The sequence below is a fragment of the Hyla sarda genome, chromosome 13 (assembly GCF_029499605.1).
Source record: "Hyla sarda isolate aHylSar1 chromosome 13, aHylSar1.hap1, whole genome shotgun sequence".
Classification (NCBI taxonomy): Eukaryota; Metazoa; Chordata; class Amphibia; order Anura; family Hylidae; genus Hyla; species Hyla sarda.
This window is the reverse complement of record NC_079201.1, coordinates 11,488,555-11,549,606: the sequence shown is the minus strand read 5'-3', so window position 1 is coordinate 11,549,606 and position 61,052 is coordinate 11,488,555. Positions and strand designations below refer to the sequence as shown.

General features: G+C 42.0%; 1 protein-coding gene across 1 annotated transcript; it reads right to left on the bottom strand.

Moving 5' to 3' along the window:
- Positions 1-15,016: 15,016 nt before the first annotated feature.
- Positions 15,017-43,629, bottom strand: ST6GALNAC1 (ST6 N-acetylgalactosaminide alpha-2,6-sialyltransferase 1). Its single transcript, XM_056550381.1, has 9 exons — positions 43,452-43,629; positions 28,351-28,694; positions 26,793-26,961; positions 25,698-25,869; positions 24,208-24,346; positions 20,783-20,886; positions 17,803-17,892; positions 16,079-16,178; positions 15,017-15,474 (listed from the first exon to the last, which is right to left on the bottom strand). The coding sequence occupies exons 1-9, from the start codon at positions 43,627-43,629 to the stop codon at positions 15,295-15,297; spliced, it is 1,476 nt and encodes a 491-aa protein (XP_056406356.1). The 3' UTR covers positions 15,017-15,294.
- Between the last annotated feature and the right edge of the window lie 17,423 nt (positions 43,630-61,052).

Genomic DNA, 61,052 nt, shown 5'->3' with positions numbered 1-61,052 from the left:
TTCAGGTGGGTAAAATGATTAGACCACTGTTTCCCAACCAGGGTGCCTCCAGCTGTTGCAAAACTATAACTCCCAGCAAATCTTCTCAATCCCAGATACAAGTATCCCAGCAGCTATATTAGGTTTTCTTGGTGAAATAAGATAACTAAACAAAAGAAGACGGATGAGGGAGTAAAGGCCAGCTGAGCCGGGCGTGTTCCTTCGCACCGCAGAGACTTGCAGGCAGCTTGTTGTGGGCCGGGCGGTAACTGTGTTAATGGTTTCCACACTAGAGACTTTAAGACAAATAAAATTAAGCCCAGTGGGAAAACAGGAAACATGCAAATATAACCCTTTCAGCGGCGTCGGTCTGTAATCTTAAAGGTCTACACTCATTATGGCAGTGTTTTCCTACATGAGTTTTCAGCCATATTGATTGCAATACCGTACCTGAAATGATTTCCCAATTGGGGTGTGGTGTTTGAGCACTGTACCTGGTCATCTAATTTGGCTGCTGGAGTTCTAATGACTAATTAGACTAAGTTTTACTAACCGGAGTGCCACCAGCTGTTGCAAAACTACAACTCCCAGCATGCCTGGACAGCCAACCGCTATCCAGGCATTCTGGGAGTTGTAGTTTTGCAACAGCTGGAGGCACCCTTGTTTGAATTAGTGATCTCCAAACTGTGAACCTCCTAGATGTAATTGGGTGTGCCCTCAGCTGTTGCAAAACTACAATATACAGACTAAAGTTTGCAGCCATACTGATTAGAATACCATCACTGAAATGATTTCCTAATGACCTTGCAGAGAGAGAGAGAGAGAGAGAGATCTCATATCTATCTATCTCATATCTATCTATCTATCTCATATCTATCTATCTCATATCTATCTATCTATCTATCTCATATCTATCTCATATCTATCTATCTATCTCATATCTATCTATCTCATATCTATCTCATATCTATCTATCTCGTATCTATCTATCTATCTATCTCATATCTATCTATCTATCTATCTCATATCTATCTCATATCTATCTATCTCATATCTATCTCATATCTATCTCATATCTATCTATCTCATATCTATCTATCTCATATCTATCTATCTCATATCTATCTATCTCATATCTATCTATCTCATATCTATCTATCTCATATCTATCTATCTCATATCTGTCTATCTCATATCTATCTATCTCATATCTGTCTATCTATCTCATATCTATCTATCTCATATCTATCTATCTCATATCTATCTATCTATCTCATATCTATCTATCTATCTCCTATCTATCTATCTCATATCTATCTATCTATCTATCCATCTCATATCTATCTATCTCATATCTATCTATCTCCTATCTATCTATCTCATATCTATCTATCTATCTCATATCTATCTATCTCATATCTATCTATCTATCTCATATCTATCTATCTATCTATCTCATATCTATCTATCTCATATCTATCTATCTATCTATCTCATATCTATCTATCTCATATCTATCTATCTATCTATCTATCTCATATCTATCTATCTATCTCATATCTATCTATCTCATATCTATCTATCTCATATCTATCTATCTATCTCATATCTATCTATCTCATATCTATCTCATATCTATCTATCTATCTATCTCATATCTATCTATCTCATATCTATCTATCTCATATCTATCTATCTCATATCTATCTATCTCATATCTATCTATCTCATATCTATCTATCTCATATCTATCTATCTCATGTCTATCTATCTCATGTCTATCTATCTCATATCTATCTATCTCATATCTATCTATCTCATATCTATCTATCTATCTATCTCATATCTATCTATCTCATATCTATCTATCTATCTCATATCTATTTATCTATCTCATGTCTATCTATCTCATGTCTATCTATCTCATATCTATTTATCTATCTATATCATATCTATCTATCTCTCTCATATCTATCCATCTCTCTCATATCTATATATCTATCTCATATCTATCTATCTATCTCATATCTATCTATCTCATGTCTATCTATCTCATGTCTATCTATCTCATGTCTATCTATCTCATGTCTATCTATCTCATGTCTATCTATCTCATATCTATCTCATATCTATCTATCTCATATCTATCTAATATCTATCTATCTATCTCATATCTATCTATCTCATATGTATCTCATGTCTATCTATCTCATGTCTATCTATCTCATGTCTATCTATCTCATATGTATCTATCTCATATCTATCTCATATGTATCTAGGCACTTTCCGATTTCTCGGATACAATGTATCAGTCGTGTGATCTCAGTCTGATGTCAGTGATAACATTGTTCCCTGTCGGAATGCTGTGATCCTTCGTAGCTGCTGACCGTCCTGCCCTGTCCTGCCTCGCGCACGCTCCGGCACGTTCTACCTTTGGTATAAAAACCACTTTGCAGAATTGGCAGCACATATGGCAGAAATAACTTTCAGTAAATAAATAAGTAAATGTATTTGTATGTGATTCGTATACTGGCATTGTGTCCCAGACAGGGGGCTTCCAGCTATTACACAACTACAACTCTCAGCATGTCACATTGATCAACTAGCGTGCACCTGCAAAATTGTCTGCACAGTGGGTCTTTATTTTGCACACTGACTAATTTTGCGCCATTTTTATTTGGTCTTTGTCATTTTTGTTGCTGTGCACCACCATGGGGGCATGGTTACCCTCTACCCCCCCCCCCCCCCATAGTTGCTTGCCCCGTTTAGGTAGCTTTTCCCACATAGGCAGGATGTAGGTACTTTGCCCATCCCTGTAGGTAGGACCCCCATGTAGGTAGTATGCCCCCCCTCCCCATTGATAGTTTGCTCCCCCATCGGTTTGATCGCCCTTCAGGTACTGTGCCCCGATTGTAAGTAGGACCCCTGCAGGTAGTTTGACCCCTGTAGGTAGGACCCCTGCAGGTAGTTTGACCCCTGTAGGTAGCACCCCCTGCAGGTAGGGATTTTTTTATTTTATTTGACTATGCTACATGGGCTGTAAAGTTAGTCCATAATACAATTTCTGTACCTGTGTTTGATGATGGTCTCGCAATTCTTCTGTGATTTTTGCCCCAATGTTTATTTTTTTGCAGCATACAAAATGAGTGTCATCTCAGGTTTTCCCACGTTGCAGTGCAGCCGGAGACATTACATCACTTGTCAGGTGTTCAGAGGAAGCCTGTCTGTGCTTCAATGGGTGAAGAGACTGCTGGGATGGAGGAGATCATTCTGCAGTAAATTGTAGTGTTGCAACAGCTGGAGGCACCCTGGTTAGAAAGCACTGGTCTACTGCATGGGAGGAATCACAGGTGTGTTTCAATGGGTGGGGTGGCGGATGTGTGGGAGGGAGAAAAGTAACCTCACACTTACAAACAAGGGACCATGGGACTTGTAGTTGGAGGGAGGGAACTTCAACAGAAAATATCAACTGGCTCCAGAAAGTTAAACAGATTTGTAAATGACTTCTATTAAAAAATCTTAATCCTTTCAGTACTTATGAGCTTCTGAAGTTAAGGTTGTTCTTTTCTGTCTAAGTGCTCTCTGATGACATGTGTCTCGGGAACCGCCCAGTTTAGAAGAGGTTTGCTATGGGAATTTGCTTCTAAACTGGGCGGTTCTCGAGACATGTGTCACCAGAGAGCACTTAGACAGAAAAGAACAACCTTAACTTCAGAAGCTCATAAGTACTGAATGGATTAAGATTTTTTAATAGAAGTAATTTACAAATCTGTTTAACTTTCTGGAGCCAGTTGATATATATAAAAAAAAGTTTTTTTTCTGGAATACCCCTTTAATGTCAATATTGTCTGTAGGAAAGTGGGAATCCCATGGTTTTCGATGGGTGATATTGATACCTATTAGAACAACATGAGGCCGGTGATTCATAAGGAAATAAATACCTAAGTCCTAAACCAAACAATGCCGATCCCTTGTCAAATATACCGTAAATATCGCGGCAACCTAACAAAGCGGCTGCCTGGCAATACGAGACTAGACAGGTTCTAGGCGGGGGTGGAGTTTACTTCATCATCATTTACGCCATTAAACGGTTAATAACATAATAACAGTAATAGGCGCAACAGTGCAAAGGATGTTTTATTTAATTTTTTTATTTTTCCCGCTGTAGCCCCTAGGGGATAAGGTGTCAGATCGCTGCGGTCCCACTGCTGGGGAGCCCGGGGATCGCCGCTGCGGCACCGCGCTATCATTACTGCACAGAGCGAGATCGCTCTGCACGTAATGACGGGCGATACAGGGGACGGAGCATCGTTACATCATGGCTCCGCCCCTCGTGACGTCACGGCCCGCCCCGTCAATTCAAGTCTATGGGAGGGGAGTGGTGGTCGTCACGCCCCCTGCCATAGACTTGTATTAAGGGGACGGGCCGTGATGTCATGAGGGGCGGAGCCGTGATGTAACGATGCTCAGTCCCCTGTATCGCCCGTCATTACGCACAGAGCGAACTCGCTCTGCGCAGTAATGATAGCGGGGTGCTGCAGCAGCGATCCCCGGGGTCCCCAGCAGCAGGACCGCCGCAATCTAACATCTTATCCCCTATCCTTTGGATAGGGGATAAGATGCCAGGGGCGGAGTACCCCTTTAAAGGAGTACTCCACTGCTCAGCATTTGGAACAAATTGTTTCGAACGCTGAAGCCGGAAGCTAGTGACATAATAGCCCCGCCCCCTCATGACGTCACACCCCCATCCCCTCAATGCAAGTCTATGGGAGGGGGCGTGTCACGCCCCCTCCCATAGACTTGCATTGAGGGGGTGGGGCGTGACAGTCATGAGGGGGCGGGGTTATGACGTCACAAGCTCCCGGCGCCGGCTCCAGCATTTGTTCCAAATGCTGAACAGCGGAGAACTCCTTTAATCCCCTTTTGCCATTATTCCCCCATCCGATCCCCCCCAGTCTAATATATGAGATACATACAATATCACCCTCCCATACTGCGGTGTTACACTTAGTATAACATTCTTACCTGCCCTGTGTCTATCCTGTTCAGCGGGAGTCCTCCCACACTGTGCCAGCACCTCCGCGCAACGTCAGGGACGTCACCCATCAGGCCCGGCAGCCACTGCAGCTCAGGTCAGCGTCCAATCCCCGCTCTGACAAATACTGGTCAATGCATGGGCGGTGTTTGTCAGCGAATTGCCTCCCCCCCCCCCCCCCCCCATAATCCTTGGCGTACCCCTGGTTAAGAACCCCTGCCCTAGAAGAACGTTTCCAAACAGCCATTGATGATGCCTCATGTCACATGACATCATCTCATACAGGACAATGAGGTCACATGACATCATCTCATACAGGACAATGAGGTCACATGACTCCAATGGCCTCCACAGTCACCAGATCTCATCCAATAGATCCCCGCTGGGATGTGGTGGAACCGGAGATTCTCATCATGGAACCGACAAATCTACAGCAACTGTGTGATGTCATCATGTCCATATGGAGGAACTGTGTGATGTCATCATGTCTATATGGAGGAACTGTGTGATGTCATCATGTCCATATGGGGGAACTGTGTGATGTCATCATGTCCATATGGGGGAACAGTGTGATGTCATCATGTCTATATGGGGGGACTGTGTGATGTCATCATGTCCATATGGAGGAACTGTGTGATGTCATCATGTCCATATGGAGGAACTGTGTGATGTCATCATGTCTATATGGAGGAACTGTGTGATGTCATCATGTCTATATGGAGGAACTGTGTGATGTCATCATGTCTATATGGAGGAACTGTGTGATGTCATCATGTCCATATACAGGAACTGTGTGATGTCATCATGTCCATATACAGGAACTGTGTGATGTCATCATGTCCATATGGAGGAACTGTGTGATGTCATCATGTCCATATGGAAGAACTGTGTGATGTCATCATGTCCATATGGATGAACTGTGTGATGTCATCATGTCCATATGGATGAACTGTGTGATGTCATCATGTCCATATGGAGGAACTGTGTGATGTCATCATGTCCATATGAAGGAACTGTGTGATGTCATCATGTCTATATGGAGGAACTGTGTGATGTCATCATGTCCATATGGAGGAACTGTGTGATGTCATCATGTCCATATGGAGGAACTGTGTGATGTCATCATGTCCATATGGAGGAACTGTGTGATGTCAGTCATCATGTCTATATGGAGGAACTGTGTGATGTCATCATGTCCATATGGGGGAACTGTGTGATGTCATCATGTCCATATGGGGGAACAGTGTGATGTCATCATGTCTATATGGGGGGACTGTGTGATGTCATCATGTCCATATGGAGGAACTGTGTGATGTCATCATGTCCATATGGAGGAACTGTGTGATGTCATCATGTCTATATGGAGGAACTGTGTGATGTCATCATGTCTATATGGAGGAACTGTGTGATGTCATCATGTCTATATGGAGGAACTGTGTGATGTCATCATGTCCATATACAGGAACTGTGTGATGTCATCATGTCCATATACAGGAACTGTGTGATGTCATCATGTCCATATGGAGGAACTGTGTGATGTCATCATGTCCATATGGAAGAACTGTGTGATGTCATCATGTCCATATGGATGAACTGTGTGATGTCATCATGTCCATATGGATGAACTGTGTGATGTCATCATGTCCATATGGGGGAACTGTGTGATGTCATCATGTCCATATGGAGGAACTGTGTGATGTCATCATGTCCATATGGAGGAACTGTGTGATGTCATCATGTCCATATGGAGGAACTGTGTGATGTCATCATGTCCATATGGAGGAACTGTGTGATGTCATCGTGTCCATATGGAGGAACTGTGTGATGTCGTCATGTCCATATGGGGGAACTGTGTGATGTCATCATGTCCATATGGAGGAACTGTGTGATGTCATCATGTCCATATGGAGGAACTGTGTGATGTCATCATGTCTATATGGAGGAACTGTGTGATGTCATCATGTCCATATGGAGGAACTGTGTGATGTCATCATGTCCATATGGAGGAACTGTGAGATGTCATCATGTCCATATGGAGGAACTGTGTGATGTCATCATGACCATATGGAGGAACTGTGTGATGTCATCATGTCCATATGGAAGAACTGTGTGATGTCATCATGTCCATATGGATGAACGGTGTGATGTCATCATGTCCATATAGAGGAGCAGGAAGGTGATGGACCGCCCAAGCCTTTTGCATTCAGGACTCTCTATCGCCCCCTTAGGATCCCTTCAGTAGTCTGTAATGAACCTCTATGACTGATATACATCCGTAGATAATAGCAGGAGCGAGAAGTTTATTGAAGCTTTTTCAATTATCTGCTCTTTACATAAATGTCTTCTAGAATGTGATGTGATCTTCATCCAAGTCATCATAATAAAGAGAATCTCAATTAACAGCACAAATAACAATCTGCCGAGAGGCCTATTAATTCCGTAAATGGACTTTACTCTCATATTCATTGATGGGAACGTTCTATCTCCAATGAAATGAACATCTTTTATGGCTCATAACCACCATTAGCCAAACACTCTCCCCCATGGCCTTCACGGTAGGGCAGTGTTTCCCAACCAGGGTGCCTCCAGCTGTTGCAAAACTACAACTCTCAGCATGCCCGGACAGCCTTTGGCTGTCCGGGCATGCTGAGAGTTGTAGTTTTGCAAAAGCTAGGGGCAGCCTGGTTGGGAAACACTGCTATAGAGAGCTCTCTGTGCGTGTAAGGTCACATATTAACCCAATCTTGACCTGGAATAAGTGCAATTACAACACACAGTCAAACCCCATTGTTCTAAATGTATAATTTGCATCTGAAACATTCTGCTTATAAACGCATCATCTTCACGATATTCCGTTGGCAAGTCCCTCTATTGTCTAGTGTGGGGTTTTGCCGTATGTGTTTTTTGTATATGCAAAGTAGATTACTCAACTTACATGTTAATGCTACCTGTATGTTCCCTCGCCCCCAGGGTTACAACATCTAAATACCTGAGGAAGTTATCTACTGACATGAAGGAAGGCAGTGCCTGTGCCCTCCGGCTGCTGGGTGATAGGTCGCTATGACCCTAGCACAAACCCTTAGGTCAGCCAAGGCTGAGGCAGAGGTCACCAACCCCAGTCCACCAACAGCCCAGGGCTAGGGACCTCTGCTCTATACCACTCATATAAAGATCTGGACTGTTGGTGGCCTTGAGGACTGGGTTGGGGACCTCTGCTCTATACCACTCATATAAAGATCTGGACTGTTGGTGGCCTTGAGGACTGGGTTGGGGACCTCTGCTCTATACCACTCATATAAAGATCTGGACTGTTGGTGGCCATGAGGACTGGGTTGGGGACCTCTGCTCTATACCACTCATATAAAGATCTGGACTGTTGGTGGTCTTGAGGACTGGGTTGGAGACCTCTGCTCTATACCACTCATATAAAGATCTGGTCTGTTGGTGGCCTTGAGGACTGGGTTGAGGACCTCTGCTCTATACCACTCATATAAAGATCTGGACTGTTGGTGGGTCTTGAGGACTGGGTTGGGGACCTCTGCTCTATACCACTCATATAAAGATCTGGTCTGTTGGTGGCCTTGAGGACTGGGTTGGGGACCTCTGCTCTATACCACTCACATAAAGATCTGGACTGTTGGTGGTCTTGAGGACTGGGTGGGGACCTCTGCTCTATAGCACTCATATAAAGATCTGGACTGTTGGTGGTCTTGAGGACTGGGTTAGGGACCTCTGCTCTATACCACTCATATAAAGATCTGGTCTGTTGGTGGCCTTGAGGACTGGGTTGGGGACCTCTGCTCTATACCACTTATATAAAGATCTGGACTGTTGGTGGTCTTGAGGACTGGGTTGGGGACCTCTGCTCTATACCACTCATATAAAGATCTGGACTGTTGGTGGTCCTTGAGTACTGGGTTGGGGACCTCTGCTCTATACCATTCATATAAAGATCTGGACTGTTGGTGGCCTTGAGGACTGGGTTGGGGACCTCTGCTCTATACTACTCATATAAAGATCTGGACTGTTGGTGGCCTTGAGGACTGGGTTGGGGACCTCTGCTCTATACCACTCATATAAAGATCTGGACTGTTGGTGGTCCTTGAGGACTGGGTTGGGGACCTCTGCTCTATACCACTCATATAAATATCTGGACTGTTGGTGGTCCTTGAGGACTGGGTTGTGGACCTCTGCTCTATACCACTCATATAAAGATCTGTTCTGTTGGTGGTCTTGAGGACTGGGTTGGTGACCCCTGCTCTATACCACTCATATAAAGATCTGGACTGTTGGTGGTCTTGAGGACTGGGTTGGGGACTTCTGCTCTATACCACTCATATAAAGATCTGGACTGTTGGTGGCCTTGAGGACTGGGTTGGGGACCTCTGCTCTATACCACTCATATAAAGATCTGGACTGTAGATGGGTCTTGAGGACTGGGTTGGGGACCTCTGCTCTATACCACTCATATAAAGATCTGCACTGTTGGTGGTCTTGAGGACTGGGTTGGGGACCTCTGCTCTATACCACTCATATAAAGATCTGGACTGTTGGTAGTCCTTGAGGACTGGGTTGGGGACCTCTGCTCTATACCACTCATATAAAGATCTGCACTGTTGGTGGTCTTGAGGACTGGGTTGGGGACCTCTGCTCTATACCACTCATATAAAGATCTGCACTGTTGGTAGTCCTTGAGGACTGGGTTGGGGACCTCTGCTCTATACCATTCATATAAAGATCTGGACGGTTGGGGACGTTGGCTCTATACAACTCATATAAAGATTGGGACTATTGGTGACCTTGAGGACTGGGTTGGGTTGCAATCTATGAGGCCATGCCACTGTGCTTGGTCCATATCGACCTATCACCCAGCAGCCGGAGGGCACAAGCAAAGCCTTAAGAGGTTACTTTGCTCCCCAGCATCCGGAACATTGCGTTCCGAATGCTGGGGCGGGCGTGAACACCGTGACATCACGCCCCGTCCCCTCAATGAAATTCTATGGTGAAGGGGGTGTGATGGCGTCGGGACCCCCACAATCTCGGGTGCAGCACCCCAGACATCCGGTGCACGGAGTGGACTTCGCTTCGATGTGGGGCGGAGGCTCGTGATGTCACAGTCACGCCCCGCTTGTGACCTCATGTCCCTGCCCCATCAATGCAAGTCTATGGAAGGGGGCGTGACGGCCTTCATGCCCCCTTCCATAGACTGGCATTGATGGGCGTGGCCATGATGTAACTAGCGGGGTATGGCTGTGACATCACAAGCCTCCGCCCTGCATCGAAGCGGGGCCAATAAATTAGTGTCCTGAACAATGTATACCCCTCCATTAAAGCATAACTGTCATATCACAGAAAAAATAATGCTTTTTTATGTCACTCACTAGGTCATGCAGATGCTTTACATGTCATCTTTATGTGTCTAGCTTCTGTATTTGGCTCACAAATCCCTCTGTTTTGCTGCTCACTCTTCCTGACATCCACTGCTCAGGAAGGAGTGTGTCCGAGGCAAGCACTGAACCCGCCCTCACTCACCATACATTCACTTCCTCCCTGAGTCTGCTCTGCTGTGCTGGGTCTCTTCATCCAACCACTGCAGGCTGCTCTGTAACCCCCTCCTCTCTGTGTTCATGCTGCAGTCTGATAGGACAGGAGTGAGCACAGAGGAGTGCTAGTCCCGCCCTCACTTCCTTGTCCCGGCCTGTGTTCAACGTGGACAAAGATGATGCTGCAGCCAGACAGGATTATGTTCTGGATGGTATGGGGACCCCTAGTGGTCATTTTTTTATAAGCCATGATTTCTATAAGAAGGAGATAACATTTTTCTATGAAGTATATTAGAAAGGTTAATGTTTTGCCCAGATGTACAACATATAAAAAGGTTTTGAATCAGACAATTATATATATATATAATATGATTATATTAAGTTATGTTTCCCTAATAGGACAATGTATTTAAATAGAAATCCTGTATTTAATTTCTTCTATTCATTAATGTAGCCCAGATCAGCGGACCCATAGGCCAATATAACAAAATAAATTAAGAGAACTTTATAAATCGTTTCTTCCTTTTTCTAAAAGGGCGACAAATAGGGAATCAGAGCTTCTAACCAGATCTCCGCTATACAACACATTCATTTTGGAGTAGAATATAGGGAGCTTTCTAAGTGTAGGTAGTGAATGGGGGGTGGGGGGTGTAGGAAAGGGTGAAAGAATTTAGATTTACAACAGAAAAGTTAAAAATACAACAAAAAAAAGGGGATGAAAAGGACAAACGGCCAATAAATAGCAAGAGTGTGAAAGGCGGCCAGATAATCCGGGCCTCAGTGGGGCCCGGAGAATGAGAGATTCTTTTCAACCCAGAAAGAATACAGTTTTCACAGTATCACCTAGCAACCCCGAGAAACCGTGGTCCTCCCCATAAAGAGAGAAGAACAAAATATCCCCTGGAAAAAGAAAAAAAAGTTGGACTGGGTTAACACTTTAATTGCCAAAATGACCATTACTTAACCCTGTAACCTGATTTTGACATTTCTATTTATTTAGGTTGATAAAAAAAAAGACATAAATGAATCTAGATCAGCCGAATAATTCTCACAATTATTAGAGCATTAATGCATCAGAATAAACCCCTGGATCAACACTTGTCAAGACTGTAGTGACAATAATATTTATTATTAATCTCCAGACTCTAGTGACTATAATATTTAATATTCTTACTCTCCAGACTCTAGTGACTATAATATTTAATATTCTTACTCTCCAGACTCTAGTGACTATAATATTTAATATTCTTACTCTCCAGACTCTAGTGACTATAATATTTAATATTCTTACTCTCCAGACTCTAGTGACTATAATATTTAACATTATTACTCTCCAGGCTCTAGTGCCTATATTATTTAATATTCTTACTCTCCAGACTCTAGTGACTATAATATTTAATATTATTATTCTCCAGGCTCAAGTGACTATAATATTTAATATTCTTACTCTCCAGACTCTAGTGACTATCATATTTAATATTCTTACTCTAAAGATTCTAGTGACTATAATATTTAATATTCTTACTCTCCAGACTCTAGTGACTATAATATTTCATTTTATTATTCTCCAGGCTCAAGTGACTATAATATTTAATATTCTTACTCTCCAGAATCTAGTGACTATAATATTTAATATTCTTACTCTCCAGACTCTAGTGACTATATTATTTAATATCATTACTCTCCCTACTCTAGTGACTATAATATTTCATATTATTATTCTCCAGGCTCAAGTGACTATAATATTTAATATTCTTACTCTCCAGAATCTAGTGACTATAATATTTAATATTCTTACTCTCCAGACTCTAGTGACTATATTATTTAATATCATTACTCTCCCTACTCTAGTGACTATAATATTTCATATTATTATTCTCCAGGCTCAAGTGACTATAATATTTAATATTCTTAGTCTCCAGACTCTAGTGACTATAATATGTAATATTCTTACTCTCCAGACTCAAGCAACTATAATATTTTATATTATTACTCTTCAGGCTCTAGTGCCTATAGCCTGTAATATTATTACTCTCAAGACTCTAGTGACTATGGAGAGTAATAATATTACTTATTTGATTATTAGAGTTATATGATCACTAGAGTCTTGAGAGTAATGATATTACAGGTTATAGTCACTAGAGTCTGGAGAGAAATGATATTACAGGTTATAGTCACTAGAGTCTGGAGAGTAATAATATTAGAGGTTATATGATCACTAGAGTCTGGAGACTAATAATATTCCAGATTAGACTCTAGTTACTATAACCTGTAATACTATTACTCTCCAGACTCTAGTGACTATGGAGAGTAATAATATTACTTATTTGATTATTAGAGTTATATGATCACTAGAGTCTGGAGAGTAATAATATTACAGGTTATAGAGTAATGGAGAGTAATAATATTAGAGGTTATGTGATCACTAGAGTCTGGAGACTAATAATATTCCAGATTAGACTCTAGTTACTATAACCTGTAATACTATTACTCTCCAGACTCTAGTGACCATAATGTGTAATGTTATTACTCTCCAGACTCTAGTGACTATAACCTGTAAATATATTACTCTCCAGACACCTGGCACTACTTCTTACAGGTCACAATTCACACAGTTGCACCAATGGGAGTGGACACTCTTATTCCACCTGTATTAGAGCTGCCTGAACCAAACCTGCGGTCCAATGTTGGAGTGGTATGATCAGCAGTGTTGCACAGAATCATGGGAAAACGGAAGTTTTAGAGGCGCTCACCGTCATATGAGAATGAAATAGCCTGATTCCAGACTAAAAAAGATTCATAATAATAAAAAATAGCGATTTATTTTATTAAAGTATATACTCTATAAACAAAAGATTTGAATGGAGGCATAATTCACACTAGCCTGAAATACCAGAAGCACCACGATACCGTAAGACCAATAAAGTCCACTATCCATAATATGTATCCCAATAAACAGAGGTGCACGGAAAATGTAGAATGAGCAAAAAATACTGTAAATAACAGAAGAGGGAATCACTCACCGTCATATTATGGTATAATACGGGTCTTGTCTAGGAAATCCGCCGGTGGCACGGGGGGCTCAGAGGCTACAACCGGTAGTTACGTGCAACAGGTGCACTGTTGCACGAAACTACCGGTTGTAGCTGGGGGCATAGCTATAGAGGTAGCAGAGGTAGCAATTTAAGGGGGCCCCAAAGCACATCTCCCTTATTAGAGCCCATGATTGGCATATGGGGCCCTATTGCAGATTTTGCATCAGGGCCCAGAAGCTACACCTCTGATTGAGCCCAAACCCCAGTGCTACCTCCGGACACAGCGATACTTCATTTCTGCGTTTTCGTTTTTTCCTCCTCGTCTTCTAATAGCCATAACACTTTCAGTTTTTTCCCATATGAGGGCTTGTGATATGGGGGGGGGGGGGGGGGGTTCGTTTCTACGCAGTGCAATTTCTAGTGAAAATGACCTGTTATCTTTCTTGTGTGGGTCAGCTACAACGACACCCAATTTATAGGTTTTGTTTTATTTTAATATGACCGGGATCCTGCAATTGCGCCACAAATACCGAGCTTATTGGCAGCCATATTTTAGCAATTTAGATGCCGTGATCAACTTTGATCCCGGCATCTGAAGGGTAATTGCTGATGTTGGGCGTTGGTGGTAAGTCCCGGCTCCTGATAGCAGCCGGTACTTACCTGGTATAAAGAGAGCTCAGCTTGTGAGCATGCCTCATACACCCAGACTGCGACCAGGTCATCAAGGGGGTAAAAAGAGTGGGGCCCAACATTTCCTCCGGTGGTCCCCACTAGTAACGGTGACCCACTCAGATCAAATCAAATGCTTTAGAAAAATCAAGATATAAGACAACCCGGACTCACCCGATCCAGTCTTTCGCTTACCTCCTTATAAAAAATGATCTGGGTAGATGACCGGACCGATCCCTCATAAACCCATGTGATATGGAGTCCTACATTTATTTTTATGGAGGTACTCTAATATATCATCACTTAGAAAACCCTTAAAGGGGTACTCCACCCCTAGACATTTTATCCCCTATCCAAAGGATAGGGGATAAGATATCTGATCACAGGGGTCCCGCTGCTGGGGACTCCCGCGATCTCCCTGCTGCACCCAGCGTTCGTTTAGAGTGTTGGGTGCAGCGCCGGAGGCTCGTAACGTCACGGCCACGCCCCACTTATGATGTCATAGCCATGCCCCCTCAATGCAAGTCTATGGGAGGGGGCGTGACGAATGTCACGCCCCCTCCCATAGACTTGCATTGAGGGGGCGTGGCCGTGACGCCACGAGCGGGGTGTGACCGTGACACCGTGATGTCACCAGCCTCCTCCCCGCATCGCCGATCTCGTCTGCGGCACCCCAGACATCCGATGCATGGAGCAAACTTCACTCCGTGCCAGATGACTGGTGATGCGGGGTGGAGGCTCGTGACGTTACGGTCACGCCCGCTCGTGATGTCACAGCCACACCCGCTCGTGATGTCATGGCCACGCCCCCTCAAGTCTATGGGAAGGGGCGTGACGGCGATCAGACATCTTATCCCCTATCCTTTGGATAAGGCATAAGATGTCTAGAGGCGGAGTACCCCTTTAATTTACATACAACGGAGATTAGGCTAACCAGAAAAATTGTTAAAAATATTAGTCTCTCATGTAAAGTTCGTTTTTGTTCGAGGTCCCATAGGGGTCATTGTTATGGCTTCTTTATATCCTTCCACTGTTATAGTCCTTTTGTTCCCTTGTAAAGTCTTATGACGTTTTCCTCGTGCATTTGAGCCCATAACTTTTTCTCCAGTTCATAGTCGTGGTTCATATAGAAAGTAACTTTGGTCTTTTTCTTGTCGTAATAGTGATTGGCGTATTTGGCGTAATCGTGCGTCAAGAATCCGTAGGCGCTGACCTGTAAGGAAAACAGGTATAGGGTACAAATAAATGGTAAGTAGGAGTCTGACGGCACAACGCAACGGTCTGTTGCTTTGCCCAAAACAACTTAAAGGGGTTCTCTGCCGAAAAACATCTTATCCCCTATCTAAAGGATAGGGGATAAGATGTCTAATCGTGGGGGTTCAGCCGCTCTGGACCCCTGCAATCTCCGCTGTGGCACCCCAGACATCCGGTGCATGGAGTGAACTCCGCTCCCACGAACGCGGCCGCCACGCCCCCTCCCATAGACTTGCACTGAGGGGCGGGGCGTGACGTCACACGGGGGCGGAGTCGTGACGTCACGATCTTCCGTTCCAGTGGTCGGGGCCCAGGCGGCAGCAGCCGTGTCCCACTTGAGTCAGTGATTGGCTGAGCGAGCTGTCACTACAGAGATAGGGCCGTCTCAGAAGTAGCGGCTGGAACATTGAATTCGGGGACTGGAAGACTTTACAGGAGCCCCTTCGGGGGAGCAGGGTAGTGAGTGGATGTTAGTATTTTTATGCCACCACAGGAGATAACACACAGTACCTACAGGTTATTAAATTTACCCACAAGCGGTCACCTCTATTTAAGGTACTCACCGTGTCACACAGATGTAGTGCCGTAAGCAGGACCAAGGCCCCTGTGCTCGGCCTGTACTCTCTCCAGTACTTCCCGTTGAGTGTATCTGATCTCAGGAACCTACAAAATATTTAGAAATCAAAGTTAAAAGCCCCAAGATGTAACCAGATGCGTATCTAGTGCCCTTCTCACCCCTGGCAAAAGTCACATCATACAATTAAATCAAGGCCCTTACAGGTGACGTCTTCTCTCATTGGAGTCCATTTCTTCTCCATTAGGCCCAGACCGCCATGGTGACTTAAAGGGGTTATCCAGGAAAAAAAATTTTTTATATATATCAACTGGCTCCAGAAAGTTAAACAAATTTGTAAATTACTTCTATTAAAAAATCATAATCCTTTCAGTACTTATAAGCTTCTGAAGTTAAGGTTGTTCTTTTCTGTCTAAGTGCTCTCTGATAACACGTGTCTCGGGAACCACCCAGTTTAGAAGCAAATCCCCATAGCAAACCTCTTCTAAACTGGGCGGTTCCCGAGACACGTGTCATCAGAGAGCACTTAGACAGAAAAGAACAACCTTAACTTCAGAAGCTCATAAGTACTGAAAGGATTAAAGGGGTATTCCAGGAAAAAAAACTTTTCTATATCTATCAACTGGCTCCAGAAAGTTAAACAGATTTGAAAATTACTTCTATTAAAAAATCTTAATCCTTTCAGTACTTATGAGCTTCTGAAGTTAAGGTTGTTCTTTTCTGTCTAAATCCTCTCTGATGACCCCTGTCTCGGGAAACGCCCAGTTTAGAAGAGGTTTGCTTTGGGGATTTGCTTCTAAACTGGGCGTTTCCCGAGACAGGTGTCATCAGAGAGGATTTAGACAGAAAAGAACAACCTTAACTTCAGAAGCTCCTAAGTACTGAAAGGATTAAGATTTTTTTTATAGAATGAATTTACAAATCTGTTGAACTTTCTGGAGCCAGTTGATATATATAAAAAAAAGTTTTTTTCCTGGAATACCCCTTTAATCTTCAGCATCTGCAGGACAAACGTCTTGGACTTCACATTATTTTCCCCAGGGTGCCGGACCGCAGATCCCCTGACCGGAACCCTAGTGATCAGACATCAGAGTAACCATTTAACATAATATATTATTTAAACTGGTTTAGTTAAAGGGGTATTCCAGGAAAAAACTTTTTTTTATATATCAACTGGCTCCAGAAAGTTAAACAGATTTGTAAATTACTTCTATTAAAAAAATCTTAATCCTTTCAGTACTTATGAGCTTCTGAAGTTAAGGTTGTTCTTTCTTGCTCTCTGATGACACGTGTCTCGGGAACTGTCCAGAGTAGAAGCAAATCCCCCATAGCAAACCTCTTCTAAACTGGACAGTTCCCGAGACACGTGTCATCAGAGAGCACTTAGACAGAAAAGAACAACTCAACTTTAGAAGCTCATAAGTACTGAAAGGATTAATATTTTTTTTTTATAGAATGAATTTACAAATCTGTTTAACTTTCTGGAGCCATTTGATATATAAAAAAAAGTTTTTTCCTGGATAACCCCTTTAAAAAATGGATGCCCGGTGTTGGAAGGCGTTTTTTTATACACTGTCCACCACTTTCCCATTGACTTCTATAGAGCTCATACATTTTAAACAATGTGGATTTTTCGTTATGATAAATTGAATAAAACAGAAGGTGAAGCCGATTGCCTGGGACTATTTGTTTTTATACTGAAGCCGGTCTTACCTGTTCTTCACGTATCGCGCAAAATCTGGATGAACAACTAATAACTTTGTGAAGTTGAAATCCTTCCCAAAGTCATCCCGGGGACGAAGTCTGAAAAGAAATGACTGGATATAACCAATACAGAAACACATAGCGCCCCCTAGAGGTGACACGGAGAACACCACGACACATTCCATAAGAACAACAGTACGTTGTAGAATAGTCATTGACCTGGCGACATTCTTAGGCTTTTCGAAATATTTTTAATTACCAGGAGCTGAATTAAAATCCCCATTTTGGTCCCTAAAGGATATGCATATACACTGGCTGGCCACTTTATTAGGTACACCTTTCCAAATGCTTTAGGCATGTAGACGTGGTCAAGACAACTTGCTGAGGTTCAAACTGGGCGTCAAAATGGGAAAGAGAGGGGATTTCAGTGACTGTGACATATTTGTTGGTGCCTGATGGGCTGGTGCGAATCTACAGTGATTTTCACGCACAACCATCCATAGGGTTTACAGAGAATGATCAGAAAAATATCCAGTGAGCCGCAGTTGTGTGGAGGAAAAAATGCCTTGTTGTGTCAGAGAAGAATGGGCAGACTGGTTCGAGATGACAGAAAGGCAACAGCAACTCAAATAACAACCACTGGTTACAACCAAGGCATGCAGAATACTATCTCTGACCACACAACACGTCGTACCTTGGAGCAGATGGGCTACAGCAGCGGAAGATCACATCAGGGGCTACTCCTGTCAGTTAAGAACAGAAAGCTGAGGTTACAATTCACACAGGAACCAAAATTGGACAATGGAAGATGGAAGAACGTTGTCGGTTTAGAATTTGGTGTAAACACTATAAAGCCTGGATCGCTCCTGCCTTGTATCAGGGTCAGGCTGGTGGTGTAATGGTGGGTGATGGGGGGTCATTTTCTGGGCACTTTGGGCCCCTTAGTACCAATTGATCCTGGTATAAACCCCACAGCTACCTGAGTATTGTTACTGACCATGTCCGTCCCTTTATGACCACAGTGGACCCATCTTCTGATGATACTTCCAGCAGGATAATGCCCCATGTCACATGACATCATCTCATACAGGACAATGAGGTCACATGACATCATCTCATACAGGACAATGAGGTCACATGACATCATCTCATACAGGACAATGAGGTCACATGACATCATCTCATACAGGACAATGAGGTCACATGACATCATCTCATACAGGACAATGAGGTCACATGACATCATCTCATACAGGACAATGAGGTCACATGACATCATCTCATACAGGACAATGAGGTCACATGACATCATCTCATACAGGACAATGAGGTCACATGACATCATCTCATACAGGACAAGGAGGTCACATGACATCATCTCATACAGGACAATGAGGTCACATGACATCATCTCATACAGGACAAGGAGGTCACATGACATCATCTCATACAGGACAAGGAGGTCACATGACATCATCTCATACAGGACAATGAGGTCACATGACTCCAATGGCCTCCACAGTCACCAGATCTCATCCAATAGATCCCCGCTGGGATGTGATGGAACCGGAGATTCTCATAATGGATCCGACAAATCTACAGCAACCGTGTGATGTCATCATGTCCATATGGAGGAACTGTGTGATGTCATCATGTCTATATGGAGGAACTGTGTGATGTCATCATGTCCATATGGAGGAACTGTGTGATGTCATCATGTCCATATGGAGGAACTGTGTGATGTCATCATGTCCATATGGAGGAACCGTGTGATGTCATCATGTCCATATGGGGGAACTGTGTGATGTCATCATGTCCATATGGGGGAACTGTGTGATGTCATCATGTCTATATGGAGGAACTGTGTGATGTCATCATGTCTATATGGAGGAACTGTGTGATGTCATCATGTCCATATGGAGGAACTGTGTGATGTCATCATGTCCATATGGAGGAACTGTGTGATGTCATCATGTCTATATGGAGGAACTGTGTGATGTCATCATGTCCATATGGAGGAACTGTGTGATGTCATCATGTCCATATGGAGGAACTGTGTGATGTCATCATGTCCATATGGAGGAACTGTGTGATGACATCATGTCTATATGGAGGAACTGTGTGATGTCATCATGTCCATATTGAGGAACCTTTCCAGCACCATGTAGAAAGTATCCTATCAAGAATGAAGCACCAGGGGGTCCAACCCAGTACTAGACAGGTGTACCTAATAAAGTGGCAAGTGAGTGTATATAGAAGGGGCTTAATTGAAGCATATAACTATTATTAACAGACAATTATTTGGCAAGTTCTAACAATGGACCAAATTTAGAAGTAATTTATACTGTGTTTTTTTTTTCTGGATATATGTATATTAGCTGTGACTGGTGTAAAGATAAAAAAAAGTGATACTCACCTTTCCCTGATTCCCTGCAGCTGCCGTTTCAAAGGCTTCCGATCCCCACTCATCATTGCTTCTTCCTGTTTTCTGTTATATATTGTCCATGCAAGAACTGCCAGCTAAGCCAGTCACTGTCCAGGGCGGGACAACTCTGTGGCCAGTCATGGGCAGTTACTGTCACAAAAGCCCTGGAGTAAGCAATGACCAGTGGGGACTGGGAGCCATCAGAACGGCAGCTGTGGGGGATCAGGGCAGGTGAGTATCACTACTTTTTATTTTACATCACCTGCAGCCATATCTAAAAAAAAAATAAAAAAACGATCCCCAGACAAAAGACTTATGTGAGATGTAGAAATATCCAGACATGTTACATTTGGTACAAGCACCAAGGTCCAGTTTCCGATCACTTAAAGTAATGCGGGAAGCTGAAACTTCACATTTGGCAGGAAGCCGTAACTGAATCCATGTAGTATGGGCCATGGATGAGCCCTTCTATTGTAGCGGTAGGGCATGGATACCATGGCGGGGAGGATGTTATATGGATGGCTAGTCTCACAGAAAGCATTTGATGGGTAACAAGCGATGTACCTGTATTGCTTCAGAATACCCTGGTGGAGCTCTTTGTTCTGCTGTAATGCTTTCAGCCACTCGTAGTCTCTCTTTCCTTCAGTGAAAAGGATGTACTTTGTCTCCTGGGAAACCCACAAAGGAACGTGTTATTATCCAATCTACCTAATTGCCCTGGTTAATTATGTATTAGGGCAGGTGGTATTCCTATGAAATGTGCCATTCACGGGCTATGGGGAGCGAAGATACAAAGGGGAAGTGGAAGCTGGATCGCGCTGTCACAGAGGAGGTAAGCCAAGGCTTGTGGGGATAACGTTCTTTATTCTTCAAGCATGCAACGCGTTTCAAAACCATCCGTTTTTTTTCATCAGGCATCTTGCCTGATGAAAAAAAACGGATGGTTTTGAAACGCGTTGCATGCTTGAAGAATAAAGAACCTTATCCACACAAGCCTCTTGCCTGATATGAAAAAACGGATGGTTTTGAAACGCGTTGCATGCTTGAAGAATAAAGAACCTTATCCACACAAGCCTCTTGCCTGATGAAAAAAAACGGATGGTTTTGAAACGCGTTGCGTGCTTGAAGAATAAATAACCTTATCCACACAAGCCCCTTGCCTGATGAAAAAAGCGGATGGCTTTGAAACGCGTTGCATGCTTGAAGAATAAAGAACCTTATCCACACAAGCCTTGGCTTACCTCCTCGGTGACAGCGCGATCCAGCTTCCACTTCCCCTTTGTATCTTCGCTCCCCATTGATTTCGCGTCTGCTAGTCAGCGTGTGAAGCCGCTGCAGTCTCCATTTACCCTTACGCCCTTCCAAGTGTTGTGCCTTCTCTGCACAACCACATCAGGTGAGCGAGTAATTTACTAGTTCACACCACCTTGGGACCATCACCGATTCCGCACAGGGAGCGCTCCGCTTCTCTTTTATTCACGGGCTATGGATTCTTACAGACTACAGGAGCCAGAGGAAATAGTATATAAAAAAATGTATTTACAAAATATTCTGGATGCTTGGTCACAAAATCCCAAAAAAAGGGTTTCCCCACAGGGGTTATGGGTGGAGCTTTCTTAAAATCCCAAGCAGGGTCAGTACAATCTGTCCTGACACGATAATGGAACCCAGTGGTGTATTTACCAGTAGGTCAACAAGGCCCAGGCCTAGGGCGGCAGTTTAGCGGGGCGACAGAAATGCCACCCTATAGTACACTACTGAGCTCCCTCTCAGCACCGGCCTGGAGCCGCGCTCCACAACAACAATACTGCCTCCAGGGGAGCACAAAACTAAAATAAATCACCGATGGGACCCAGGGGTCTAGCAGAAGACAAACCCATTTGGACCCCACTTTGTAGCCAATAACTTGTCACTATTTTTTATGGGTTGATTAAAGGGTTGGACAGGATGCCTTTTCAAACAAAAAAACTATACTTACCTCCTTAAGTCCCCATAGCCTCTAGTATCACTTCACCAGGTCTCCCCAATGCTCCTCTTCCTGGTGCTGGGGCCCACTATGTCAGAGCGCTGCTTAGTCAATCGCTGACTGAGGCGGGACACCACTGTGGCCAGTGATTGGCTGAGCGGCAATGTCTGGCACCAACTCCAGTGCCCAATCTCCACTGGACTTCACTTCCTGGTGCTGAGGCCCAATATACCACATTGCCACTCAACCAATCACTGTCCGCCACAGTGGCCTGCCTCAGGCATTGATTGGATGTGTGCAGAGGTGGCACTACCATTAGGCAAGTTAGGCGGCCGCAGCATTGCCCTGTGCCTACATTTCAATAATGTGCCACTTCAGGAGCCAAGACTGGAGGATGAAGAGGCCTCAGCATGGAAGCAGAGAGGTTGAGGGGAGGAGGGATTTCCTACCCATCTACTAAGGGGATTTCCTACCTACCGGGGGATTCCCTACCTGTGTACCTACCTACTGGGTGGGGATTAGTAGAAATAAAGTAAAAATTGACCCAAAGATCAGGCTCTGTTTTCAGGTTCCAAGATTACGAAGCCAATGCAGATGTAACAGTTAAAGTACCAGCAGGTACTGTATTTATTAATTCAGAAACCAATGACTCGTTTCGGAGGTGAGATCCTCCTTCCTCAGATTGGCATCTGAGGAAGGAGGATCTCCCCTCCGAAACGCCTCATTGGTTTCCCTCTCCCATCCCCGAGTCCACCCATACACGAGGCGCGGTCCCTCTCTTTTTCTTCTTTTTCAGATATTGGGGGGATTATCTTCCTTTCCCCCCAACTCACTTACCTACAAGTTTTACCTCATAAAGTCTATGAGGTATTGGGCCCTAGCAGGAAGGGGAGCATGGGGAGACTGGGAGCAGTGATACTGGAGGCAACAGGAGGGACAAGGGAGGTAAGTATAGTTTTTTTTTTTTGTATAAGCAAGCAACCAGTGATAGCTCGGGCGAAGGACTATATGTTTACATTTTTGCACCACCACCTGAGCCCTTTGAGCCCAAGACTGAGGGGTTCAATTTACCGATTTGGTCTCAGACAGCTGTTTGGGGGTTCTTGCCCCCTCGACAGTACAGAGCAGGATGCTGGCCAGTTAGTGGGAGGTCGTCAACAATGGACTAAAAGTCTTCCTGAGGAGACTGGTAAACTGGGGTATGAAGTCTTACAAGCCGTGCAATGCTCCATGGGGAAAATAAAAAAAAGAACTGCTTGGCATATAATCCCTAGTCATGTTCTATGGCTCTTTTAAGGGTCAAACTGTGATTGCGAGGGAAGCAACTTACAGTAGGTGGCTTTAGAGAGTAAGTTCTTTTCCTTCAAGAAATAATCAACTGGCTCCAGAAAGTTAAACAGATTTGTAAATGACTTCTATTAAAAAATCTTAATCCTTTCAGTACTTATGAGCTTCTGAAGTTAAGGTTGTTCTTTTCTGTCTAAGTAATCTCTGATGACACCTGTCTTGGGAAACACCCGGTTTAGAAGCAAATCCCCATAGAAAACCTCTTCTAAACTGGGCGTTTCCCGAGACAGGTGTCATCAGAGAGGATTTAGACAGAAAAGAACAACCTTAACTTCAGAAGCTCATAAGTACTGAAAGGATTAAGATTTTCTTTAATAGAAGTAATTTATAAATCTGTTTAACTTTCTGGAGCCAGTTGATATATATATAATAAAAAAAAAAATTCCTGGATAACCCCTTCAACCCTTTAATGCCCCATAACACACACACACATATATATATATATATATATATATATATATATATATATATATATATATATATATATATATATATATCATGGGGCCATTAAGGGTGTACACAGAAGACTGGAGTAGTAGCACCGAGGGCCATCGCAGAAACAAAACTACAACTCCCAGCATGCCCAGACAGCCTTCGGCTGTCAGGGCATGCTGGGAGTTGTAGTTTTGCAGCAGCTGGAGGCACACTTATGGGAAAACACTGAGCTAGACCTTACGTTATCCCGGGGAATAGTGGAGAATCCCCTTCTGTTCAGCATGTAGAGGGAGGCCAGCATGGTGAAGGCAGTAAAGCCATAGAACGAGGTCCGCTTCCCCACATCGTCCTCATATCCTTGTATCACAGCTCCATTAACCCTAGAAAGGAGTGAAAAGAAATAGAAATATTGGAAATATGACATTGGCCATAGAACTTCATTATTTATGCAAACTAAAGCCCTGTATTCTGGATGTGAAGTCAGCTGTCATCCGATCTCTATTAATTAGTACTATTATTATTATTATTATTCATAATAATAATAATAATAATAATAAAATAAATGATTAATCATAATAATAATAATGATGATGATGATTACAATGGTTAATAAATCATACTAATATTCCTATTTATTATTATTAATTTATTATTGTTAATAATAATAATCCTAAATAATTAATTAATATTAATAAATAAACAATCATGCTAAAATTAAGAATGATTATTATTAAATTAATAATAACAATAACAATTATTATTGTAATAATTATTATTTTTATTGCTGTTGTTATGAATACTATAATAATAATAATTATTATTTATAACAATTATTTATTTATAATGATAGCGCCCAAACGTACAGGCGACCAAGTTAGTGACAGTTTATATCCCATGTCTGTGGCTAGCTTTACACAACTTTACACAAATTATGGCAAAGCGGCGCCACCTGGCGGTAGTATGTGCGAAGCAGCACGCTTCGAATTAAACGCATTACTTATTGAGTTCTAGTGTAACATGGTACTCCGCTTTTAGTTATTTATTTATTTATTTATTTATTTATTCGGTCCATCTGTTGCAATTCAGAGAGAGGGGGTGGTGTTTGATCACTGCACTTGGTCGTCTTGTTAGGCTGGTACTTGATTTAGACCGTTGGCTGTCCTGGCATGCTGGGAGTTGTAGTTTTGAAACAGCTGGCTTTGTTTTTTAGGCATGACGATTCTGCCTCTATATATATTTTTTTCTGTGAGGACCCTTCTGCGTCACAAAAAGTATTAGGGGAGTATGAGACTTATCGTTTCGGTCTCTCTGAACGCTGACTGCACAAGTTGCTGCATTTCAATTTTTTGAAGCTTTATTTAGTTCTATTAAAACAAGGAAAATACACCAACTAAGCTTACCACATCTTCACGCGTTTCGAGCGCTTGCGTCAATAAGTAGAAGCTGAGTTGGTGCGTCGTTCCTCGATTTGCTTGAACTAAAAGCTGCAAAAAATTTAACACACATCAACTAAGCTACCGCATCTCAAAGCGCTTCCAGCGTATGTGCTCGAAACGCGTCAAAAGGTGGTAGCTTAGCTAGTGTGTTCATCGTTTTGTTCGAACAAAATAAAGATGCACGATAAGAGAGATTTCAATTCACGAAGGAAACCCTTTCATATAAATACGTGAAGTTTACCGTAAAGTGTGCGGTGTTAAACAATAATCAAGGCCCTCAAATTCAGTAATTTACCGAAAAACATAGTCATGTGAATCGATCTCTTTTCCCATTCGAGATCCGTTGAGGATCCCCCCGTTTCCTACCACGGCACAGGTAACACAATTTGGAGTCTCCCCGCTCTTTTCTGCAAGGAGCAGCTGCTGATTGGCTACATGAGGTAGTGCGGACACCGTTTCCAGCACCTCTGGACAATGGAGAGAGAGGAAAGGGTTAAAGGGCACTGTCAGAATCAAAATAGTCATATGTTGTACATCTTGGCAAAAACATTAACCTTTCTAATATACTTCATAATAAAATGTTATCTCCTTTTTATAGAAATCATGACTTATAAAAAAGACCACTAGGGGTCCCCATACCATCCAGAACATAATCCTGTCCGGCTGCAGCATCATCTTTGTCCCAGCTGAAGCACAGGCCGGGACAAAGTCCAGGAAGTGAGGGCAGGACTAGAACGGCTCTGTGTTCACTCCTGTCCTATCAGACTGCAGCATGAAAACAGAGAGGAGGGGGTTGCAGAGAAGCCTGCAGTGATTGGATAAGGAGACCCAGCACAGCACAGCAGACTCAGGAAGGAAGTGAATGCATGGTGAGTGAGGGCTGGACTAGCACTCCTCTGTGCTCACTTCTGTCCCATCAGACTGCAGCATGAAAAGAGAGAGGAGGGGGTTACAGAGCAGCCTGCAGTGATTGGATGAAGAGACCCAACACAGTACAACACAGCAGACTCAGGGAGGAAGTGAATGCATGGTGAGTGAGGGCGGGCTCAGTGCTTGCCTCGGACATGCCCCTTTCTGAGCAGTGGATGTCAGAATGAGTGTGCAGCAAAACAGAGGGATTTGTGAGCCAGACACATAAGAAAGACATGTACAGAATCTGCATACGAGGCACAAGCTCCGCCCCAGTTCTGGACAGTCTAAATGCGTCTCACATGTGTGATTAACAAGTAGCAGGTTTTTAAGTTTTACTAGTTTTTTTAAAAAATCCCCTTATTCTGACCCCTATAAATTGTAAAAAATATATATATATATTTTTTAATATATATTTTTTTCATCTGTTAGTTAGTGTCGTATAGATGGAAAACGCTGCGTCCCCCCGGCAGGCACTTACCTGAGTACTCTAACTCCATCCAGCCAAATGGTGGAATAAAATGGCCCAGTCTTTTCCACTCCTGATCGCTGAAACGGCGTCCGTCCAGAAACAGGATGATGTCGTCTACAAACCTTTCTTTCAGCCAAGGTAGGTTACGGGCTTTAATTTTTATGGATATTGGGCAGCTCTGAAGACACAAACAAATAAAATAGACATAAATAACCAACCAATGAGAACGGACCCCGAAACGTCTGGAGTTGGTCGTAGGGTTGGCGGCACTCGACCTGCATGGCACAAGATGATCACTATTATTGGTCCATCTTGTTGTCCCTCTTAGGACCTGATACAGACAGAACCGAGGTTCTTGGGTCAGGACTTGGGTACCGCAACGAGGGAACTCAACCAAGATTTCCCCTTAAAGGGGTACTCCACTGATCAACGTTTGGAACAAACTGTTCCAAACCCTGGAGCCGGCGCCGGGAGCTTGTGACGTCATAGCCCCGCCCCTTCATTTGGTCACGCCCTGCCCCCTCAATGCAAGTCTATGGGAGGGGGCGTGACAGCCGTCACGCCCCCTCCCATAGACTTGCATTGAGGGGGCGGGGCGTGATGTCATGATGGGGCGGGGCTTTGACATCTCGAGCTCCCAGTGCCGACTCCAGACAGTTTGTTTCAAATGCTGAGCAGCGGAGTACCTTCAGTGGAGTGGAGTAACTTCAGCAGCTCATAAGTACTGAAAGGATTAAAGAGGTACTTCGGTGGAAAACTTTTTTTTTTTTTTTTTTTTAAATCAACTGGTGGCAGAAAGTTAAACAGATTTGTAAATTACTTCTTTTAAATAATCTTAATCCTTCCAGTACTTATTAGCTGCTAAATACTACAGAGGAACACAGAGCTCTCTGCTGACATCATGACCACAGTGCTCTCTGCTGACATCTCTGTCCATTTTAGGAACTGTCCAGAGCAGCATATGTTTTCTATGGGGATTTTCTCCAACTCTGGACAGTTCTTAAAATGGACAGAGATGTCAGCAGAGAGCACTGTGCTCGTGATGTCAACAGAGAGCTCTGTGTTCCAAAAAGAAAATAATTTACTCTGTAGTATTCAGTAGCTAATAAGTACTGGAAGGATTAAGATTTTTTAATAGAAGAAATTTACAAATCTGTTTAACTTTCTGGCACCAGATGATTTAAAAAAAAAAAAAGTTTTCCACCGGAGTACCCCTTTAAGAGCTGGTCCTGCAGGACTTCCGCTAATGGGAACGGTGTTCCTGCTGTGGAAAAAGTGCAGGAACTCAGTTCCCACACGTTCCTGCAGGACTTGAGCCCTGGAAAGGTGCCGTGCCCTTATCCTTTATGTGTTGCTATGCCAACAGAATTTATATTCCTTGTATTGTCCACTAGTGTTGTCATGACAACCATTTCCCGCCTTACTGTACCTATGGGTTTTCTATAATGACTAATTTTACTTGTATTATGTGCCTATGAGAAAAATAATAAAAAAAATTGTTAAAGGGTTACTCCGGCGAAAAACATATTGGGGAGAGATTTATCAAAACCTGTCCAGAGGAACTCACAGTAAGATGGGGGGACGACACCAGGATATAATCCTCCTCCATACTCCACTTGGGCTCAGCATTAAAGCGATTCCCCTTCAGAGATGTTGTGTTTCCTCCTCCTTCCTTGGTCACATGATGGTTCCCACTCTTTCTATGTGATGTGGATTTGGTTATGTTGAGCGGCTCTTTGTTTGCGCTCGTGGATCTGTTTGGCTTTGCTGTTTCTTTTACTAATAAATCCCAGAATTGATCTTCAGACTCTTCATCCTCTTTATTATTGGGGGATACAAAGTCTTCAAGGGGGTTTACAAGATGCTGACGTTGTGGGGAGTCCCCAAGATCCCAAGGGTCTTCAATGATCTCTGCACTATATACAAATATACAGATATCAGCATCGAAAATATGTAAGATCACAACACATCAGTTATTTATTCTTCTATCTATCTATCATCTCATATCTATCTATCTATCTATCTCATATCTATCTATCTATCTATCTATCTCATATTTATCTATATCATATCTATCTATCTATCTCATATCTATCTATCTCATATCTATCTATCTCATATCTATCTATCTATCTATCTCATATCTATCTATCTCATATCTATCTCATATCTATCTCATATCTATCTCATATCTATCTCATATCTATCTATCTATCTCATATCTATCTATCTCATATCTATCTATCTATCTCATATCTATCTATCTATCTCATATCTATCTATCTCATATCTATCTCATATCTATCTCATCTATCTCTCTATCTCATATCTATCAATCTCATATTTATCTATCTCATATCTATCTATCTCATATCTATCTATCTCATATCTATTTATCTATCTATCTCATATCTATCTATCTATCTCATATCTATCCATCTCTCTCATATCTATATATCTATCTCATATCTATCTATCTCTCATATCTATCTATCTCATATCTATCTATCTCATATCTATCTATCTATCTATCTCTCTCATATCTATCTATCTCGTATCTATCTATCTCATATCTACCTATCTATCATCATCTCATATCTATCTATCTCATATGTATCTATCTATCTATCTATCTATCTATCTCATATCTATCTATCTCCTATCTATCTATCTCCTATCTATCTATCTATCTATCTATCTCATATCTATCTATCTATCTATCTATCTATCACATATCTATCTATGTCATATCTATCTCATATATATCTATCTCATATCTATCTATCTATCTCATATCTATCTATCTATCTCATATCTATCTATCTATCTATCTAATATCTATCTATCTCATATCTATCTATCTCATATCTATCTCATATCTATCTATCTATCTCATATCTATCTATCTCATATCTATCTATCTATCTATGTATCTCATATCTATCTATCTATCTCATAACTATCTATCTATCTATCTATCTATTTATCTCATATCTATCTATCTATCTCATAACTATCTCATATCTATCTATCTATCTCATATCTATCTCTCTCATATCTATCTCTCTATCTCTATCTCATATCTATCTATATATCTCATAACTATCTATCTCATATCTATCCCATATCTATCTCATATCTATCTATCTCATATCTATCTATCTCATATCTATCTATCTCATATCTATCTATCTATCTATCTATCACATATCTATCTATGTCATATCTATCTCATATATATCTATCTCATATCTATCTATCTATCTCATATCTATCTATCTCATATCTATCTATCTATCTATCTATCTAATATCTATCTATCTCATATCTATCTATCTCATATCTATCTCATATCTATCTATCTATCTCATATCTATCTATCTCATATCTATCTATCTATCTATTTATCTCATATCTATCTATCTATCTCATAACTATCTATCTATCTCATATCTATCTATATATCTCATATCTATCTATCTCATATCTATCTCATATCTATCTCATATCTATCTCTCTCATATCTATCTCTCTATCTCTATCTATCTCATATCTATCTATCTCATATCTATCTATCTATCTCATATCTATCTATCTATCTCATATCTATCTATCTATCTATCTATCTATCTAATATCTATCTATCTCATATCTATCTCATATCTATCTCATATCTATCTCTCTCATATTTATCTCTCTATCTCTATCTATCTCATATCTATCTATCTCATATCTATCTATCTATCTATCTCATATCTATCTATCTATCTATCTCATATCTATCTATCTATCTATCTAATATCTATCTATCTCATATCTATCTATCTCATATCTATCTCATATCTATCTATCTATCTCATATCTATCTATCTCATATCTATCTATCTATCTATCTATTTATCTCATATCTATCTATCTCATATCTATCTATCTCATATCTATCTATCTATCTATCTATCTATTTATCTCATATCTATCTATCTATCTCATAACTATCTATCTATCTATCTATTTATCTCATATCTATCTATCTATCTCATAACTATCTCATATCTATCCCATATCTATCTATCTCATATCTATCTCTCTCATATCTATCTCTCTATCTCTATCTATCTCATATCTATCTATCTCATATCTATCTATCTATCTCATAACTATCTATCTCATATCTATCCCATATCTATCTCATATCTATCTATCTCATATCTATCTATCTCATATCTATCTATCTCATATCTATCTATCTATCTATCTATCTATCTCATATTTATCTATCTATCTATCTATCTATCTCATATCTATCTATCTATCTATCTATCTCATATCTATCTATCTATCTATCTATCTAAGATGCAGAAAATGTAGCAGCACACCCAGTAGTAAAGTGCAAAAATTGGGATTTATTGACCCATATCAAATGCGACGTTCAAGCATGCTTGAAAAAGATGGCGGGATGCCGTCGAAACGTCGCATTTGATATGGGTCAATAAATCCCAATTTTTGCACTTTACTACTGGGTGTGCTGCTACATTTTCTGCATCTTGGATTATCTGAGCTGTCTGCGATTGGGACTGCTATCCTTGCCTGCACCCCAAGACTTCTAGAATACGTGGTTGTGCTGCCTACCCTCTACATATCTATCTATCTATCTATCTCATATCTATCTATCTATCTATCTATCTATCTCCTATCTATCTATCTCCTATCTATCTATCTATCTATCTATCTATCTCATATCTATCTCATATCTATCTATCTATCTCATATCTATCTATCTCATATCTATCTATCTCCTATCTATCTCTATCTATCTATATATCTCATATCTATCTATCTCATATCTATCTATCTCATATCTATCTATCTCATATCTATCCATTATCTTTAACCCTATAAACACACACCACCTCTCTATAGTGAATCACACGGATATATTTGCTTAGTTCTCAGAGTTTGCAGTGTTTGTTGACTAAATACTTTGTTTTCATTCAGCTTTACTGTTTGTATTCTACACCCGGATGTTGCTCATTTTTCCATATTTATTTAAACTTTTATGTTTTGATTTGAACAATTTCACCATCCTAAACAAAATATCCTACAAATACTCAGAAGCCAGAAAAAGTTTATCACTGTATAATATCTTACTACTGCCACATTGTACAAGTCACATGTCACACAGTATATCTAATGCTTTAGAATTTTCTGCTGTAAAGAACATAGACAAATGACTGAGCAGTGTGCGGGCGCCGGGCTGTGATTATCAAGGACAAGAGGAAAACCACAAAACTTCTGTGTCATTACTTAGTAGGAAATCGCTGCATCTATATAACCAATTCCATAATATAACAATATTATAGAGCAGGAGGAGCTGAGCAGATGATATATACAATACAGTACAATCTGCAGGTATCATGTTATAGAGCAGGAGGAGCTGAGCAGATGATATATATACAATACAGTACAATCTGCAGGTATCAGGTTATAGAGCAGGAGGAGCTGAGCAGATGATATATACAATACAGTACAATCTGCAGGTAACATGTTATAGAGCAGGAGGAGCTGAGCAGATAATATATACAAAACAGTACAATCTGCAGGTAACATGTTATAGAGCAGGAGGAGCTGAGCAGATGATATATACAATACAGTACAATCTGCAGGTTTCATGTTATAGAGCAGGAGGAGCTGAGCAGATGATATATACAATACAGTACAATCTGCAGGTATCATGTTATAGAGCAGGAGGAGCTGAGCAGATGATATATATAATACAGTACAATCTGCAGGTATCATGTTATAGAGCAGGAGGAGCTGAGCAGATGATATATATACAATACAGTACAATCTGCAGGTATCATGTTATTGGGCAGGAGGAGCTGAGCAGATGATATATACAATACAGTACAATCTGCAGGTATCATGTTATAGAGCAGGAGGAGCTGAGCAGATGATATATACAATACAGTACAATCTGCAGGTAACATGTTATAGAGCAGGAGGAGCTGAGCAGATGATATATACAATACAGTACAATCTGCAGGTTTCATGTTATAGAGCAGGAGGAGCTGAGCAGATGATATATACAATACAGTACAATCTGCAGGTATCATGTTATAGAGCAGGAAGAGCTGAGCAGATGATATATATACAATACAGTACAATCTGCAGGTATCATGTTATAGAGCAGGAGGAGCTGAGCAGATGATATATACAATACAGTACAATCTGCAGGTATCATGTTATAGAGCAAGAGGAGCTGAGCAGATGATATATACAATACAGTACAATCTGCATGTATCATGTTATAGAGCAGGAGGAGCTGAGCAGATGATATATACAATACAGTACAATCTGCAGGTATCATGTTATAGAGCAGGAGGAGCTGAGCAGATGATATATACAATACAGTACAATCGACAGGTATCATGTTATAGAGCAGGAGGAGCTGAGCAGATGATATATACAATACAGTATAATCTGCAGGTATCATGTTATAGAGCAGGAGGAGCTGAGCAGATGATATATACAATACAGTACAATCTGCAGGTATCATGTTATAGAGCAGGAGGAGCTGAGCAGATTATATATACAATACAGTATAATCTGCAGGTATCATGTTATAGAGCAGGAGGAGCTGAGCAGATGATATATACAATACAGTATAATCTGCAGGTAACATGTTATAGAGCAGGAGGAGCTGAGCAGGTGATATATACAATACAGTACAATCTGCAGGTAACACGATATAGAGCAGGAGGAGCTGAGCAGATGATATATATACAATACAGTATAATCTGCAGGTAACATGTTATAGAGCTGGAGGAGCTGAGCAGATGATATATACAATACAGTACAATCTGCAGGTATCAAGTTATAGAGCAGGAGGAGCTGAGCAGATGATATATACAATACAGTATAATCTGCAGGTAACATGTTATAGAGCAGGAGGAGCTGAGCAGATGATATATACAATACAGTATAATCTGCAGGTAACATGTTATAGAGCAGGAGGAGCTGAGCAGATGATATATACAATACAGTATAATCTGCAGGTAACATGTTATAGAGCAGGAGGAGCTGAGCAGATGATATATACAATACAGTACAATCTGCAGGTATCAGGTTATAGAGCAGGAGGAGCTGAGCAGATTATATATACAATACAGTACAATCTGCAGGTAACATGTTATAGAGCAGGAGGAGCTGAGCAGATGATATATACAATACAGTACAATCTGCAGGTAACATGATATAGAGCAGGAGGAGCTGAGCAGATGATATATACAATACAGTACAATCTGCAGGTAACATGTTATAGAGCAGGAGGAGCTGAGCAGATGATATATACAATACAGTATAATCTGCAGGTAACATGTTATAGAGCAGGAGGAGCTGAGCAGGTGATATATACAATACAGTATAATCTGCAGGTAACATGTTATAGAGCAGGAGGAGCTGAGCAGGTGATATATACAATACAGTATAATCTGCAGGTAACATGTTATAGAGCAGGAGGAGCTGGGCAGATGATATATACAATACAGTACAATCTGCAGGTATCATGTTATAGAGCAGGAGGAGCTGAGCAGCTGATATATACAATACAATACAATCTGCAGGTATCATGTTATAGAGCAGGAGGAGCTGAGCAGATGACATATACATACAGTACAATCTGCAGGTATCATGTTATAGAGCAGGGGGAGCTGAGCAGATGATATATACAATACAGTATAATCTGCAGGTATCATGTTATAGAGCAGGAGGAGCTGAGCAGATGATATATACAATACAGTACAATCTGCAGGTATCATGTTATAGAGCAGGAAGAGCTGGGCAGATGATATATACAATACAGTACAATCTGCAGGTATCATGTTATAGAGCAGGAGGAGCTGAGCAGCTGATATGTACAATACAATACAATCTGCAGGTATCATGTTATAGAGCAAGAGGAGCTGAGCAGATGATATATACAATACAATACAATCTGTAGGTATCATGTTATAGAGCAGGAGGAGCTGAGCAGATGATATATACAATACAGTATAATCTGCAGGTAACATGTTATAGAGCAGGAGGAGCTGAGCAGGTGATATATACAATACAGTACAATCTGCAGGTATCATGTTATAGAGCAGGAGGAGCTGAGCAGATGATATATACAATACAGTACAATCTGCAGGTAACATGGTATAGAGCAGGAGGAGCTGAGCAGATGATATATACAATACAGTACAATCTGCAGGTAACACAATATAGAGCAGGAGGAGCTGAGCAGATGATATACAATACAGTATAATCTGCAGGTAACATGTTATAGAGCTGGAGGAGCTGAGCAGATGATATATACAATACAGTACAATCTGCAGGTATCAAGTTATAGAGCAGGAGGAACTGAGCAGATGATATATACAATACAGTATAGTCTGCAGGTAACATGTTATAGAGCAGGAGGAGCTGAGCAGATGATATATACAATACAGTATAATCTGCAGGTAACATGTTATAGAGCAGGAGGAGCTGAGCAGATGATATATACAATACAGTATAATCTGCAGGTAACATGTTATAGAGCAGGAGGAGCTGAGCAGATGATATATACAATACAGTACAATCTGCAGGTATCAGGTTATAGAGCAGGAGGAGCTGAGCAGATTATATATACAATACAGTACAATCTGCAGGTAACATGTTATAGAGCAGGAGGAGCGGAGCAGGTGATATATACAATACAGTATAATCTGCAGGTAACATGTTATAGAGCAGGAGGAGCTGAGCAGATGATATATACAATACAGTATAATCTGCAGGTAACATGTTATAGAGCAGGAGGAGCTGGGCAGATGATATATACAATACAGTACAATCTGCAGGTATCATGTTATAGAGCAGGAGGAGCTGAGCAGATGATATATACAATACAGTACAATCTGCAGGTATCATGTTATAGAGCAGGAGGAGCTGAGCAGATGACATATACAATACAGTACAATCTGCAGGTATCATGTTATAGAGCAGGAGGAGCTGAGCAGATGAAATATACATACAGTCCAATCTGCAGGTAACATGTTATAGAGCAGGAGGAGTTGAGCAGATGATATATGCAATACAGTACAATCTGCAGGTATCATGTTATAGAGCAGGAGGAGCTGAGCAGATGATATATATACAATACAGTACAATCTGCAGGTAACATGTTATAGAGCAGGAGGAGCTGAGCAGATGATATATACAATACAGTATAATCTGCAGGTAACATGTTATAGAGCAGGAGGAGCTGAGCAGGTGATATATACAATACAGTATAATCTGCAGGTAACATGTTATAGAGCAGGAGGAGCTGAGCAGGTGATATATACAATACAGTATAATCTGCAGGTAACATGTTATAGAGCAGGAGGAGCTGGGCAGATGATATATACAATACAGTACAATCTGCAGGTATCATGTTATAGAGCAGGAGGAGCTGAGCAGCTGATATATACAATACAATACAATCTGCAGGTATCATGTTATAGAGCAGGAGGAGCTGAGCAGATGACATATACATACAGTACAATCTGCAGGTATCATGTTATAGAGCAGGGGGAGCTGAGCAGATGATATATACAATACAGTACAATCTGCAGGTATCATGTTATAGAGCAGGAGGAGCTGAGCAGATGATATATACAATACAGTACAATCTGCAGGTATCATGTTATAGAGCAGGAAGAGCTGGGCAGATGATATATACAATACAGTACAATCTGCAGGTATCATGTTATAGAGCAGGAGGAGCTGAGCAGCTGATATGTACAATACAATACAATCTGCAGGTATCATGTTATAGAGCAAGAGGAGCTGAGCAGATGATATATACAATACAATACAATCTGTAGGTATCATGTTATAGAGCAGGAGGAGCTGAGCAGATGATATATACAATACAGTATAATCTGCAGGTAACATGTTATAGAGCAGGAGGAGCTGAGCAGGTGATATATACAATACAGTACAATCTGCAGGTATCATGTTATAGAGCAGGAGGAGCTGAGCAGATGATATATACAATACAGTACAATCTGCAGGTAACATGGTATAGAGCAGGAGGAGCTGAGCAGATGATATATACAATACAGTACAATCTGCAGGTAACACAATATAGAGCAGGAGGAGCTGAGCAGATGATATACAATACAGTATAATCTGCAGGTAACATGTTATAGAGCTGGAGGAGCTGAGCAGATGATATATACAATACAGTACAATCTGCAGGTATCAAGTTATAGAGCAGGAGGAACTGAGCAGATGATATATACAATACAGTATAGTCTGCAGGTAACATGTTATAGAGCAGGAGGAGCTGAGCAGATGATATATACAATACAGTATAATCTGCAGGTAACATGTTATAGAGCAGGAGGAGCTGAGCAGATGATATATACAATACAGTATAATCTGCAGGTAACATGTTATAGAGCAGGAGGAGCTGAGCAGATGATATATACAATACAGTATAATCTGCAGGTAACATGTTATAGAGCAGGAGGAGCTGGGCAGATGATATATACAATACAGTACAATCTGCAGGTATCATGTTATAGAGCAGGAGGAGCTGAGCAGATGATATATACAATACAGTACAATCTGCAGGTATCATGTTATAGAGCAGGAGGAGCTGAGCAGATGACATATACAATACAGTACAATCTGCAGGTATCATGTTATAGAGCAGGAGGAGCTGAGCAGATGAAATATACATACAGTCCAATCTGCAGGTAACATGTTATAGAGCAGGAGGAGTTGAGCAGATGATATATGCAATACAGTACAATCTGCAGGTATCATGTTATAGAGCAGGAGGAGCTGAGCAGCTGATATATACAATACAATACAATCTGCAGGTATCATGTTATAGAGCAGGAGGAGCTGAGCAGATGACATATACATACAGTACAATCTGCAGGTATCATGTTATAGAGCAGGGGGAGCTGAGCAGATGATATATACAATACAGTACAATCTGCAGGTATCATGTTATAGAGCAGGAGGAGCTGAGCAGATGATATATACAATACAGTACAATCTGCAGGTATCATGTTATAGAGCAGGAAGAGCTGGGCAGATGATATATACAATACAGTACAATCTGCAGGTATCATGTTATAGAGCAGGAGGAGCTGAGCAGCTGATATGTACAATACAATACAATCTGCAGGTATCATGTTATAGAGCAAGAGGAGCTGAGCAGATGATATATACAATACAATACAATCTGTAGGTATCATGTTATAGAGCAGGAGGAGCTGAGCAGATGATATATACAATACAGTATAATCTGCAGGTAACATGTTATAGAGCAGGAGGAGCTGAGCAGGTGATATATACAATACAGTACAATCTGCAGGTATCATGTTATAGAGCAGGAGGAGCTGAGCAGATGATATATACAATACAGTACAATCTGCAGGTAACATGGTATAGAGCAGGAGGAGCTGAGCAGATGATATATACAATACAGTACAATCTGCAGGTAACACAATATAGAGCAGGAGGAGCTGAGCAGATGATATACAATACAGTATAATCTGCAGGTAACATGTTATAGAGCTGGAGGAGCTGAGCAGATGATATATACAATACAGTACAATCTGCAGGTATCAAGTTATAGAGCAGGAGGAACTGAGCAGATGATATATACAATACAGTATAGTCTGCAGGTAACATGTTATAGAGCAGGAGGAGCTGAGCAGATGATATATACAATACAGTATAATCTGCAGGTAACATGTTATAGAGCAGGAGGAGCTGAGCAGATGATATATACAATACAGTATAATCTGCAGGTAACATGTTATAGAGCAGGAGGAGCTGAGCAGATGATATATACAATACAGTACAATCTGCAGGTATCAGGTTATAGAGCAGGAGGAGCTGAGCAGATTATATATACAATACAGTACAATCTGCAGGTAACATGTTATAGAGCAGGAGGAGCGGAGCAGGTGATATATACAATACAGTATAATCTGCAGGTAACATGTTATAGAGCAGGAGGAGCTGAGCAGATGATATATACAATACAGTATAATCTGCAGGTAACATGTTATAGAGCAGGAGGAGCTGGGCAGATGATATATACAATACAGTACAATCTGCAGGTATCATGTTATAGAGCAGGAGGAGCTGAGCAGATGATATATACAATACAGTACAATCTGCAGGTATCATGTTATAGAGCAGGAGGAGCTGAGCAGATGACATATACAATACAGTACAATCTGCAGGTATCATGTTATAGAGCAGGAGGAGCTGAGCAGATGAAATATACATACAGTCCAATCTGCAGGTAACATGTTATAGAGCAGGAGGAGTTGAGCAGATGATATATGCAATACAGTACAATCTGCAGATATCATGTTATAGAGCAGGAGGAGCTGAGCAGATGATATATATACAATACAGTACAATCTGCAGGTAACATGTTATAGAGCAGGAGGAGCTGAGCAGATGATATATACAATACAGTATAATCTGCAGGTAACATGTTATAGAGCAGGAGGAGCTGAGCAGGTGATATATACAATACAGTATAATCTGCAGGTAACATGTTATAGAGCAGGAGGAGCTGAGCAGGTGATATATACAATACAGTATAATCTGCAGGTAACATGTTATAGAGCAGGAGGAGCTGGGCAGATGATATATACAATACAGTACAATCTGCAGGTATCATGTTATAGAGCAGGAGGAGCTGAGCAGCTGATATATACAATACAATACAATCTGCAGGTATCATGTTATAGAGCAGGAGGAGCTGAGCAGATGACATATACATACAGTACAATCTGCAGGTATCATGTTATAGAGCAGGGGGAGCTGAGCAGATGATATATACAATACAGTACAATCTGCAGGTATCATGTTATAGAGCAGGAGGAGCTGAGCAGATGATATATACAATACAGTACAATCTGCAGGTATCATGTTATAGAGCAGGAAGAGCTGGGCAGATGATATATACAATACAGTACAATCTGCAGGTATCATGTTATAGAGCAGGAGGAGCTGAGCAGCTGATATGTACAATACAATACAATCTGCAGGTATCATGTTATAGAGCAAGAGGAGCTGAGCAGATGATATATACAATACAATACAATCTGTAGGTATCATGTTATAGAGCAGGAGGAGCTGAGCAGATGATATATACAATACAGTATAATCTGCAGGTAACATGTTATAGAGCAGGAGGAGCTGAGCAGGTGATATATACAATACAGTACAATCAGCAGGTATCATGTTATAGAGCAGGAGGAGCTGAGCAGATGATATATACAATACAGTACAATCTGCAGGTAACATGGTATAGAGCAGGAGGAGCTGAGCAGATGATATATACAATACAGTACAATCTGCAGGTAACACAATATAGAGCAGGAGGAGCTGAGCAGATGATATACAATACAGTATAATCTGCAGGTAACATGTTATAGAGCTGGAGGAGCTGAGCAGATGATATATACAATACAGTACAATCTGCAGGTATCAAGTTATAGAGCAGGAGGAACTGAGCAGATGATATATACAATACAGTATAGTCTGCAGGTAACATGTTATAGAGCAGGAGGAGCTGAGCAGATGATATATACAATACAGTATAATCTGCAGGTAACATGTTATAGAGCAGGAGGAGCTGAGCAGATGATATATACAATACAGTATAATCTGCAGGTAACATGTTATAGAGCAGGAGGAGCTGAGCAGATGATATATATAATACAGTATAATCTGCAGGTAACATGTTATAGAGCAGGAGGAGCTGGGCAGATGATATATACAATACAGTACAATCTGCAGGTATCATGTTATAGAGCAGGAGGAGCTGAGCAGATGATATATACAATACAGTACAATCTGCAGGTATCATGTTATAGAGCAGGAGGAGCTGAGCAGATGACATATACAATACAGTACAATCTGCAGGTATCATGTTATAGAGCAGGAGGAGCTGAGCAGATGAAATATACATACAGTCCAATCTGCAGGTAACATGTTATAGAGCAGGAGGAGTTGAGCAGATGATATATGCAATACAGTACAATCTGCAGGTATCATGTTATAGAGCAGGAGGAGCTGAGCAGATGATATATATACAATACAGTACAATCTGCAGGTAACATGTTATAGAGCAGGAGGAGCTGAGCAGATGATATATACAATACAGTATAATCTGCAGGTAACATGTTATAGAGCAGGAGGAGCTGAGCAGGTGATATATACAATACAGTATAATCTGCAGGTAACATGTTATAGAGCAGGAGGAGCTGAGCAGGTGATATATACAATACAGTATAATCTGCAGGTAACATGTTATAGAGCAGGAGGAGCTGGGCAGATGATATATACAATACAGTACAATCTGCAGGTATCATGTTATAGAGCAGGAGGAGCTGAGCAGCTGATATATACAATACAATACAATCTGCAGGTATCATGTTATAGAGCAGGAGGAGCTGAGCAGATGACATATACATACAGTACAATCTGCAGGTATCATGTTATAGAGCAGGGGGAGCTGAGCAGATGATATATACAATACAGTACAATCTGCAGGTATCATGTTATAGAGCAGGAGGAGCTGAGCAGATGATATATACAATACAGTACAATCTGCAGGTATCATGTTATAGAGCAGGAAGAGCTGGGCAGATGATATATACAATACAGTACAATCTGCAGGTATCATGTTATAGAGCAGGAGGAGCTGAGCAGCTGATATGTACAATACAATACAATCTGCAGGTATCATGTTATAGAGCAAGAGGAGCTGAGCAGATGATATATACAATACAATCTGTAGGTATCATGTTATAGAGCAGGAGGAGCTGAGCAGATGATATATACAATACAGTATAATCTGCAGGTAACATGTTATAGAGCAGGAGGAGCTGAGCAGGTGATATATACAATACAGTACAATCTGCAGGTATCATGTTATAGAGCAGGAGGAGCTGAGCAGATGATATATACAATACAGTACAATCTGCAGGTAACATGGTATAGAGCAGGAGGAGCTGAGCAGATGATATATACAATACAGTACAATCTGCAGGTAACACAATATAGAGCAGGAGGAGCTGAGCAGATGATATACAATACAGTATAATCTGCAGGTAACATGTTATAGAGCTGGAGGAGCTGAGCAGATGATATATACAATACAGTACAATCTGCAGGTATCAAGTTATAGAGCAGGAGGAACTGAGCAGATGATATATACAATACAGTATAGTCTGCAGGTAACATGTTATAGAGCAGGAGGAGCTGAGCAGATGATATATACAATACAGTATAATCTGCAGGTAACATGTTATAGAGCAGGAGGAGCTGAGCAGATGATATATACAATACAGTATAATCTGCAGGTAACATGTTATAGAGCAGGAGGAGCTGAGCAGATGATATATACAATACAGTACAATCTGCAGGTATCAGGTTATAGAGCAGGAGGAGCTGAGCAGATTATATATACAATACAGTACAATCTGCAGGTAACATGTTATAGAGCAGGAGGAGCGGAGCAGGTGATATATACAATACAGTATAATCTGCAGGTAACATGTTATAGAGCAGGAGGAGCTGAGCAGATGATATATACAATACAGTATAATCTGCAGGTAACATGTTATAGAGCAGGAGGAGCTGGGCAGATGATATATACAATACAGTACAATCTGCAGGTATCATGTTATAGAGCAGGAGGAGCTGAGCAGATGATATATACAATACAGTACAATCTGCAGGTATCATGTTATAGAGCAGGAGGAGCTGAGCAGATGACATATACAATACAGTACAATCTGCAGGTATCATGTTATAGAGCAGGAGGAGCTGAGCAGATGAAATATACATACAGTCCAATCTGCAGGTAACATGTTATAGAGCAGGAGGAGTTGAGCAGATGATATATGCAATACAGTACAATCTGCAGGTATCATGTTATAGAGCAGGAGGAGCTGAGCAGATGATATATATACAATACAGTATAATCTGCAGGAGAGAAACGAAAGAGATTGGATCCAGCTCAATGCAGATAAAATCGGGTTTAATCCATAGGACAAGGAAGGAACAAGTTACGCGTTTCAAGCGCTGCAAGCGCTCTTAGTCATACAACAAATGCATGTTACAAGTCGGCTTAAATAGGCAGTGGGGCAATTACAGCCGGTCACAGGTCATGTGACCGGCAGGAATTAACCCTTTACAGGTAAATAGAGGCATACAAACTATACTTCAAGTATCAAAAGCGATGGATAAATACAGATATAATTAGTGACTACATAAAAGGAAAATGTCTGGGAACAACAAATGACCAATATGTAGAGAGATGGGAGAAGAAATAATAATAAATAAGTAAAAAGACATAAGATATTATGTTTCATATTAGGAAGATATATGCCAATCATGTGCATAGGCTGTAGGGAAGCTACATGTTAATTAACATCTTAGGTGTGTATCACCAGATAGGTCCTATGTGAAAATAACATGAATGTACGAATGAATCAGTATTTATTAATGGACGTCTGGGGAACATGTGAGGATGTCAAGAAGTACATAAACGGTAACATAAATAAAATAATACTTAATAATGTAAAATGACATCCTGCCGTTTGTTCATACCAAGGGGAACTCGTGTTGATAATTTAAGAATCCAAAAGACTTCTCGATTGAGAAGCTTTTGTTTCAGGTCACCTCCTCTCTTGGATGGGTTGACACGTTCAATGGCGATCACGTTCTGGACATGTTCCAGGAGGCGGTCGAGCGTGATCTCACAACTTTGGCCCACACTAGGAGCCATCATGCCAACAATCTTACTCGCTCAGAAAAAGCTGCTCTTGACAGCCTGTCTACGGCGGATGATTTTGTTGTCAGACAGGCTGACAAGGGGGGCGCCGTTGTCATACTAGACAAGGGACTCTATCGTCAAATTAATTTGGATATGTTATCTGATCCGAACACATACCGTGTCCTTAGATCAGACCCTACTAGCATTTTTAAACAACGGCTGGTGGAGCTTGTGGATCTTGGGAAGGAGAAGGGCTTTTTCACTTCGCGTGAAGCAGATTTTCTTATTGTCGAATACCCAATTATCCCCATTTTTCATTCTCTTCCCAAGATCCACAAGCTTTGTTTCCCCCCACCTTGTAGACCCATTGTTGCCGGCATCGGCTCTTTAAATGAAAACCTTTGTGCCTGGATAGACTCGCTCCTCCAACCACTCATCCCCCAGATTCCGGCATACATACAGGACACTAAACATTTACTTCTCAATCTGAATCACACACCCTGGCATTCATCCTTCTCCTGGGTCTCAGCGGATGTCACATCCCTGTACTCAGTTATTCCACACCACCTTGCACTCACTGCACTCCAATGGTTCCTTTCCACTTATTCCACTTACACTCTTGATCTTTGTGAATTTCTGGGTACATGCGTTTCTTTTCTTCTTGAACACAACTTTTTTATGTTTGATGGGTGTTTCTTTCTCCAAATCACTGGCGCTTCTATGGGGGCTAAATTCTCCCTCTCTATTGCTAATATCTACATGTGTTGGTGGGAATCTATCTATCTTTTTTCTCCTTCCAATCCTTTTGCTAAACACCTCATCTGGTACGGTCGCTACATAGACGACCTCATATTTATATGGGGCCCCGGTGTGGCGACCGTGCCAGACTTCTCTCTCTACCTCAACACCAACACTCTTAATTTGCAGTTCACTGTGTCAGAACACACACACACCATTTCTTTTCTTGATGTCAATCTGAGGGGTGACAGTGCCACTGGCCAAATACAGTCATCTACATTTCGCAAAAGTACAGCCGTTAATTCCATTCTGTGTGCCCACTCATGTCACCCACCCCACGTTATCAAAAACCTGCCGGTGGGTGAGATGATTCGGGCACGCAGAAATTGCTCTACAGATAAGGATTTTTTTACTGAGGCGGAGTCTATCCAGGCACGTCTAAAAGCCCGTGGCTACCCTGATTGGTCACTTAAAAGAGATAAAAAGATTGCCTTTAGTCGAAACAGACAGGAACTACTTAACAGTTCCCGTAAACCTAAAATGAAACATGACAATCCAACTCCGGTGACTTTCACTACTCCTTACAGTACTGATTTTTCTACTATTTGTAAGATCATACATACATACATGCCTATGATTTTGACTGATCCTCAGTATGCATGTATCAAAGCAACCGGTTACAAATGTGTTCCCAAAAAGGCTCCCACAATCGGCCAAAGAGTCTCCCCGAGTCTTTTCTCCACCTCCAGGCCTGCCCCACCCACTTGGCTATCCTACCCTGGTTCATTTAGATGTGGGCACAGCCGTTGCACCTGTTGTTCGGTGATGCACGTCACCAGGTCCTTTACCTCATTTGTTACTAATGTCACTTATACAATTAAACAGTACATTAATTGTAATACCACGTATGTGGTGTACCTCGTGTCGTGCATGATTTGCCGTCTACAATATGTCGGCTGTACCACAAATCCATTAAAAGTCCGGTTGAGAAAACATCTATCCGATATCCCCCATTTAAATTCTAGAAACACCTCTGCAGTGTCCAAACACTGTGCTGAAGCACATCATGGTAGCTTTTCTTCCTTACAGTGTACCGCCATTGAACGTGTCAACCCATCCAAGAGAGGAGGTGACCTGAAACAAAAGCTTCTCAATCGAGAAGTCTTTTGGATTCTTAAATTATCAACACGAGTTCCCCTTGGTATGAACAAACGGCAGGATGTCATTTTACATTATTAAGTATTATTTTATTTATGTTACCGTTTATGTACTTCTTGACATCCTCACATGTTCCCCAGACGTCCATTAATAAATACTGATTCATTCGTACATTCATGTTATTTTCACATAGGACCTATCTGGTGATACACACCTAAGATGTTAATTAACATGTAGCTTCCCTACAGCCTATGCACATGATTGGCATATATCTTCCTAATATGAAACATAATATCTTATGTCTTTTTACTTATTTATTATTATTTCTTCTCCCATCTCTCTACATATTGGTCATTTGTTGTTCCCAGACATTTTCCTTTTATGTAGTCACTAATTATATCTGTATTTATCCATCGCTTTTGATACTTGAAGTATAGTTTGTATGCCTCTATTTACCTGTAAAGGGTTAATTCCTGCCGGTCACATGACCTGTGACCGGCTGTAATTGCCCCACTGCCTATTTAAGCCGACTTGTAACATGCATTTGTTGTATGACTAAGAGCGCTTGCAGCGCTTGAAACGCGTAACTTGTTCCTTCCTTGTCCTATGGATTAAACCCGATTTTATCTGCATTGAGCTGGATCCAATCTCTTTCGTTTCTCCACTGGCTGGTGCCGTCCAGCGCCCGGATCCGTGCTCTACTGTTTGGGGCGGGGTGAGCTGGCTCTTACCTTGTCTGCCTTTCCAGTATAATCTGCAGGTATCATGTTATAGAGCAGGAGGAGCTGAGCAGATGACATATACAATACAGTACAATCTGCAGGTATCATGTTATAGCGCAGGAGGAGCTGAGCAGATGATATATACAATACAGTACAATCTGCAGGTATCATGTTATAGAGCAGGAGGAGCTGAGCAGATGGTATACACAATACAGTACAATCTGCAGGTATCATGTTATAGAGCAGGAGGAGCTGAGCAGATGATATATACAATACAGTACAATCTGCAGGTATGTTATAGAGCATGAGGAGCTGAGCAGATGATATATACAATACAGTACAATCTGCAGGTATCATGTTATAGAGCAGGAGGAGCTGAGCAGATGATATATACAATACAGTACAATCTGCATGTATCATGTTATAGAGCAGGAGGAGCTGAGCAGATGAAATATACAATACAGTATAATCTGCAGGTATCATGTTATAGAGCAGGAGGAGCTGAGCAGATGATATATACAATACAGTACAATCTGCAGGTATCATGTTATAGAGCAGGAGGAGCTGAGCAGATGATATATACAATACAGTACAATCTGCAGGTATCATGTTATAGAGCAGGAGGAGCTGAGCAGATGAAATATACAATACAGTACTGTACAATCTGCAGGTATCAGGTTATAGAGCAGGAGGAGCTGAGCAGATGATATATACAATACAGTACAATCTGCAGGTATCATGTTATAGAGCAGGAGGAGCTGAGCAGATGATATATACAATACAGTACAATCTGCAGGTATCATGTTATAGGGCAGGAGGAGCTGAGCAGATGATATATACAATACAATACAATCTGCAGGTATCATGTTATAGAGCAGGAGGAGCTGAGCAGATGAAATATACAATACAGTACTGTACAATCTGCAGGTATCAGGTTATAGAGCAGGAGGAGCTGAGCAGATGATATATACAATACAGTACAATCTGCAGGTATCATGTTATAGAGCAGGAGGAGCTGAGCAGATGATATATACAATACAGTACAATCTGCAGGTATCATGTTATAGGGCAGGAGGAGCTGAGCAGATGATATATACAATACAATACAATCTGCAGGTATCATGTTATAGAGCAGGAGGAGCTGAGCAGATGAAATATACAATACAGTATAATCTGCTCATAATGTCAGCACATAATGGGTGTTGTAGTTTTTCAACAGCTGGAGAGCTACAAAACTGGGAATACGATCCTTAAGGTTATGGTCTAGTTACATTTGTTCTCATCATATTTTTGCTGACCTCAGCGGCTGATATCTTGTCATCTCTCTCCCAACCATGAATACCTGACAAACATAGACATGTAAGGTCATCAACATTTATCATTGAGGTCCGTACCTTAAAGGGGTACTCCTGTGGAAAACAACTGGTGCCAGAAAGTTAAACAGATTTGTAAATTACTTCTATTAAAAAATCTTAATCCTTCCAGTACTTATCAGCTGCTGTATATTGCACAGGAAGTTGTGTAGCTCTTTCCAGTCTGACCACAGTGCTCTCTGCTGACACCTCTGTCCATGTCAGGAACTGTTCAGAGCAGGATAGGTTTGCTATGAGGATTTGTTCCTGCTCTGGACACTTCCTGAGATGGACAGAGGTGGCAGCAGAGAGCACTGTGGTCAGAGTGGAAAGAAGGAGGCAGGCAGCAAAGGAGCAAAGTCAGGTCACAAGCTGGTGGTCAGAAACACTAATATGGCACAAACTCACAAAAGCTTTCTCTAGGGCTCTAAGCACAAAGATTCGGCAAGGGTTAAAGGAAGTGTGAGGTTAAATAGGGTCAAACTACACAAGCACCAATTAATGGTGCGCTGGCCCTTTAAATTTTACAGATCAGGCGAACGCGTGCCCTAGGAGGCAGGGAGGTGAGTGGATGCTCAGGCCTCGGGTGCGGGACTCGGGTGCTTCCAAGACGGGGACATGATGTCACGGTCACACCCCCTAGTGACATCACGCCACGCCCCCTCCATTCATGTCTATGGGAGGAGGTGTGACTGTATTTTTTTTCCCCATTAGCCAGGGGTGGGGGGGGGGGGGGTTAATCCGTTAACATTTTTTCCGAACGCTGGGTGCGGGCTGCGGGGATCATGGCGTCACCGCCATGTCACTAATGACGTCACGCCCCGCCCCCTCAATGCAAGTCTATGGGAGGGGGCGTGGCAGTCGCCACGCCCCCTCCCATAGACTTGCATTGAGGGGGCGTGGTGTGATGTCATGAGGGGTAGGGCCATGAAATCACGACCCCCGCAGCCCGCACCAATACTTTAAAAAAAAAAGTTAAAAAAATCATACGGTTAATGATCTGAACATGAAAAAGTACCAAACAAATCCTAGAAAACTTTTTATCAAAAAGTCCGATCAACACCACAATGGTACCAATAAAAAATACAGATCATAGCACAAAAAAAAGCCTTCTAACAGCTCCGTATACGGTAAAAAAAAAAAAAAAAAAAAAAAGAGTTATAGGGTTCAGTATAACGCCCCAAATTTTTATTTTTTTTTAAGTTGAAAACATGACAGAAACTATACAAATCGGGTATTATTGTCAGTTAGTCATATTAAAAAAAAAGCCTCCCTCTGAAAAAATGTGCAAAATTGCAATTAACAAATTAATTAGATTTTGGTTTTTGAGTGTGTGTAATGTAAAAATAAAGGAAGTCATTATAAAGTCCCGCAAAAAACAAGCCCCATATGGGTGTGTAAACAACAAAAAGAGTGATATCTAAGAGATAAATTTATGTTTTGGAATTCTCAGCAAAATGGAAAAAGCATTCTGAAATTCTGAGCAAAAAGGAAGAACCATTGTGAAATTCTGAGCAAAAAGGAAGAAACATTCTGAAATTCTGAGCAAAAAGGAAGAACCATTCTGAAATTCTAAGCAAAATAGAAGAACCATTCTGAAATTCTGAGCAAAAAGGAAGAACCATTCTGAAATTCTGAGCAAAATGGAAGAACCATTCTGAAATTCTGAGCAAAATGGGAGAATAATTCTGAAATTCTGAGCAAAATGGTACAACCATTCTTAAATTCTGAGCAAAATGGAACAACCATTCTGAAATTCTGAGCAAAATGGAAGAACCATTCTGAAATTCTGAGCAAAAAGGAAGAACCATTCTGAAATTCTAAGCAAAATAGAAGAACCATTCTGAAATTATGAGCAAAAAGGAAGAACCATTCTGAAATTCTGAGCAAAATGGAAGAACCATTCTGAAATTCTGAGCAAAATGGGAGAATAATTCTGAAATTCTGAGCAAAATGGTACAACCATTCTTAAATTCTGAGCAAAATGGAACAACCATTCTGAAATTCTGAGCAAAATGGAAGAACCATTCTGAAATTCTGAGCAAAAAGGAAGAACCATTCTGAAATTCTGAGCAAAATGGAAGAACCATTTTGAAATTCTAAACAAAATGGAAGAACCATTCTGAAATTCTGAGCAAAATGGAAGAAGCATTCTGAAATTCTGAACAAAATGGAAGAACCATTCTGAAATTCTGAGCAAAATGGAAGAACTATTCTTAAATTCTGAGAAAAAAGGAAGAACCATTCTGAAATTCTGAGGAAAATGGAAGAAGCATTCTGAAATTCTGAGCAAAATGGAAGAAGCATTTTCTATAGTAATTCTATGTAATTTAGCTGAAATTCTACAAATTTCGTGGGACAATATCCATTGTACGTTTTCAATTCATTTACCTTTATCTACAAATTGAAATTAATGAAAAAAACATTTATTTGCTTTTTGGGCGGCTTGGACGGTGTAACCTAGGAACAGTAAAGAAAGTTTTTGGACTTGAGCTCCTGGCACTTTGCCATTTTAATAAGTGAATAAACTATTTGCGACGGGACAAGATGGTGTTTAATGTCAATATAATAAGAAGCACTTCCCTTAGGTACATAACCTCTTAATTGGAAACTACCTATATACAGTTGCAGCATCCGCTTTAATATGTAACATTTCATGGTATGGTAATGAATACAGCAGTGCTTCCGACAGGTTTCCCTGCTATACAACATGGTCTTACTTGTCATCACCTGGTATGGAACTTACAGAGGCAAGGACTTAGGGACCTTTTAGAGGAGCCAACCCCCCACCACCATGAGCATTAAAGGGGTACTGCATCCCTAGACATAAGAAGCACTTTAGTCATGACTAAGAACCATGATGGTTCGAAACACGTTGGAGTTTCTGCTATGCTTTTAATACCACCTTATTTTTGGTAAATAAATATTGGACTTTTATACATTTTTTTGGGGGAGCTGGAACCTGCACGTTTTTTTTTACAGTTGCATACCTGTAACACCCCACAAGTCAGCTCTGGTGCTGTAATGACCCAACCGGTGTGGACACCCAACTGCTTTGATTTTGGCCCAAACTCGGGAGCAGAGTCTAAGTACCTACTAGGTTTTTACCATTTCTCCCACCCCAGGATCTGGATGGCTATTGGGTACCAAATCGCTACCTTATGAGTGGTCCTGGTGTGGGTTTATCCCCAGTGTCAAACACCATAAAACAGGCACCGGCAGGTCTAGTAATGGTGTGAGAAGAAGGCTGGTGGCAAGGTAGTAGAATTAAAGGGGTACTCCGGCCCGAAGACATCTTATCTCCTATCCAAAGGAGATATCTGACCACTGGGGACCCCCGCAATCTTGCATTCGGCACCCATCTCTTTGAGCTGCACGCCATGCTGCCAGCTCACAAACTGCCGGGTGCCGACCACGGGGCGGGAGTATCGTGACGTCACGACTCTGCCCCTGTGTGAAGTCAGCCCCCCCCCCCGCTATGCAAGTCCCCCATAGACTTGTATAATGGGGGCAGGGGGGGGGGCGTCACACGGGGGCGGAGTTGTGATGTCACGATACTCCGGCACCGTGGTCGGCACCCGGCAGTTTGTGAGCTGGCAGCATGGCAAGCAGCTCAAAGAGATGGGTGCCGAATGCAAGATTGCGGGGGTCCCCAGCGGCGGGACCACCGCAGTAAGACATCTTATCCCCTATCCTTTCGATAGGGGATAAGATGTCTTAGGGCCGGAGTACCCCTTTAAGTACAGGCAGTCGACTTATAGTGGGCGGCACAGGTAGCAGAGTCAGGTTCAGACAGAAGGGTCACGACAATTGGCACAGGTCCAGGGGCAGAGGTTCAAGCACAGGAAGGTACACAGGAGCGATGATGTCATCCTTGTACACAGGAGCAATGATGTCATCCTTGTATACAGGAGCAATGATGTCATCCTTGTACACAGGAGCGATGATGTCGTCCTTGTACACAGGAGAGATGATGTCGTCCTTGTACACAGGAGCGATGATGTCGTCCTTGTACACAGGAGCGATGATGTCGTCCTTGTACACAGGAGCAATGATGTCATCCTTGTATACAGGAGCAATGATGTCATCCTTGTACACAGGAGCGATGATGTCATCCTTGTACACAGGAGCGATGATGTCATCCTTGTACACAGGAGCGGTGATGTCATCCTTGTACACAGGAGCGGTGATGTCATCCTTGTACACAGGAGCGATGATGTCATCCTTGTACACAGGAGCGATGATGTCATCCTTGTACACAGGAGCGATGATGTCGTCCTTGTACACAGGAGCAATGATGTCGTCCTTGTACACAGGAGCGATGATGTTATCCTTGTACACAGGAGTGATGATGTCATCCTTGTACACAGGAGCGATGATGTCATCCTTGTACACAGGAGCAATGATGTTATCCTTGTACACAGGAGTGATGATGTCATCCTTGTACACAGGAGCGATGATGTCATCCTTGTACACAGGAGCGATGATGTCATCCTTGTACACAGGAGCGATGATGTCGTCCTTGTACACAGGAGCAATGATGTCGTCCTTGTACACAGGAGCGATGATGTTATCCTTGTACACAGGAGTGATGATGTCGTCCTTGTACACAGGAGCGATGATGTCATCCTTGTACGCAGGAGCGGTGATGTCATCCTTGAACGCAGGAGCAGTGATGTCATCCTTGTACGCAGGAGCGGTGATGTCGTCCTTGTACACAGGAGCGATGATGTCGTCCTTGTACATAGCAGTGATGATGTCATCCTTGTAAACAGGAGCGGTGATGTCATCCTTGTACACAGGAGCGGTGATGTCATCCTTGTACACTGGAGCGGTGATGTCGTCCTTGTACACAGGAGCGGTGATGTCGTCCTTGTACACAGGAGCGGTGATGTCGTCCTTGTACACAGGAGTGATGTCGTCCTTGTACACAGGAGCGATGAAGTCATCCTTGTACACAGGAGCGATGATGTCGTCCTTGTACACAGGAGCGATGATGTTATCCTTGTACACAGGAGCGATGAAGTCATCCTTGTACACAGGAGCGATGATGTCATCCTTGTACACAGTAGCGATGATGTCATCCTTGTACACAGGAGCGATGATGTCGTCCTTGTACACAGGAGCGATGATGTCATCCTTGTACACAGGAGCAATGATGTCATCCTTGTACACAGGAGCGATGAAGTCATCCTTGTACACAGGAGCGATGATGTCATCCTTGTACACAGGAGCAATGATGTCATCCTTGTACACAGGAGAGATGATGTCATCCTTGTACACAGGAGCGATGATGTCGTCCTTGTACACAGGAGCGGTGATGTCATCCTTGTACACAGGAGAGATGATGTCATCCTTGTACACAGGAGCGATGATGTCGTCCTTGTACACAGGAGCGATGATGTCGTCCTTGTACACAGGAGCGATGATGTCATCCTTGTACACAGGAGCGGTGATGTCATCCTTGTACACAGCAGTGATGATGTCATCCTTGTACACAGGAGCGGTGATGTCATCCTCGTACACAGGAGCGATGATGTCATCCTCGTACACAGGAGCGATGATGTCGTCCTTGTACACAGGAGCGGTGATGTCGTCCTTGTACACAGGAGCGATGATGTCGTCCTTGTACACAGGAGCGATGATGTCATCCTTGTACACAGGAGCGATGATGTCATCCTTGTACACAGGAGCGATGATGTCGTCCTTGTACACAGGAGCGATGATGTCATCCTTGTACACAGGAGCAATGATGTCATCCTTATACACAGGAGCGATGAAGTCATCCTTGTACACAGGAGCGATGATGTCATCCTTGTACACAGGAGCGATGATGTCGTCCTTGTACACAGGAGCAGTGATGTCGTCCTTGTACACAGGAGCGGTGATGTCGTCCTTGTACACAGGAGCGGTGATGTCGTCCTTGTACACAGGAGCGGTGATGTCATCCTTGTACACAGGAGCGATGATGTCATCCTTGTACACAGGAGCGATGATGTCATCCTTGTACACAGGAGCGATGATGTCATCCTTGTACACAGGAGCAATGATGTCATCCTTGCTCACAGAAGTGATGTCACAATGCTGTATGTCCTCTGTATGGCGGTCGCTGTATTTTCCGCTCAGGATTACGCCCAGAAAGACGGGTTTATTCCCCCCCCCCGAGCTATTGGCCAATGAAATTTCCACTTTCAGATCTTGTGATGGACTTTGATTGTGGGATCTAAAGGGTTTCTGGGGGACAGTATACAGCGCTGCGCTATGCTGCGTGGCGGAGGGATGTTGCGATGCTATGTATCAATACTTCCTTCTGAGGTTAATGTCTCGATTTGGGTCAGGGGGAAAAACAACATTTGGGAATTGGACGTCTCCAGTCTCCAGGACATTCCTCCAGCGTCTCCTTACAGGTCTCCGTCCACTTCCTCTCCATTATCTTCTGGTTTTACAGGACATGAACCCGTTGTTCCGGTTTAGAACCCGTGTGCCCCGAGCCATTGGCACATGAAATCACAGGGTCCCGATCAGCCAAGATGGCGGCCAGATGTCCCTCACCTGCCTCTACGCTGCTCTGCAATCTTCCAATTGTACAGACTGGCTTAGCCAAGAAGAGCGCCAATAACACTGATCAATGTTATACTATGGCGCAGCATAGAACAGCGTTTGCAATTGGAAGATTGTACGTAATAATCTCCTATGGGAATTAAAAAAAATTGTAAAAACATATAAAAATAAAAAGTGCTAATAAATGTGAATAAGCCCCTTAATTAATAAAAGTCTAAATCACTACACCTTCTCTCATTTTCCAAATAAATGAATGTAAACAAAAATAAACGTAAACACATTTGGTATCGCCGCATACGGAAATGTCCGAACTATTCAAATATAACGTAAATAAAAAACGCACGGCCAATGGCATAAACGTGAAAAAATACCAAAAATTGTACTAGGGGTCGGGACGGAACAACTTTAAGCTACAACAAAAGTAATAATTTTTTAAAAAGTAGTAAAATAAAACAAAACTGTATAAATTGGATATCACGGTAATCGTATGGACCAGAATATAGACAACTAGATTCTGTGGTCAGATAAGTGATGTCATTACAAAGCAGGGCCGGTCCTGCCGATAGGCAATATAGGCAAAATAGGCAACCGCCTACAGCGCCCTCTTGATGGGGGCGCCGCTCTGCCTGGAGCAAGAAAGTTAGTAGCCAGCCAGCATCTGAAGCACCCGCCCAGCCAGAAGCACCGTCTCGTGTGGAGGAGGTTTGTTACAGTGTGTCACCCCAGTAGTAAGGAGATTACATGAGGAGGAGGATTGTTACAGTGTGTCACTCCAGTAGTAAGGAGATAACATGAGGAGGAGGTTTGTTACAGTGTGTCACCCCAGTAGTAAGGAGATTACATGAGGAGGAGGTTTGTTACAGTGTGTCACCCCAGTAGTAAGGAGATTACATGAGGAGGAGGAGGTTTGTTACAGTGTGTCACCCCAGTAGTAAGGAGATTACATGAGGAGGAGGTTTGTTACAGTGTGTCACCCCAGTAGTAAGGAGATTACATGAGGAGGAGGTTTGTTACAGTGTGTCACCCCAGTAGTAAGGTGGGACGTGAGGAGGAGGTTTGCTACAGTGTGTCACCCCAGTAGTAAGGTAATTACATGAGAAGGTTTGTTACAGTGTGTCACCCCAGTAGTAAGGAGATTACATGAGGAGGAGGTTTGTTACAGTGTGTCACCCCAGTAGTAAGGAGATTACATGAGTAGGAGGTTTGTTACAGTGTGTCACCCCAGTAGTAAGGAGATTACATGAGGAGGAGGTTTGTTACAGTGTGTCCACCCAGTAGTAAGGAGATTACATGAGGAGGAGGTTTGTTACAGTGTGTCACCCCAGTAGTAAGGAGATTACATGAGTAGGAGGTTTGTTACAGTGTGTCACCCCAGTAGTAAGGAGATTACATGAGGAGGAGGTTTGTTACAGTGTGTCACCCCAGTAGTAAGGAGATTACATGAGGAGGAGGTTTGTTACAGTGTGTCACCCCAGTAGTAAGGAGATTACATGAGGAGGAGGTTTGCTATAGTGTGTCACCCCAGTAGTAAGGAGATTACATGATTAGAAGGTTTGTTACAGTGTGTAACCCCAGTAGTAAGGAGATTACATGAGGAGGAGGTTTGTTACAGTGTGTCACCTCAGTAGTAAGGAGATTACATGAGGAGGAGGTTTGTTATAGTGTGTCACCCCAGTAGTAAGGAGATTACATGAGGAGGAGGATTGTTACAGAGTGTCACCCCAGTAGTAAGTAGATTACATGAGGAGGAGGTTTGTTACAGTGTGTCACCCCAGTAGTAAGGAGATTACATGAGGAGGAGGTTTGTTACAGTGTGTCACCCCAGTAGTAAGGAGATTACATGAGGAGGAGGTTTGTTACAGTGTGTCACCCCAGTAGTAAGGAGATTACATGAGGAGGAGGTTTGTTACAGTGTGTCACCCCAGTAGTAAGGAGATTACATGAGGACGGAGTTTGTTACAGTGTGTCACCCCAGTAGTAAGGAGATTATATGAGGAGGAGGTTTGTTACAGTGTGTCACTCCAGTAGTAAGGAGATTACATGATTAGAAGGTTTGTTACAGTGTGTCACCCCAGTAGTAAGGAGATTACATGAGGAGGAGGTTTGTTACAGTGTGTCACTCCAGTAGTAAGGAGATTACATGAGGAGGAGGTTTGTTACAGTGTGTCACCCCAGTAGTAAGGAGATTACATGAGTAGGAGGTTTGTTACAGTGTGTCCCCCCAGTAGTAAGGAGATTACATGAGGAGGAGGTTTGTTACAGTGTGTCACCCCAGTAGTAAGGAGATTACATGAGGAGGAGGTTTGTTACAGTGTGTCACCCCAGTAGTAAGGAGATTACATGAGGAGGTGGTTTGTTACAGTGTGTCACCCCAGTAGTAAGGAGATTACATGAGGATGGGGTTTGTTACAGTGTGTCACCCCAGTAGTAAGGAGATTACATGAGGAGGAGGTTTGTTACAGTGTGTCACCCCAGTAGTAAGGAGATTACATGAGGAGGAGGTTTGTTACAGTGTGTCACCCCAGTAGTAAGGAGATTACATGAGGAGGAGGTTTGTTAAAGTGTGTCACCCCAGTAGTAAGGAGATTACATGAGGACGGAGTTTGTTACAGTGTGTCACCCCAGTAGTAAGGAGATTATATGAGGAGGAGGTTTGTTACAGTGTGTCACCCCAGTAGTAAGGAGATTACATGAGGAGGAGGTTTGTTACAGTGTGTCACCCCAGTAGTAAGGAGATTACATGAGGAGGAGGTTTGTTACAGTGTGTCACCCCAGTAGTAAGGAGATTACATGAGGAGGAGGTTTGTTACAGTGTGTCACCCCAGTAGTAAGGAGATTACATGAGGAGGAGGTTTGTTACAGTGTGTCACCCCAGTAGTAAGGAGATTACATGAGGAGGAGGTTTGTTACAGTGTGTCACCCCAGTAGTAAGGAGATTATATGAGGAGGAGGTTTGTTACAGTGTGTCACCCCAGTAGTAAGGAGATTACATGAGGAGGGGGATTGTTACAGTGTGTGACCCCAGTAGTAAGGAGATTACATGAGGAGGAGGTTTGTTACAGTGTGTCACCCCAGTAGTAAGGAGATTACATGAGGAGGAGGTTTGTTACAGTGTGTCACCCCAGTAGTAAGGAGATTATATGAGGAGGAGGTTTGTTACAGTGTGTCACCCCAGTAGTAAGGAGATTACATGAGGAGGGGGATTGTTACAGTGTGTGACCCCAGTAGTAAGGAGATTACATGAGGAGGAGGTTTGTTACAGTGTGTCACCCCAGTAGTAAGGAGATTACATGAGGAGGAGGTTTGTTACAGTGTGTCACCCCAGTAGTAAGGAGATTACATGAGGAGGAGGTTTGTTACAGTGTGTCACCCCAGTAGTAAGGAGATTATATGAGGAGGAGGTTTGTTACAGTGTGTCACCCCAGTAGTAAGGAGATTACATGAGGAGGGGGATTGTTACAGTGTGTGACCCCAGTAGTAAGGAGATTACATGAGGAGGAGGTTTGTTACAGTGTGTCACCCCAGTAGTAAAGAGATTACATGAGGAGGAGGTTTGTTACAGTGTGTCACCCCAGTAGTAAGGAGATTATATGAGGAGGAGGTTTGTTACAGTGTGTCACCCCAGTAGTAAGGAGATTACATGAGGAGGGGGATTGTTACAGTGTGTGACCCCAGTAGTAAGGAGATTACATGAGGAGGATGTTTGTTACAGTGTGTCACCCCAGTAGTAAGGAGATTACATGAGGAGGAGGTTTGTTACAGTGTGTCACCCCAGTAGTAAGGAGATTATATGAGGAGGAGGTTTGTTACAGTGTGTCACCCCAGTAGTAAGGAGATTACATGAGGAGGAGGTTTGATACAGTGTGTCACCCCAGTAGTAAGGAGATTACATGAGGAGGAGGTTTGTTACAGTGTGTCACCCCAGTAGTAAGGAGATTACATGAGGAGGAGGTTTGTTACAGTGTGTCACCACAGTAGTAAGGAGATTACATGAGGAGGAGGTTTGTTACAGTGTGTCACCCCAGTGTGGGTAGGTGGAAAATTCAATGACTAATGACAACTAATAAAGTAACTTTCTATCGTGCATATCACTGATCCTCCAGACACCTGTTCATGCCCGGACAATAAACAGCTGGATCTCTGGATGTTGCAAAACTACAACTCCCAGCATGCCTGGACAGCCAACGGCTGTCCAGGCATGCTGGGAGTTGTAGTTTTCCAACATCTAAAGTTTTCCAACATCTAAAGTGGTCTCCAGACTTACCTTTTAGGATTGAGCCGCTCCCATTCAGGATGCAAAAACAAGATGAGAAAAAGGAATAACAGGAAAATCTGCGCCAAAATTAAGAAAAAGACTCTGAGACGGCAACGCTTCATCTTTTCCTGCAAACAGAAGAAGTGCGAAGTGTCAATGTCAGCGGAGATGGTGGTGAGGAGGAGCGGTCCAGTCTGCCCTGAGGTGTCTGGGGAGGATCCGCACGTCCCTCTAGACTCCGCAGTTCCCACCAATACGTCCTCCTGTGTGTACTCTTTGGTTCCCACCCACTGGTTAAACACACCTTTGGTTTTTTTCTTTCTCTTTCTTGCCCAGGTAAAGGATCATTGCCAAAAAATAGTGAGAAAAGGGGACGAGGAGCGAGCGGAGGAGCCAGGTAACTGCGGAGGAGTTTACGGAACGTTCCAGATCCACTGAACCAGAGAGTACGGAACTTTAACCCATCCCAAATATAAATGTCATACCCTGGGCCCCTGGTCACACTTCCTTAAATACATTACTTTGATTAAAAAATCTTAATCCTTCCAGTACTTATTAGCTGCTGTATACTACAGAGGAAATTCTTTACTTTTTGGAACACAGAGCTCTCTGCTGACATCACGAGCACAGTGCTCTCTGCTGACACCTCTGTCCATTTTAAGAACTGCCCAGAGTGGGAGAAAATCCCCCCATAGCAAACATATGCTGCTCTGGACAGTTCCTAAAATTGACAGAGATGTCAGCAGAGAGCACTGTGTTCCAAAAAGAAAATAATTTTCTCTGTAGTATTCAGCAGCTAATAAGTACAGGAAGGATTAAGATTTTTTTTAATAGAAGTAATTTACAAATCTGTTTAACTTTCTGGCAGCAGTTAAAGGGGTACTCCGGTGGAAAACTTCTATTTAAAAATCTTAATCCTTCCAGTACTACTTAGCAGCTGTATGCTCCACAGAGGAAATTCTTTACTTTTTGAATTTCTTTTTTGTCTTGACCACAGTGCTCTCTGCCGACACCTCTGTCCATGTCCAGAGCAGCATATGTTTGCTATGAGGATTTTTTCCTACTCTGGACAGTTCCTAAAATGGACAGAGATGTCAGCAGAGAGCACTGTGTTTGTGATGTCAGCAGAGAGCTCTGTGTTGCAAAAAGAAAACAATTTCCTCTGTAGTATTCAGCAGCTAATAAGTTCTGGAAGGATTAAGATTTTTTAATAGAAGTAATTTACAAATCTGTTTAACTTTCTGCCACCAGTTGATGTAAAAAAAAAAATAAGGTTTTTCACCGGAGTACCCCTTTAAAGGGGTACTCCCTCCCTAGACATCTTATCCCCTATCCAATGGAAAGGGGATAAGATGTTTGGTCAAGGGGGCCCCCCGCCGCTGGTACCCCCTGCGATCTCCCTGCTGCACCCGGCGTCTGGAGGCTCGTGACGTCACGTCACGCCCCCTCAATGTAAGTCTACGGAAGGGGGCATGACTGCCCCCTGTAAATGAACCTCCACATCTTAAAGGGGCACTCCAGTGGGAATTTTTTTTTTTTAATCAACTGGTGCCAGAAAGTTAAACAGATTTGTAAATGACTTTTCTTAAAAAATCTTTACCCTTCCAGTACTTTTTAGCAGCTGTATACTACAGAGGAAATTCTTTTCTTTTTGAATTTCTTTTTTGTCCCTTCCACAGTGCTCTCTGCTGACACCTGATGCCCGTATCAGGACCTGTCAAGAGTAGCATAGGTTTGCTATGGGGATTTTCTCTTGCTCTGGACAGTTCCTGACACGGACAGAGGGGTCAGCAGAGAGCACTGTGGACAAAACAAAAAATAAATTCAAAAAGAAAATAATTTCCTCTGTAGCATACAGCTGCTAAAAAGTACTGGAAGGGTAAAGATTTTTTTAATAGAAGTAATTTACAAATCTGTTTAACTTTCTGGCACCAGTTGATTTAAAAAAAATAATGTTTCCACCAGAGAACCCCTTCAGGTGTTTTGTACTTTTGTTCCTTGTTGTTTAACCCTTCATCTATATTGGTATTTTTTTGTTTAACTACATTCCTATTGCTGTTTTGCACGAACTGTCAACATTTTAGGCTAATTGTACATTAGTGGCCCTTAACCAACCCTAAGGGCCAGGAGTGATAGTTATGTTAACAATGACTAGAACAGTATTTTTTCCTTGCATTTTCTTCATTTTTTTTTATTTTATTTCTTTTACCTATGAAAGGATAAGGGTCTGACCTGTCAGGGCTCAATGCTGCTTTACTGAGAAAAACAGAGCTGATTTCTCCCCAAAAACAGCGCCACCCCTGTCCCCAGGTTCTGTGTGGTATGGAGGGAGATGTTACCTGTAAATGGAGATCACTGCACTGTAATCACTTATATCAGTGGTCCCCAACCCAATCCACAAGTTTCATCAACATTCCAGGTTTTTCAGTCATTCTATTGGAATCGAAGAGGGAATTTTTTTTTTAAATCCTAGACTTGGTAGTGGCCTTAAGGACTGGGTGGTGGACCTCTGCTCTATACCACTCATATAAAGATCTGGACTGTTGGTGTCCTTGAGGACTGGGTTGGAGACATCTGCTCTGTACCACTCATATAAAGATCTGGACTGTTGGTGGCCTTGAGGACTGGGTTGAGGACCTCGGCTCTATA

Excerpts from the sequence above, each read along its gene's own strand:
- ST6GALNAC1 (XM_056550381.1), bottom strand. The coding sequence starts at position 43,629 with ATGGCTCCTAGTGTGGGCCAAAGTTGTGAGATCACGCTCGACCGCCTC. Across the intron at positions 20,887-24,207 it reads CCACTATTCCCCGGGATAAC|GAGACAAAGTACATCCTTTT; the intron begins GTAAGGTCTAGC and ends TGGGTTTCCCAG. Across the intron at positions 17,893-20,782 it reads GGTATTCTGAAGCAATACAG|ACTTCGTCCCCGGGATGACT; the intron begins GTACATCGCTTG and ends ATTTCTTTTCAG.